Source organism: Eurosta solidaginis, chromosome 3 (genome assembly GCF_040869045.1).
Source record: "Eurosta solidaginis isolate ZX-2024a chromosome 3, ASM4086904v1, whole genome shotgun sequence".
Lineage (NCBI taxonomy): Eukaryota > Metazoa > Arthropoda > Insecta > Diptera > Tephritidae > Eurosta > Eurosta solidaginis.
The window spans coordinates 288170023-288242111 of record NC_090321.1 but is presented as its reverse complement, the minus strand read 5'-3'; the positions used below and the strand labels follow the sequence as shown (position 1 = coordinate 288242111).

At 41.9% G+C, this 72089-nt stretch overlaps 2 protein-coding genes across 2 annotated transcripts; one reads left to right on the top strand and one right to left on the bottom strand.

Annotated features, from left to right (window-relative positions):
• Positions 1 to 3624: 3624 nt before the first annotated feature.
• On the bottom strand, positions 3625 to 12350 carry trsn (translin). Its single transcript, XM_067778356.1, has 5 exons — positions 12180 to 12350; positions 12028 to 12115; positions 11880 to 11976; positions 4085 to 4200; positions 3625 to 4027 (listed from the first exon to the last, which is right to left on the bottom strand). The coding sequence occupies exons 1-5, from the start codon at positions 12252 to 12254 to the stop codon at positions 3672 to 3674; spliced, it is 732 nt and encodes a 243-aa protein (XP_067634457.1). The 5' UTR covers positions 12255 to 12350; the 3' UTR covers positions 3625 to 3671.
• Positions 12351 to 32069: 19719 nt separating this feature from the next.
• Pef (Peflin) lies at positions 32070 to 68851 on the top strand. Its single transcript, XM_067777021.1, has 4 exons — positions 32070 to 32247; positions 32303 to 32510; positions 41196 to 41339; positions 68451 to 68851. The coding sequence occupies exons 1-4, from the start codon at positions 32236 to 32238 to the stop codon at positions 68675 to 68677; spliced, it is 591 nt and encodes a 196-aa protein (XP_067633122.1). The 5' UTR covers positions 32070 to 32235; the 3' UTR covers positions 68678 to 68851.
• Positions 68852 to 72089: the final 3238 nt, after the last annotated feature.

Here is a 72089-nt window from a genome sequence, read left to right as displayed (position 1 = left end):
TCCATGGGGAGTTTGGGGTCGCCAGAGCCTCGTCTGTTAGTGAAACGGGATTCGCCGCTCGAAGGTGAGGTTGACAATTGGGTTGGAGAAGCTATATATTGCGCTACACAACCCTTTTTTTTTTTTTTTTTTTTTTTTTAATTATATAAAAAACACGGCTATTATTGGGGTGTTTTATATGAAAATATTATTTCAAATAATAGAATAAAATCAAACTAAATAAAGTAAAATAAAATTAAATAAAGTAAAATAAAATAATTTAAAGTATTTCACGACCTTTTTGTAGTACTTTTGGTTTTACCGGCTTTGAGGTCCAAAATTTGTTTGTATTAAAACATCAAAATTGTTCTTTAACGAATATATTTCGGTAACCGTCTTCAGGGTTGACTATAACAGGTCAACTAACCTCTCCTTCCGTGAGGATCTTGGGCTCGCCGGAGCCTCGTTTCCTAATTAAATAGGATTCGCACGGTAGATGATGATTGAAGTTGGTTGGAGAAGCTATAAAAGGCCCTGGCAAATTGAAACGGTTGCGCTACATGACATCCTGTTGCTGGTGTTTCAATGGGCTTCGCTTTTGTTGCGAATTATTTAAAAATAAATCTTTATTGATTTACATCCACTCCTTTCTACAAATATAGAATCACAATTTTCAAGCTGAGCATAGTAGTTTACTAATTTACTCAACCCGGTCTGAGTGACTAGTACTGCTACGTTTGCCGAAAAAAACAAAAATATGTACTTAAAATGGTCACAATTTTGTCTGTATGTCTCGTACAAAGCATATTTTCACCGAAGGAGATGTTCTGGGTTAACTCGGTTTCGACACGATGTCTTTAAATCATTTGTGTCCCATTGCTGTTCACGCACAAGGGCGACTTACGGCCACTATTATTGGTCTTTTAATAGTCATGATTCTCGTGGCACAGTTTAAAGATTAGCATCAATGCCGGCCTATTGTTGATCGCGCCAAAAGCGTCTTCAGTTATTTCGGCTTTTTTTAAAGCTACAATTTGCGAAATGCGAACAGAAGCAATTCCGACCACTAGTCGCTACCCCGCCTCCTGGCCCTCACGCCAGTACAAAAGCTATAGGACGGCGACTTTGAACTAATACCTTCGTCGACGTCACTTTCCTAGAAGCTCTATCTCCGAAGACTTTCTGACTGATGTTTTTGTCTCGCTATGCTGCCAAGGTACACCACAGTAACACTTGAAATAGGGAGTAACTATTAGGCCAAGGATGTTACCCTCGAAATCATATGCTGTCTAAGTGGATATATATTAAAATCGTATAATCCCAGGTGCATCTACATAATTTGAGTTTTAGAAGGACCCGGGATAAAATTTTTTAAATGTAGACCAAAATTTGCATACGTTTCTGTTCGAAACATTGATGAAAATAGTCTTCGTTAAACCGAAAGGATATTTTAGAATGAAATTCAACCGATTTTAAGTTGAAAGATGTTAAAGTTGCATACTCAGTCGAAACTGTTGTTATCGGGCCTCATGATTCATTATGGATGACCGCGTATATTCAGTTTTCCGACTAGTTCGATTGTCCACTACCTAAGGGCAACAGCACACCCGGTCATTTTGTTCGACTGTCTAGGGAAAGCTTTTGCATTACCACTTTTAGTCTACTTGGGAAGGACAAAGTCTCACCTGGTAAATATATGTGCATACGTATTCACATTTGTAACAGGACCTGGAAGGTGTAGGTCATATTTAAACTTGGTTGCTAGGCTATAACCAATGTGGTTCACTCCAAGGGACTAGTTGGAGATCGGACCACCAACTTTAAGAATCGTCAAACCGGGAGACTTGGGTGTTGAATGATGAAGTGTGAAAATCAAAATTAAGATTCCAGATGCTATTTTATAACTTCGCAAAAAAAAAACAGTGGCTTGAATATAAGACCAAGTGATTTTTCAAACCCTTCTCATGCGTACATATAACTTCAACTTTTGTCTTTGTTATCCAATAACTTTCTTTTTTTATAACTTGATGACCATTTGAAAACGTGTTCTCCTTAGGTCATTTTATTTGAATTAATTTTCTGTTATATAACTTTCCTTTTAGTGTTTTGTTCTAATAAATTGGTGCAAAATCCGTGTTAAGACGGCAATGAAAGCACCTCTTTTTTAAAATAAATTTTGAACGGTTAGAAAGAGTTAAATTTCGCAAATGGATTCTTATAACTGGCAGTGATGCGCATCCGTTGATACCCCTTTCGACCATATCGAACAATTTTCGTTATGAACAATAAACGGCCAGTCAGTCGTAAATGGCAGAATTTCGCTATTTAATTCGCTTCCCAAGGCAGCCGGTTCTATGTACCGGAGCGACTTGGGATTTTTTCCCGACCAAGGGCTGTCATTTCAGTGTAAAACACTACCACTACTACAACAACAACAGTCGTAAATGAGTAGAAAATATACCCCAGCGGGTAAGGGGGTCAGAATATACCCGCGGTAGGTATGCCTGTCGCAAGAGGCGACTAAAATACCAGATTCAAGGGATGTGTAGCGCAACCCTTCAGGTTGCCAGCGCAATATATAGCAAATCCAATTGTCAACCTCACCTATCCGCGGCGAATCCTGTTTCAATAACAGACGAGGCTCTGGCGACCCCAAGCTCCTCATGGATCTTGGGGGTGGGGAGGGAGGGGATGGCCTGAAGGTTTAATGTGGCCACATAAATCGTTCCCGAGATGGTCGGGCTAGCACCTTAATGGTGCTGTGGTACCGGAGCGTACCGGATCTGCATCCGGCAAAGGACCATCACATCGATAACACTCCCCAAAGCCTTCGGGGAGCAACCTTATCGCTACAACAACAACAGCAGTAGAAAATATAGTAACGCGCCGACCCCCGCCGCCACCGCTGCGGCTATATTTTTGACATTCCAAAAACGATGATAATCGGCGGCGGTGGCGGCATCGTATATCTCTAATGGGTAGCGGAAAAAAATTTTGTGAAGTTTAACCTTGACGTGATTTATTGTGACTTTTAATGACACCTTTACAATCGACAAAATAAAGGCGTATACATGTTTTCAAATTAAATAAAAAAATAAATGTAAGGCGCGATAACCTCCGAAGAAGTTTAAGGCCGAGCTTTTCTTCGTGCTCCTCTTGATTTTCCCTACAAATTGGCCGGACGGGACCTACATGTTTCATGCCGACTCCGAACGCGTCTGCAAGGCAGATGAGTTTTCACTGAGAGCTTTTCATGGCACAAATACACTCGGAGCGATTGCCAAACACTGCCGAGGGGCGACCCCGTTTAGAAATTTTTTATTTTAATTGAAAAACCTTATTTCTAAAATTTTGATGTTGCTTTGCCCGGGGTTCGAACCCAGGTCATACGGTGTGGTAGGCGGAGCACGCTACCATCACACCACGGTGGCCGCCATGTTTTCAGATTATTACTTCAAATTCCGAGGTTAAATCCTAATAAAACTATTTAGGTCCATCCGTAGAACGGCAAGTAAACTTTTTAACTCAAGTTATTTGAATGACGAGTATGATGATGAGTGATATTTAATGTATGAGTTTAACCCCTCATGTCAGGTTGATGAGTTAAGAAATTTATTTGGCGTTCTTCAAGTGATCCTAAGTATGTTTGATGTTCTCTTACTTTTGGATTCTTATCAAATACATAAATTTATTTAATTACTTAGCACTTCATCGACAGCATCTTTACAAGAAGTTGCACCTTCTTCGCTATGTTGTGCAATGTTGTTGCGTAAACCACGTATGCTTATATCATAAACTACCTCCTCAATTTTTTTTACATCATATTTTAGGGCATCGAAACGCTTTCGTAAGCCGTCATTTTTTAAATTAAGTAAACGGAAACCCGAATTCAAATTTGCCATGAAATGTGAAATATTTAGAGGGCGGTCATAATCACCCATAGTTACAGAATTGGTAGCAAATCGTGATAGCTCAGAAGCCATTTGCAATATACCCATTAAGTAATCCTCAATGTCCAAATGGAAGCCAAGTGCGTGATTAACTTTCACTAATTTGAATTAAATTTGTTTAATTAACAATTTACTGTAGCTGATTAAACGCTTACATCCCAACATTTCGGCTACTGTTTCCCGTTTCACCAAAAAACCAGCTTCCAAGTATATAACCATTGCAATAAGGAAAACTAATCGTTGTGTTATGTATGTCCAGTGATCCGAGTATCTAAAAATACAGCAACATATTCATAAAATTAAATATATTTCAGTGCGGGAGTATTCTCGCCTCATTATGTAGATGGTGTTCTGCGGACATAAGAAGACAACCCGTGGCGGTTCTGAGGGCAGTATTTTGGCAGGCCTGTAGCTTCTTCCAGTGAGAAGTCTTTAGGCTTGGCGAGCAATCGGGTATGCATAACATGCAATCGGTTGTTCAATTGCTTTGTAAGTGGTACTGAGCGTTTCTTTATCTTTACCCCAAGTACTGCCAGCAAGAGATTTGAGGATTTTATTGCGGTGGCATGCTCACCAAAATGTAGATCCTGATCAACTGTCATTCCCAAGATTTTGGGGTGTAAGACAGTCGTTAGCGTAGTTCCATTGACGTGGATGTTCAAAATGGTCGACATTTGGGACGTCCATGTTGTAAATAAGGTCGCCGATGATTTATTCGGTGATGATGTCAGGTTTCGCGAGGCGAAAAAACTGGAGAGATGAGGTAGCCGTTTATTTTGTTGCAAAGGAAACGATAGTAACTCCTTCTGGTGGTGAAGGTAGCTTTGATATGTAGAAGTTAAACAAAAGTGGGGATAGGATACCACCTTGTGGCACTCCTTGTTTAATTCTTCTTGGTTTTGATGTTCTGTTTCTAAATTGCACCGATGCCTGCCGACCACCCAGATAATTTGCGGTCCACCTATTAAGACTTGGAGGAAGGGTAGACCCTTCCAGGTCTTGTAGCGTGCCATGGTTGACCGTATCAAAAGCTTTGATAGGTCTAGCGCAACGAGTACTGTTCTATGGAGTGGGTTTTGATTTAAACGGCAATTTATCTGGGTGCTAATGGCATTTAGCACGGTGGTTGTGCTATGAAGTTTTCTTAAGCCATGCTGATGACAGGCTAGTTGCAAATTTGCTTTGAAATAGGGGAGCAAAATGGCTTAAAGAGTCTTGGATACTGGCGATAGGAGAGATATCGGGCGATATGAATCTCGTATGTTAGCTAGTTTCCCAGGCTTTAGTAGCGGGATCACCTTGGCCATTTTCCATTTTTCGGGAATGACAAAGGTGGAAAGGGACAGGTTGAAGGCATGTGCTAAATATTTGAAACCCTCTTTACCTAGGCTTTTAAGCATCGGCATGGCTATGCCGTCTGGGTTCACTGCTTTAGATGGTTTAGCATAACCGATGGCATCCTCAACCTCTTTGGCGGTGATGGTAATTGCGGATGCGCTGAATTTATGTTTATGTGGGCGTCTGTTGGCCCGCCGTCCAACTTTGTCAACCGTCAGCCTCCGCCCGAAAATGAGGCCAAATTTCGGCAACTCTTCCGGCGGTAATAAACCGAGCCTAGGCCGATTCAATGACCTTGCGGAAAGCACGCCCCCCTTTGGCGAGGATCAGTAAAGCAGGAGGGCAGTAAAGCGGTTGTCGGCAAAGGATGTTCTCATCCCACTTTCCTTTTTTAAAGTTTATGAAAATTGCGTTTTCCGGTGACGATGAAGTCGGCGGTTTCCTCGAGCGAAATAAGTATATGCAGGTGGTCGGATGCAAATGTTACCATCGGCTGCCTGTTGACGCAGTTTACGATTCCTGCGATCACGATTGATGTACCATACGAGTGGGGGCGTCTCCATTTATAGTGCAGAACGTCATTTCTTCTATTTGATCCGCCAATATCTCACCCCTGCTGTCCGCCTGCAGGTTTGAACTCCATATACCGTGATGGGGATTGAAATCGCCTAAGATAATGCGATTATCGCCAGTGAGTAGGTCTCTGATATTAGGGCGGTATCCACTGAGGCAACAGGTGGCAGGGGGTGTAGATGTTGATGATTTCTAGGTTTACATCGCCTGACCGGACAGATAAGCCGTGACGTTCTTAGACACTGTCCCTACGGCCGATGTCGGGATCAAATATATAATATTGCACTTAGTGTATGATAAACGCGAGACCGCCTCCATTTCCGATCTCGCGATCTTTTCTGTGGACATTATACCCAGAACAGGTCTGCAGAGCAGATCTTGCTGTGAGTTTAGTCCCTTGAATCGCAGCGATGCGGATGTTGTGCCGCTTCCAAAAATCGACTATCTCCGTGATCTTCCCAGTTAATCCATTACAGTTTAACTGCAGAATTCTGAAGTGCAGCGGGGGAGACGCCATCACTCTAGGAGTAAGTGACGGGTGACTAGGCCTGAGTTGTGGGAGGCCAGGACGCAATTGCTGTTGTGGCCTTGGGTAAGCATTGGGAAACCCGGTGTAGTTGGGTTTGCGGCATGGAAACATGGTGCAATGAAGCCCGTCGGGAGGTTGCCGTCGCGGAGACCAGAACCTCTAGGAAAGTGGCACCGTCCAAGGCAGGAGCTGCATTGCGCGGATGACGCAAACATATATATTATGTGCTTGCAAACGGTCCAAAAGGTGGTAGGGACTAAGAGTCTGTTTCCCTGACCTACACGATTGCTGCCAGAAAAGAGTGGGGAAGAAGACGGGGCAGGGCTGATGCTCGGCATTGCTATCGACTCTACTACGGAGATTGTCGTTATGAGTGGGAGCGGCCGTATGAGCTGGTGGCGCTGTAGGGCGCGAACAGCAACGGGTACTTGTTGTGGCTTGCTGAGCAGCAGAGTTGCTGGAGGGTAAGGGGGGGCTAAGGCGTTGACTACGTGACGCCCTTGGGCGTGAACAGCAAGGAGCCACAAAAGATTTATAAAAGTTACGAGGACGTCGGATTTCGGGATCTAGACCAGAACAACCTGTCCGATTCAGCCATCCCTAGCAGGTGACACACTGACAAGAGTATGACCGTCCTAAAAAGATTATTTTCCGACAAACGCATCAAAACCATTTCTCAGGAGCGGGGTCAGGAGGCGGACCAGGATTTGGTTCGATACCTTCCAGGAGCAAGAGAGTATCGAGCAGTCCTGCTGCAAGGAGCTGCTGGGAGGATGACAATTTGTGGGAGGGTCGCAACAAATTAAATGGGGTTACACTGAAATGACAGCCCTTGGTCGGGAAAAAACCAGTCGCTGCGGTACATAGAACCGGCTACCTTGGGAAACGCTTCGGGGAATGTCTTTATCGTTAATACAACAACAACCCCTGTTCTAGACTATTACCGGTCGGTTTAGTACCCTGCTGCCTGTTGTTACCAGAACCGACCGGATCTACATATATTCGGAAAACGACCATCAATATCGATAACAATCCGAAAAGCCCTTGATGAGTGTCTTTATCGTGGTAAAAGCACTCTTCCCTACTCACGAAATAAGGGGAAGATAGTGACGTACACATGAGTATTCTTGCAGAACCTTCCCTTTGACAGCAGCAGACCCAGCAAACACAGTTTCTAACGTTAGAGAAATATTGTAATTTTACATTAGAATTCTAATGTAGTTCTCTAATGCATTTCGAATCGAAAACTAGGTTAGAATTCGACTGTAAAACGATTCGAATAACACCAGAAATGCTGAGCCCAATATTTAAGTACGGTTTTAATTTATTATAATAGAAAAGGCCTTTGAAATATGTTCATTCTTAATACATAAGCTTATAACCAAATAAAAGTATTTGATGTAATGAAACAATGAAAATTTCGCTGATTTTAAATAATTGAACTTAATTGGGCATCACTTCAAAAATCTCATTAGAAACCCATTAGAAATTGACGTTAGAATTCGATTAGAATTCTAACCATTTCCTCGATATCGAGAACGAAGTCCCCTTTTTGTCGAGAATGCTATAATTCGCGACAGTTTCGCAAATCGTCCTCTAACCTTCTACCTTAGAGAAATACATTAGAATTCGATTCGTCTTCTAATCGTTTTCTAACCTAAATGTTTGTTGGGGAGTTACAACTTGCAGTAAGAAGCTTGAAAAACAATAAGGGCCAGCATCAATCTAGGGTCATTTTCCGGTTTTTTGTAACAGACAGAACAGATTTCTGTTTCCGGCTTCGGCTTCTTAATACGGAGATCGAAAAGCGTCTTTTGGTACTCCTACCGACAAATTAAAAAAAAAAAATTAGGTTTTTGCACCGTCTTGTAATACGTCAACCTAAACGCTTCCCAAGGCAGTCGGTTCTATGTACCGGAGCGACTCGGGATTTTTCCCGACCAAGGACTGTCATTTCAGTGTGACCCCATTTAATTTGTTTCGTCCCTCCCACAAATTGTCATCCTCCCAGCAGCTCCTTGCAGCAGGACTGCTGCATATTCTCTTACTCCGGGAAGGTATCGAACCCAATCCGGGTCCGTCTCCTGACCCCGGTCCTGAGAAATGGTTTTGCTGCTTTTGCCAGAAAAGAATCTTTTTAGGACGGTCATACTCTGTTCAGTGTGTCTCGTGCAAGGGATGGTTGCATCGGACAGGTTGTTCTGGGCTTGATCCCAAAACCCGACGTCCACGTAACTTTTATAAATCTTTTGTGGCTCCTTGCTGCTCACGCCCAAGGGCGTCCCGTAGTCTACGCCTAAGCGTATCCCCACTACCTTCCAGCAGCTTCGCTGCTCAGCAAGCCACAACAAGTACCCGCTGCTGCTCGCGCCCCACGGCGCCAACAACTCAAACAGCTGATACCACTCATAACTACTACCTTCGTAGTAGAGCTGGTAGCAATGCTGAGCATCAGCCCCTGCCCCCGTCTTCTTCTCCCCCCCTCTTTTGTGGCAGCAATCGTGCAGGTCAGGGAAACAGACTCTTAGTCCCTGCCTCCGTTTGCACCGTCTGCCAGCACAGAATATATAGGTTTGCGACATCCGCTCAATGCAGCTCCTGCCTTGGGTGGTGCCACTTTCCTAGATGTTCTGGTCTCCGCGACGGCAACCCCTCGACGGGTTTCATCGCGCCATGTTGCCAGGTCGCAAACCCAAATCATCCGGGTACCCCAATGCTTGCCCAAGGGCGCCCAGTCCCAAGGCCACAGCAGCAATTGCGTCCTGGCCTTCCACAACCTAGGCGTAGTCACCCCTCACTTACCCCTAGAGTGGCGGCGTCACCCCTCATGCACTTCAGAATTCTGCAGTTCAACTGTAATGGACTAACTGGGAAGATTACGGAGATAGTCGATTTCATGAAGCGGCACAACATCCGCATTGCTGCGATTCAAGAGACTAAACTCACAGCAAGATCTGCATTGCTGACCTGCTCTGGTTATAATGTCCACAGGAAAGACCGCGAGAGCGGAAATGGAGGCGGCCTCGCGTTTATTATACACCACTCTGTGCAATATCATATATTTGATCCTGGCATCGACCGCAGTGACAATGTCTTAGAACGTCAAGGCCAGGCGGTCAGGCGATGCAAATCTAGAAATCATCAACATCTACATCCCTCCTGTCACCTGTTGCCCCAGTGGATACCGCCCTAATATCGAGGCCTTACTCACTGGCAACAATCGCATTATCTTAGGCGATTTCAATGCCCATCACGACCTATGGCATTCAAACTTGCGGGCGGACAGTAGGGGTGAGATGTTGGCGGATCAAATAGACGAAACGACGTTCTGCACAATAAACGGAGACGCCCCCCACACGTATGGTAGGAAGCTGTCATAGCTCGCCAGATATCTCAATCGTGAGCGCAGAACTCGTAAACTGCGTCAACTGGCAGCCGATGGTAACATTGGCATCCGACCACCTGCTCATACTTATTTCGTTCGAGCGTACCGCCGATTCATCGTCACCGAAAAACGCACTTTCATAAACTTCAAAAAAGGAAAGTGGGAAGAATATAAATCTGCAACAGACAGCAGCTTTGCTGCCCTCCCTATCCCGACTGATGCCCGCCAAGGGGAGCGTGCCTTCCGTAAGGTCTTTGAATCCGCCTCGGCACATTTCATTCCCGCCGGAAGAATTGGTGAACTCCATAGACAGGCGTCGGACCTTTATGTCGGGAATTGCCCGGTGAATCCAGTACTTGAAGAAAAATATCCAGAAATCGCAGAAGAGGAACGCATACTCCCCAGGGAACCGCGTGTCACTCTTGCTCAACTTCGTTCTGGATACTGTAACAGGTTAAACTCTTACCTATCCAGAATCAACCCCGACATACAAAATGTATGCCCTGCTTGCAATGTGTCCCCACATGACACCAACCATCTCTTTAATTGTAATGTGGAACCAACGCCTCTAACACCCCTTTCCTTATGGTCCACCCCTGTTGAAACGGAAAGTTTCCTTGGACTCCCGTTAGAGGATATTGATGACAATTTGTGATCGGTCGCGGCTATTAGGTGGGGCGAGCATTGCTACAACAACAACAACAACAACGTCAACCTAAATATTTCCTATAGAATAAACTTTCAGTTAATAACTGCAAGTAGTCGGGTCCAGCAAATCGTGCACGTTCGAACTAATAAAACGAACCACATAAGTTAGAAGGACTTTTATCGACTACTCCATGTGCTACACAACTCCAAAATATAATGTCTGCCTGAAATTGTGTTAGTCATCAAGAACGTCGAGTACAAAAACGGGTAAAAGTGTAGAACAATACGCGTCCAAAAATATAGAGGTGGCAATTTTCATGTGGTTGTTGTAAAATTTTGTGTACAAAGGGATTTTGCACGCGTTTAATTTTGATATCAACCCGTTGATGGACCTGTCAGGGTTACTTCTTATAAGTGCAGCCGAAGGCCGCCAGGGTAATTTCTTATAAGCGAGGCCGAAAGCCGCCAATGCAGAAAGGTGTTCTGCGCAAAAATACTATGGATCCCAACCCGTTTCGGAGGGACCCGAGGCCATATTTCGGTTTTTCGTTAATATCTTTTGAACGTTCTAAAATTTTTCTTTCCGTCTTCGGATTATTTTTGTCGAGGTCAATATGCATTTTTTGACACCTCTCTCGATATTTTTCGTCACGTATTAGCAGTTGTTGTTGTAGCGATAAGGTTACTCCCCGCAGGCTTTAGGGAGTGTTATCGATGTGATGGTCCTTTCCCGGATACAGATCCGGAACGCTTCGGTAAGGTGCTAGCCCGACCATCTCGGGAACGATTTATATGGCTACATTAAACCTTCAGGCCATCCCTCCCTCCCACCACCTAGTTCGATGAGGAGCTTGGGGGATTCAAGGGGTTGTGTAGCGCAATATATAGCTTCTCCAACCCAATTGTCAACCTCACCTTCGAGCGGCGAATCCCGTTTCACTAACAGACGAGGCTCTGGCGACCCCAAGCTCCTCATGGAACTTGGGGTGGGGAGGGAGGGATGGCCTGAAGGTTCAATGTGGCCGTATAAATCGTTCCCGAGATGGTCGGGCCAGCACCTTAATGGTGCTGTTACCGGAGCGTATCGGATCTGTATCCGACAAAGGACCATCACATCGATAACACTCCCCAAAGCCTTCGGGGAGTAACCTAATCGCTACAACAACAACATGAGCTTGGGGTCGTCAGAGCCATCGAAATGGGATTCGCCGCGGATAGGTGAGGTTGACAATTGGGTTTGGAGAAGATATATATTGCGCTGGCAACCTGAAGGGTTGCGCTACACAGCCCCTTGAATCTGGTATTTTAGTCGCCTCTTACGACAGCCATACCTACCGCGGGTATATTCTGAGCCACTAACCCGCTGGGGCACGTATTAGCAGTCGACCCTTGTTCTAGACTATTACCCAAAAAGTGTACATCTAACTCCATTTTAAAGTAACATTGAAAAAGTCAACATAAACCAACCATGTGTTACCTGTAATATTGTCCCGATGGAACTACATCGGCTAATTGTTTGTAAACGTCAGAACAAGCAGCAATTTGTTTTCGGGCTTCTTGGCAAGCGTAGTCAACTGAAACATATGCAAAACTTCAGTAGGTCCAATCGAAATAGATTTACTTACTTTTTGATAAATCTGAATGAATAACTTGAAGTTGAATTGTAGCTTCTTTTGCCAATTGCTCAATTTCCCGCACTTTAGTTCTGATATTCTGTAAATTTTATGTTAGACAATATTAATGCGACGTCGCATAACCTTAAGTTTTATGTTAATACCTCTCGTATTTCCTGTTCATTATCAATGTACTGCTGATAATTGGCGAAAACTTCTAAATTTACAAAATTTGCCATAGCTCCATAAAAATATTTGAAATGTATTGAAACTTCTAAGAGAGGTAATGATGGAACGATATTTCACTATCGGTGTGCTATCGGTGATTGCATCGCAGAGAATTAAAAATCGCTAATAGTGATAGCTTTTGCTATCCAAATATATCAGTGGTTGGCGATTTTCCTTCAATCGATTCTTTAGAATGACAATCACGTCTGGCAGCATTTCGCCAATAGCGATATTTCTTCATGAAGCGATATTTCTGTTTACTTTTAGCTAGTCTGCTCTTTCAGGCGACGTTATTTTGAATTGATATTTTTATAAACGACGTTTTGATCTGGTTGGCTGAGAAAATTTGGTTGTAATAATTTATTAAAAATCCGTTTCAATACCGAGTGAAAGATGGCAGCAAATTATACTAAATAAAGAAGTGAAATGAGGCAATTTTCCTAGCTCATAAATGAAACGCCCGCAAAGCCCGGTGATAATCGTAAAAGTCCCCGATCATATAAATATTTCATGAAGTGTATAAAAGAGATTAAATGATTGAATTTTTTTGATTTTAATTACAAATGACGCCAAATAGACCTGGGTCTTTAGACTTGGTCTAAGATTTTTTAAAACAATTTAAAAATTTCGCTTCCCAAGACCGTCGGTTCTATGTACCGAAGCGACTCGGGATTTTTCCCGACCAAGGACTGCCATTTCAGTTGCAGAAGAATTTGCTATATTTTTGCTCATTTTTCTCATTTAAAATTAATTCACTTTACTATAAAAACATTATGCAGCCAAATACAACTTTCATAATTAAATTCATACGGAGTATTTCTGAATACATCGGTGTAGTATGAAAATAATAGTAAATAAATCATGTTTTTATGGTGTTACATATACAGATTTATTTCAGATTGATTCATCTTACATTTAAAAATCAAAGCATTTTCAATTAGCAAAATTTATAAAACAAAGATGCATAGACATCTATTTCCGCTAGGTTCATCTCTGTAATGACGACTGGCAAATTAAAGCTTCAATACTTTTATAGGTTTAATACATTTAATGCAAAACGAATGAATTTCACGGATACAAATATTAGTGTTACATTTATGACAAGTATAATGCAATTTAATAGTCAAAGTGCAATATAAATGCAAAGCACTGAAAATTTGGTGCCTTTTCCTTGGCGGTTTATCTTCAATTGTCTTATTATTATTTTTTTAAGCGGGAGTCATTGGTGCCGTATGTCTTATCGCTGTAGTCGTATCCCTAAAGTAATCAGCTGTTTATCGTTACGACGGTAACCAAAAACCAATTGGTTGGCTACGATACGGTTACGACCTTAGCGGCACCAATATACGATTGCATTGATTCCCATAAGGTTGGTCGAATCAGCTGTTATAGGGTTACCGATACGGTTACCGATAAAGCACCAATGTCTGCAAGTTGGCTGCTGTACAATCTACGGGCGCTACCAGGTTGTTCGTTTATTTCGTATAGTCGGTGACGCTACCAGACCGTGCCGTATTATTACGTTGTTTGTAACAATCTCATTGAGTGTAATACGAGACTGAACACAATGTCGTTAGCCAGTTAATAATATTGTATCATAATATCTCAGAAAATTAGAATTTCACATTACATCAGTTTACAATAAAAGGTACATATATTTTTCTTTTTATTCCAATTTTGGTTCATATATTCTGCATACTAAACTAAATTATTGTATAACATTCAATCTACTCCGGTAAGCAAACTTAAACATACCTCTTTTACATTCAAGTATAAAAATTGCACATTCGCTTATTAAAAATAAATTGAAGCGATCGCTATTGCTATAAAAAATAGTCGCAATTAAAAAATCGCCATACCTGTTTTCACTGATACTTCAAAATAGCTGTATCGGCTATCACTAATGAAATGTAATATCAAAACGTAATGCAGATTGTTGTATTTATAAGCCCGACAATGCTTTAAAAACGCATAAAATTGTTAAAATAAAGTTGAAACAAAAAATATTAAAAACTTTAATATAAATAAAAATATTCTTTTTATAACAACAAAAACGCCTTACATACTCTATATATACATCAATTTGTTATGGTAACGCATTTTCAATGGAACAGCAAGGAAGGCAGTCGGCATGATATCGTGGTGCACTGTGGCTAGTCATGTCGGCTGGAACCCCAGCGGGTTAGGGGATCAGAATATACCCGCGGTAGGTATGCCTGTCGTAAGAGGCGACTAAAATACCAGATTCAAAGGGCTGTGTAGCGCAACCTTTTAGGTTGCCAGCGCAATATATAGCTTCTCCAAACCCAATTGTCAACCTCACCTATCCGCGGCGAATCCTGTTTCACTAACAGACGAGGCTCTGGCGACCCCAAGCTCCTCATGGAACTTGGGGGTATGGAGGGAGGGAATGGCCTGAAGGTTCAATGTGGCCACATAAATCGTTCCCGAGATGGTCGGGCTAGCACCTTAATGGTGCTATGGTACCGGAGCGTACCGGATTTGTATCCGGCAAAGGACCATCACATCGATAACACTCCCCAAAGCCTTCGGGGAGCAACCTTATCGCTACAACAACAACAACATGTCGGCTGGACTGGGTTCTTGCCAACCTTGCTGTCCTGCGCCATAAACAGAAAAAAAGGTCATATCATGCATTAAAAAAAACTGACAAAAAAGCGCAGAGACGACTCAAAACGCTTATAATTTCAAAATAAAACGACATCCGGTCGAGCCGCATGCCACGAACAGACCGTTAAATTCAATTCAAAATTCAAAAATTTAAAACAAACTGAAACTTAAAAAAAAAAAACAACACAAAAAAAAGGAACAAACCGGACATGACCAGTTGCTAACGCTGAAAATCAAAATAACAAAAAGAAAAGGCTGAAAATAAAAATAAAAAGGCCGAATATACATAGTGGGCGCCGGGGGTGTTTTTGCGATACGCGGTGCTTTACCCACCCTCAAATCCATGGCCATCGACGCACCTAATTCTCGATGGCCCCTTACGTGGATAACCTATACCTTCTAAATAAACAAAATTATCAGCATTCCCGTTGTTACAATCACCCTTATTGTCATTGTCGTCGTCGTCACTGAACGACGACGTCTCACGACGACGTGTTAAATTCGATATTGACGACTATCGACACATGTTTGGTATTGGCTAAGCAAATTTGCTGTCGTCGTCGCCCTCACACGACGCCATTTGTGTCGACGCGGTTTTTACTGACGACAGAAGGAAAATTTGTAAGTAAAACATTTCTTTTTTAATTAATTAAATATACATATATGTAATATGCATTGTTTTCTTAGATATTCAAAATGAAAATAACGAGTGCGTAATAGTTCGAGGTTCTTGTAGCTGGGCTAGAAAAAATCGAAGTTATTTCTGATTTTTTTTTTCTATTGAGTCTAAGCTCCTCTTTATTATTTTCGTCACTAGAGCTCATAATAAAACATTTTTGTAAAATCTTGAAAAGAAATATTTAAACAAATCTCAAATCGCGAAATAAGATACAGAAATAGTAAAAAAAATCGAGCAGCTAGAGTTGGGTCGTTTCGTTCTGAACTTGTTCAATTGACCGGGTCTCTCAACTGAACAAGTGAACTAGATCTTCGATTTCGGTTTTTTTTGTTCTTTTAGTTCATTGGTTCTTTTAGTTCGTTTTATCTAATGTTATTCTTTCTCTCTTCTCGTTCGCGAACATTGTAAATTCACACATATATACGCAGAAATTCTGAGCACGAATGTCGATGATGCCACTCGGTCTTCTTTCTTTCGAAAATCAGTCACGAGAGGCTGAAGGGGGCCTCGAATACTCTAAACCAAAAGGGCAAGGGGAGGACGAAGACGTCAAGACGAAGGTGCTGGAGGGGGACAAACAGCCCAATGGTGCTGCGAGTCCTACAGATAAACCTCCAACACAGTAAAGTGGCGTCGAGCGAACTCCTCCCAACCCTTGAGGAGGGTTCGTTTGACGTGGCGCTGATCCAGGAGCCGTAGCTCTCATCGGGAGGAAAGGTTTCTGGACTTAGCGCGCGCGAGTTTGGCGTTTACTACGCGCAAACGGAAGGACGGGTGCGAGCTGTAGTAAAGGTAAGGAAACAGCTGCATTCATATATGCTGCCTAATTACACCACTGAGGATCTCGTAGCGGTGGCCCTTGAGCAAAAGAATAAGCAGGCATTTATCCTGGCGTCCTGCTACATGGCCCATGCTGCGGAGGTTCCACCGATGGAGTGCAAAAGGCTAGTACAGGAGGAGGGCCCAAAGGGCGGTTGGTCATAGGCGCAGATGCAAATGCGTACCACAATGCGTGGGGAGGAGCAGATACGAACGAGAGAGGCGAATCTCTGTTTTGTTACATCCTGCAAACCAATTTGCAGATAGCCAACAGAGGAAATGTCCCCACATATATTGGTCCAACATCCAGCAATGTTATGGATATTACATTGAGCTCCGAGCGTGATATATCAAGGTATGATTGGATAGTTCTTGATAGACCATCCCTCTCCGACCATGCGTATATCAGCTTCAGCATCCCCCTAAAGAGGGTAGAGAAGGGAGGAACCTTTAGAAACCCTAGGTCAACGAACTGGACTTAATTCCGGAAACATGTAGGAAAAAAAACTGGGACAACCCAGAGGTTGCTAATGTAGAGGAACTGGAGGAGTCGAATGAATTCCTAACAAGGACACTTATGACTGCGTATAACAAAGCTTGCCCTCTAAGAATATTCAGAGAAAAAGCAAAGCCGCCATGGTGGAGCAATAAGCTGAGTCTTCTAAGAAGACATGTAAAAGAAATGTTTAAGCTCGCAAAGACCGCGGGAAACGAAGCGTGTCGGGACGAGTACAGGGATCTACTGAGGATCTACAAGCGTGAAATTACCAGGGCGAAGAGAAACTCTTGGAAAAGTTTCTGTACGGACATAGAGTGCTCCAGCGAAACGGCATGGTTGAAAATAGTCCTAGCAGAGGGAAACATACTCCAGGGACTAATAAAGAAAGAGAACGGGGAGAGGTCACGTAATAGTGAGGAATCCCTTGAGGTGCTTCTCGATACACATTTCCCATCGGCAGACGGTTTAGAAGAGCCAGCAGACATCACTCACACTTCGATCACGGATCTAGTAGTGCCGGGCTTGGTGACGATACCAAGATCGAGTGGCTCCGCGGGTGCGTCCACATTTGCCAAACGAGCCCACCTTTCAACATTCGAAGCAAACTCTTTCAAAGTATCATTAGCCTTTTGGTTTTTGCAATTCTATTTGATATACATATCTGTTTCCTGTGTTCACTTCCGTACCTTCGTTCTACAGCAGCCATAAATGCGTCATAACTGTTCCGTTCGTACTCTGGAATGGTCGGTAAGATTTCGGCAGCTGGTCCTTTCAATGCTACGAAGAGTGCAGCAACTTTATCTTCAGAATTCCAGTTGTTCACTGTTGCGGTCTTCTCAAATTGTAGCTTAAAGACATGAAAACCAACAGAACCGTCAAAGGATGGTGTTTTTACCTTTGGATTACTCGCTGAAACTGCTGGGCGATTTAGTTGCAACTCCTGTATGCGATCCTTCAAAGCATCCATCTCGGCCTCCATTTTATCCTGCCGTTCACTAAAAGCCTCCAGCTGCGATGAGACTTTTGTTTCCTGTGCCTCCAGCTTCGTTGAGATACGCTCTTCCTGTGCTTCGAGTTGTAATGTTATGCGTGCCTCTTGCTCTTTTAATTGTTCTGCAATTTGTGATGCCATGTATGCTTTCTGTTCATCCAATTGTGCTTCAATCTTCGATTTGAAGCGTGTCTCCTGCGATTCCAGTTGGGTTGACATTTGTGACGACATTTCTGAAATGCGTTCCTCCTGTACTTCGATCCTGGATGTTACTGTCGATGTTTGTGCAGATATTGCAGCGAAAATCGTGTTCAAGTCTGTGCTCGTAACTGTCTGCGATGTTTCGTTTTTCTCTTCAATTTTTGTTGTTGTCTCGTCGACATCAATATGAAAGACATACTCTTCCACGTTAATTCCTTCTGCTTCCATTGCCTCCCATAGTCGTGCCTCAAGTTCGAGTTTAATGCGGTTGTATTCAATCCACGGATCTCCGACTCCTTCTTCAGTTGCTTGATCTTCAATTCACTTAACTTTGCCATGTCCTTGTTGTACTCTGGAATTTATTCAACAATTCCTCTTCTGACACCAATTGTAACGAATTTACTGTAAATCCTCTTATATTCAACCTTCTGCTAACGTTCGAATCACTAAACTCTTGAATAAATAACTCCACTATTCAATAATGGAAAATGCCTTTATTAAAGTTCTGCACAATAAAACTACTATTGATCGCCAGAAAGCGTATTAAATCAAACTTTATATTTTATAAAATGGCGAAAAGTGTTCAGTTCAGATTTATTGATTTGCATTAAAAGTTTAATTTATTACGGAGGGTTACTCCTTTAAGTGTAAAAAGCAAAGAAAACGTAGAGTTTTTAAAATTATTGTGAAAAACTTTTTAATTTGAATTTCTGTACCAAAGTTCACTAAATTTCTGTAACACAAGAATCTGGAAGTCAATTCCTTAACTATTAAAAACTGAAAAATGTACACTTTTGAAAACTCATTTGCATACACAATTTACAATTTTAATTTAGTTGTGTTTTTATGCACAAAATTTTGAAACTAAAAACATAATTTTCATTTGTCAGAAAAAATAAAGAAAAAACGGCCTAATGTCAAAAAACCACATCGAAATACAAACTGGCTTGTTTGGTTTTAATGCACTACGTTGTATTTTTCTTGTATTTCGTTAGTTTTTTTTAAATATAGAAAATAAAGTAGTGTCATATAGGAGTTTGATTTGTTTGCACTTACTGCACCATTTCAGAGCTACAAAAATTAACAAGCCAACCTAAAATAAACGCATGCAAGTCATTTTCTGTCAAAAATGTCTCATGCACATACAACTTGTATGAGAGCAACCCAAATTGAATTTGCTGCGTGAAAACCTAACTCGATTAAAAATTTTTGTACTGTGTGACATTTAGATTTGACGTTTGCACACATGCTTTACATTGTGGCAACGCATGCTTATTTGGGTTCGGGCAAAAAGCGCCGGTTGTTTGCGTGCGCTAAGAAAACGCAGTGCGGGCTTATTAGGTTGGATTTTAAGGCAGATTTACACAGACGCTTTGGTTGTGTTGCATTTATTAATTCATCTGTCGGGCGAAGTATCGAAAAATTTACATAAATGCTTGAAACACAATGCCGAGCGACGACGATATACGCCGCGTCAGGCGATGACATTTTTCAAATTACGCCGAGACATTTCGTCTACTTAAAACACAATGCCGGGCGAAATTGACGCTGTTTATTCAGAGTGGCCATTATTAAGAAATAAAGATGAAAACAATTAAAAATTGTTTAATTCTCTGCTCCCAAAATGTTAAGAACTTAACAAAACAAAACAAAAATGTTAAGAAATTAAATTAAAATTTATATGTAAAGAAAAAAAAATTGTTTTTGGATATTATGTTTTCTTTTTTTATACTTAAAAACTTGAACAGCAGCAACCCTTCATGTAATTATGGGGATTCTATTTTTGACAAAGCGATGTTCGTCGTGTTTATTTCGCGGCGTCAGGGCGTTGTGTTCCAAGCTTAATGCTTTGGTTGCGTGCCTACTCTTCGACAACGCCATACGAAAAACAATGAAACGCCGGACGTTATTTTTGCTTTGAAGCGACCAAAGCGTTTATATAATTTTGCCCTTATGCATTTGTGTAAACAGCCTTAGAAGTGAAATTTTTCCATGTAACACGTGTGGCGCTTTATATTTTGACTCTAATTTAAATAAATTTTGCTTTCCGTATGTTTCCGCATTGTTGCAGGCTACAAATCTTCTAGTATTCTTATTTCCGCGGAAATATATGCAACTATTTCATCTGTAAATACTACAAAGTTTAGTTAAACTATCAAATGCAACTCAGCTTGAAGTACTCTTACGTACCAAAAATGCAACTCTAGACCTGAGATTTGCATCAGGTGAGGGAGACTGTTTGTAGTTTTGACGTTTATCGCTTAGTTGACACACTTGTATAGGTACACTATGGTTAGGGCCTTTGCGAATTAAGCCAACGAAGTATTATCTCAAACATACTGGCGCATAATCATAAAAAAAAAAAAATAAATGTAAGGCGCGATAACCTCCGAAGAGATCTAAGGCCGAGCTTCTCTTCCAATTTGCGTAGTGCTCCTCTTGATTTTCCCTACAAATTGGCCGGACGGGACCTACATGTTTTATGCCGACTCCGAACGGCATCTGCAAAGCAGATGAGTTTTCACTGAGAGTTTTTCATGGCAGAAAACACCCGGAGTGCTTGCCAAACACTGCCGAGGGGCGACCCCGCTTAGAAAAATTTTTTTCTAATTGAAAAATCTTATTTCTAAAATTTTGATGTTGCTTTGCCCGGGAGTTGAACCCAGGGCATACGGTGTGATAGGCGGAGCACGCTACCCATCACACCACGGTGGCCGCCGTATATCATAGCCGGCGCATAATCATAGTCAAAATAAAATACGTTTTAAATTTAGTTGCGGCTTTTTGACATAATTTTCTATGAGCTATCTGCCAAAAAAGCTGCACCTAAATTTAAAACCTATTTTATTTCGACTATGAATATGCGCCACTAGCTTTATGCATGAACTGAATTAGTTGTAGTAGTAGTATTAGAAAGTGGTTACTTTAAACAATTTTTATAAAACACATATTGCATCTGTAAAATATTTTATTTACTTTTTAATAAATTTAAGTAGACATTAATTTTATTCTTAGATGTATGAAATGTTTCCTCTGTTATATTTTTTATGAAAAAAATGAATAAAACACCAGAAAACGTGCCTTCAACTTTTAGTTTTTTTTTCTTATACCTATATGACTTTATATTTTTCTGTATTTTTCCTGTATTTTCTCTTATATTTTTTGTTGCCCTGTCTCCTAATACGGTTTCAGTACTGGTGTAAGTGTGTAAGCTATATTCCAAGAAACAAAGAAAATGCAAGAAAAATACAATCTAGTTTGTTAAAAACAAACGAGCCAGTTTGTATTTCGTCAGGTTTTTTTGACATTCGGTTGTTTTTTCTTAACATTTTCTGACAAATCAAAATTTTGTTTTTGGATTAAAAATTTTGTGCATAAATACACAACTAAAATAAACTTTCGTGAGAAATAAGTGACCAGACCCCGAAATAATTTTGGTACTTGACATCATGACACGCGTCCAAAAATATCGATAGAGGTGTCAAAAGACGCGTATTGACATCAGTATTAATAATCCAAAACCGGAAAAGATAATTTGTATCTCTGTCCGGAGATATTTGCAGTTGAAGTTGGCGATTTTCATGTGGTTGTTGTAATGTTGTTGTACCCATAAAAAAATTGTGAACATAAGTGTTTTGCGCGGATATAGTTTTGGTCTCCAAACCGGTGTTGGACCCACCGAGGGTAATTTTTTATAAGCGCGACCGAAGGCCCCAAACGCAGAAAGGTGTTCTGCGCAAAAATACTATGGATACCACCATCGGTTTCGGAGGGACCCGTGAGTGATTTTTCGGTTATTCGTTAATATCTTTTGAACGATTTAAAATTTTTCTTTTCCGGTTTCGGATTATTAATACTGATGTCAAGACGCGTCGTTTGACACCTCTCTCGATATTTTCGGACGCGTCTTAGCAGTGTCATGCTGTCGTATAGAATTACCATAATTTTTCTGTGTTATTTGCATTGTGTTTCTTATGTTAATGAAAAAATAAAATTTGAAACATAAACAAAAACATTTCAAATTATTTTATTTTGTGGACAATATTGGTCCCTCTTTCTCTTGTTGGAAATTGTTTTTGTAATTTGACTTTCCGATAAAGTTTCGTCAGTTTTTTTGAGCTTGGACTCCAAGCAAAAATAAAGTAGTGTCATATAGGTATAAGAAATCCATTGAGGTAAATTGAAAAATTATGTGAGGGTTAATGAAGGTGGGGAAACTTTTGTGTGCAGTATTGAACAATTTTACCTCAGTGAAAAAAAAACAAAACTACCAAAAATCTTGTTTACAGCCTAAAAAGAACCAAAAATTGAAAAAAATGGACCAGCGGACCAAATAGGGTTGGAAAGGACCATTTTTTGGACCAATATGATAACCGTGGATATAACACTTGTCTTATCCACAATTTCCGTCATCCAGCGAGTTTTATAGCTCCGGCTCATGCTCAATTCTCACGGGAATGCTCGGGATCATTGTGAGACTTGAGAAGCAGATGTAGTGATATTTTCGCACACGTGAAATGTGATAGGCAGATGTCGCAGCTGTTTTTCATTTAACTCATACGGCGAAAGGCTAAGCAGCGACATCTATTTTTGAAACAGTAGGTTTATTAAAGGCAGCGTTGCCAAAAAAGACAAGTAATTAACAAATTATCTGGCTCACAAATTGAACCAGACTTCTATCTGGATTTATCTGGCTGAAATCGTTGTTGTTGCATTTACATGCAAAATTATTTATCTGGCTCAGGATCTTGCCGCCGGATGATGGCTAATGCGATATGCATATGGATCAATTTGTTATTGCATTTGCATGTTATAGGTCCCACACATAAGCAGTTTTTCATATAGATGAGTTTAACACATGCTTGTGCATTATGTTACGGGCAAAGAAGGAGAATTATTTGATGTTTAATAGCAGCTATAACTTTATTTATAAATTCAACACATTAATAAAGCATTTAAAAAAGTATATAAAAAATAGCGGGAGCGCTTTAAAAAATTTTAGTTTCTTCCTTCTCCCCTTTGTTCCGAATTGAAAAATGTCAAGTTGCCGGATATGTATGTATGTATGCACAAGCAAGTGCAAAAAATGTACGAACGAACAGAATGGTAGCAACAGAAGAAATATTATTGTGCGCGCGGGGGTTGCAATCGTGATCGAACGATAAGGCCTGGTTTTGACGGCAACATCCCCCCCCCCCCCCCCCCCCCCTTCGTAAATTACCTACGGATTATTAACCACCATATTCAGTGCCGACATCCAGTTTAGCCACCTTCGTCGCTGGTCTTTCCATCACTCCTAGGCTCGTGTTTATGCTTACCCTTCTTACTGGACCATCTTTCGCCAACACTGTCTTCACTATTCTACCTTTGGGCCACATATTTCTCGGCAGGTTTTCATCTACCACGATTACGATGTCGTTCACCGCCAACGGCGTACATTTCTTAAACCATTTAACACGTCTCGTAAGTACAGGTGTTTCACCCATCGTTGCCAAAAACGATCTCCAAATAGTTGCACTTGACGCCACCGCTGCCTTATGTTCATACCATCAGTACAAGCAGGCTTGTACCCGTCGGCTGCCCCAATAAGCAAATGATTTGGGGTCAGGGCAGTGTCATCAGTCGAATCGAGGCTTACAAAGGTGAGCGGCCAAGAATTAATGATGAATTCAGCTTCCATCAAAGCGCAACGAAGACTTTCGTCATTGAATGAGTAAGCTGGACAGATGCTTCGTAACGTGGTTTTCGCTGATCGAACGAGGCGTTCCCATGCACTAAAGTTCGTGCCATTGTCGGAATATATTTCCAACGGAGTGCCGCGCCTTGCCATAAAATTACGTATACTCATGATGCATGAGCTAGTATCCAAACTGTAAGCTATCTCAAAATGTACCGCACGAAGTGCGCGAGAATTGGCCCGAAATAATCTACGCCGGTATAAGTGAATGGCTTGGCGAAGCTGCCAGTCTCGCAATGGGTATAGGCGCCATTTGTGGTGGTATAGATCCTGCTGAGTAAAGCTTGCATTTTTGACATGATTGGCGTACCGCTTTGTACAACACTCGCAAACGGGGTATATAGTATGAAGAAAATGGGGTATATAGTATGAAGATAGATTTGACGTTATTAATAACCGTTTCGTGAGACATATGGTGACAATTTTCATGATATGCTCGTACGATGAGGAATGTTGTATGACGCTCTCGCGGCATTACTATAGCATCCATATGGCAGTCGATAGAATTGGCTCTTCCTTGTATGCGCATTACTCCATTATTGTCTAGGTAAGCGTTTAGCCCAGACAATCGACTTCGTTTGCTTAGTGGTTGCTTATCACATAATGCACTGATGTCAGGTGAGCATGATTCAAGCTGCGATTGCTTACTGAGAAGATTTTCTGCGCTCTGGATCATCTCTGGCGTAATTGTGTTCGGCTTGATGTAGCCGTGTACAGCAGCTCTTAGCTTGGCAATGTATAAGATAAATGTGGCGACGGTCCTATAAAGCCTTCGCCAGTCGGAAAAATATTTAACATTTATCGGTATAGGTGGAACTTTACTCACTACATATACATGTTTCCGCAACTCAGTCATATCGACATCATCAGTAATAGTGCACTCGAATTCGGGCCATTCAAAGCTCGCTTTCCGTAGAAAAGCGGGCCGTGCAACCACTGTGTAATTGGCACTGGACTGCTAACCTTGGTTGCTGCGTCTGCCACATTAAATTTCGTAGGGACCCATCGCCACTGCCTGACGTCTAAGTTTTCAAGTATCTCGCCAATACGATGCATAACGAATTGTTGAAATTTGCGTGGGTCCATCTTCAACCACTGTAAAACCATCCTTGAATCTGACCAATATGTGACGTTTTGTATGCTGAGTTTGCGCACATTGATAATACGTTGAGACAAGCGCAAGCCCATTAACGCAGCTCGCAATTCCATACGAGGAATGGAAAGAGGGTTTAGAGGGGCGACCTTGCTTTTCGCAGCCAATAACGAAAGATCGACAACATTTTCTTGCGCTACTCTTAAGTAGCAAGCCGCTGCGTAAGCGTACTCGCTTGCATCAACGAACGTATGCAATTCTACACGCGCCCCATCATGAAGGTGTTCTGAGTAGCACCTCGGGATTTCGATTGCTTGTATTAGAGACAGCGTACGCTTCCAATGTCGCCAACCTTCGGCATGCTCTCAGAGAGCTCTTCGTCCCAGCCAATATTAACTCGCCACACGCGCTGTAAGAGTATTTTCAGGCCTACTGTGTAACAAGCGACCAGCCCCAAGGGGTCGAAAATGGACATGAGGACCTGCAAAACCTCACGTTTTGTTGGAACGGCCTGCTGAGCTAGGACATCTCTACGCAACCGTGCGAACCTGAAAATATACTTAAAAATGTTATACGGGTCCCAAGACATACCCAGAACCTTTTCGGCCTATCCGAATTGTACTGCCACCGCAAATGCGGCTTCTTCGTTTTCGGGTCTGTCTATGTAATCATCAACATGGTGTGCGTTTCGGATCGCCTCGTATGCTCTGGGATACCTCTGACGTTTCTCTTCGGCATTTTTGTTTCGGACGTAGTGAGCAATGCATGGACCGCAGTTTTTTCCGAAGGTCATAGCTCTCATGACATATGCGCTTGTTTGACCGCTGATTTGGTCGAACCACAAAAAGCGTTGTGCGTGCATGTCCTCTTCGCGAATATTTATCCTATGAAACATTTCAGCGATGTCGGCGGATATTGCCACCTTCCCCACTCTGAACCTCAGTAGAATTTCGATAAGAGGTTGTAGAAGATCTGGTCCCGTGAGTAAATGATCATTCAATGACGTACTATGCGACTTCGCTGCCGCATCCCACACTAGTCTACTTTTATTAGGCTTGTTCGGATTTGTTGCTATGAAAATCGGTAGATACCAGACTTATTGTTGATAGCCATGTCGGCCTCCGAGAGTTGAAATGCGTAATTATTTTGTATTAAATTGTGGATTTGGTTATCGATTTTTTGGTACAGTGACGGCTCGCGTTTAATTTTAGCCTTTAAACAGTTGAGACGCTGAAGTGCGTTGTTGTAGCTCTCGGGCGGGCTGAAGTCGTAGCGCCATAACAGGCCGACTTCGAAATGCCCATTTACTTTAGCGCACGTTTGGTCCAGCATTTCAATAGCTCGTTTGTCGTCGTTTGACAATATATTTTGTTGTTTCAAGGCATCCAAGCTGAAGCTTTCTTTACGACGTCGTGTAATTCTTGCCATTTGCATTCACAATGATGCATGGTTACATAAGTTGCTGCGGTCGAAGCGCCTTGGATGCTCCACCCTAACCAACACTTAGATGCGATTGGCTCGTGACGACGACCCTCACGTATTTTTCGAGGTACAGCGATTTTCCAATTGTCTGCTCCTATAAGCAACATTAGTTGAACATCATCGTAAGATGGTAAAGGTATGTCCCTTAAATAAGGGCATGAGCGACGCAGCTCGCTCGCGTTCATCGACTGTTTCGGTAGAGCTAGATTCTTTATTGTATGAACGTTATTTAACCAAAGCATTCCATTGCTATCTGTTGTGGATATTTGTATTGACGCTCGCACCGATGTACTTTCGCTGCGCGTTGTTTCACTCGTCCACTGTAGACATATTGGTGCTGGTACGCCGTTCATGCCGAGCCGTTTGAATGTTGACTCATCGATGAGTGTCGCAGACGACCCTTGGTCCAGGAACGCGAAAACTTCGATTGTCTTGCCTGCCGCATGCAGCTTCACTGGCATTATACGAAAGAACTGGCTGCCCTTGTGGCCTGGTTGTTTTTTGCCTTAATTGCATTTTCATTGCCGCCACTATGCAGAAGTGGATGATGTTTTTGTGTGCAACCGTTCGTACCACAACCCTTCTTCGAGAAACAGCCTTTGCGATGAGTTTTCAAGCAGCGATAACATGCCTTTTCCCTTCTTACCATCGACCACCTTTCATTTACTGGCAAGTCTTTGAATGTTGAGCAAAGCGCAGCGTAGTGATCAGTAGCATTGCACGCGGAACATTTCGACATATACTGCTTTGACTGACCCTGAGCATGGTTATGCTGTGCGTCGGTTTTTGGTTGTATGTCATTGTTGCCGCTGAGCTTGTTTTGTAAACGACGGCAGTTGACATTACGGTTGATGCTGCTTCGGCAATACGATAAACCCATTCGCTAAATTGTTGTATGTGTGGTGCACTGTCACTCGGGTGCGCTGCCCAAGCTAGCTTGTGATTATTAGGTAATTTGTCTACAAGTTCTTTCACCAGCATTGGATTGTTGAGGTGTTCGTTCAGCTTATAAGTTTGCATCGTCGCACATATATTACGGACAGCTAGTGCAAACTCTACGAGTGTCTCAAGTTTGTCCTTTGGAGGAGCTATTTTCCTTGCTTTAGCGATGACTCGTTCCAAAATGTATTCTAAATAAAATAAAATAAATGTAAGGCGCGATAACCTCCGAAGAGATCTAAGGCCGAGCTTCTCTTCCAATTTGCGTCGTGCTCCTCTTGATTTTTTCCCTACAAATTGGCCGGACGGGACCTACATGTTTTATGCCGACTCCGAACGGCATCTGCAAGGCAGATGAGTTTTTACTGAGAGCTTTTCATGGCAGAAATACAATCGGAGCGCTTGCCAGACACTGCCGAGGGGCGACCCCGCTTAGAAAAATTTCTTCTAATTGAAAAATCTTATTTCTAAAATTTTGATGTTGCTTTGCCCGGGAGTTGAACCCAGGGCATACGGTGTGATAGGCGGAGCACGCTACCATCACACCACGGTGGCCGCCAAAATGTATTCTGGTCTACCGAAAAACATCTTTAGCGTGCTGAGAACATCGGGTACCATAGTTGGAAGGAGCAACTTGTCCTTCACCAACTCGCGCGCTTTACCTTTTAGGCAACGTTGCAAATGCAGCATATTTTCTACGTTCGAAAACCCTGCTATGGACGTACTGTGCTCATAGGTGCTGATGAACATCGGCCACTCTTCTGGGTCGCCGCTAAAGGTAGGCAACTCTTTCGGTATGACCTGCTTGGCTGCTACTTGCGAGGGTGATGGGGTATTAGTGGCAACAAATGGTAAAGTTGTAACGGTTGTGCCACTAATATTCATTTGAGCAAGTAACTGATACTTTTGCTCTATGAAACGTTCTTCTGCAGCGCGTTTCTCTTCGAGCATAGCTAACATAAGTTGTTGTTGACGGCTGCCTTCATTCGGTTGACGTTGCGACGGGACAAACTCACCAACTTCTAATACGTTGCCCTTGGGTTGAGCGGGTTGCGTTTGCTGTTGTGACGAACCAGAAGAATTTGTGTCTTGCATTGCATTTTTATGCCCTGGTCCCGTATTGTTATTTTCAGTACAGGAAGCGCCAATCACGCTGCTCAACACTTTCATCCACACCAGCGCATTCGAAGTGAAATCATTCTTCACATTCGTCACACTGCACCCAGTTTTCCCCTGCAGATTTGTCCTCCTTTTTTCCGCATACCTTACAAATGCACATGTTTGCACGAGGTAACAGTATGAACTAGGAAAAAACTCGAGTACAATTTGTTGATTTCGGAATTGATGCCGCTAATTTCGCTGGATAAATTCTTGCGAACGCTTAAGCCACTGCCGTCGGTTTATGCAAGAGCCTTTATTGGCACGTGCAAGTGCTGAACAATGATCGCGATTCCAAGTAATTAATCAAAGCAAAACAGTAAAATTTTTTAAAGATTTGTTACGGACAAAGAAGGAGAAGTATTTGATGTTTAATAGCAGCTATAACTTTATTTATAAATTCAACACATTAATAAAGTATATAAAAAATAGCGGGAGCACTTTAAAAAATTTTATTTTCTTCCTTCTCTCCTTTGTTCCAAATTGAAAAATGTCAAGTTGCCGGATATGTATGTATGTATGCACAACCAATTGCAAAAAATGTACGAACGAACAGAATTGTAGCAACAGAAGAAATATTATTGTGCACGCGGGGGTTGCCATCGTGATCGAACGATAAGGCCTGGTTTTGACGGCAACACATTAGCCCAATTCTAAACGAAAATTCCGTGCGAGTTTTTTCCCTTCTCACATTCCTCGTATTCTAAATAAAATTTTCTTGTGAGTTTTTTCACTTCTCCCTTTCCTCCTATTCTGAACAATGTTCGAAAAAGCGGAAACCGGTTATGTGAGAAAAGCAGGTATTATGAATGTGAGGGAGAGGGAGATTTCTCCGCCATTTCATAGGAGTTTTTTCACTAGTTAAATTAAAGGGAATGCATCAAAATAGTTAAAGGAAATTTGTTATTTTAAGAAAGAACAGTTATCTGTACAAATTTGTGCTAAAATATGTATTTACATTCTACCACAATATTCTCACTGTTAGTACAACAACAACAACCACAATATTCTTTATTTTAAGTCGAAAAGTATATCATAAGCAACGGAAGATCTCTTCGCATATTTGATGCAGCCATCCAGAAATTGCGCAAGGATTTTTTAAGGCTTAAATAGATTTTGGCATATGGCGAAAGGCGAACTCAACTCGAATTGGCCGCCAGAAAATTGCTTAGCAGAATGAATGCAGGCAACTTCGGCGGATTTGTGTTATCCCGCCGGTCTTCTTCTTATGCTCCTCTGTTGATGTCGCTGTGGCACCAATTCATTACTCATTTCAGTGAATACCACATGAAATGCAATAATGTGAATGGTTTATACCTTATTTCTTAATTTCAAATCAATTGTCAACAATAATTAAACTTTTCAATTTTTTAAACAAAATAAGAAATGCGCAACGAAATTTCAATTGACAAAACAGCTGACCTCGAAAATTCGAAATTCCTATTCCCCAATTATTCTTCTCCCTAGGAGAAAATAATTGGAGGATTTTTTCCGCTGGAATAAAAAAATCCGGGAGAATATTTAGAATTGGTCTGATTACGAGCAAAGAGGATAAATACAATAAGAGCCGTCACTCGCTATTTTGTGGCAAGTATCTCGCTGGAAATTGAAAAAATTGATGCCGAATGTTTTATGAGAGGGACATTTTTAATTGTCTCGCATTTATCCATGCCGTGTAGGCCCCTTGTGCAACTGTGATTTTTGGAAAGAGAATTAAATAAGTTAATTAAATACAGTCGGAAAAATAAACACGAATACCCACGAAAATGTATAGAAGACATTTATAAATATCTCGCCCAAAAAAAAAGTAGCGACTACCTCTCAGTATACATCTAGTAAATGCCTAAAAAATAACGAGTGACGGCTCTTATTGTATTTATCCTGTTTGTTACGAGTAGATTGCGTGTATTTTTATGGAGAATGGTAGAATGACCGACACTGGCGCTATCTGATATTGAAAGGTAGCCAACTCCCCAATTTTGTTCCAAGCAAATCATAAGAAGAAGAATTTGAAATTTGCTTTGGCTAAGGGTGTTGGCAAATTTTGCAAGTGAAATTATTTTTTCCCACTGGTTGGTAAATTTTCTAACATTTTTCGCAATTAAAAACTGCAATATATCAATCGAATACGACACATAATATGTTAGCAAGTATTTTTGTTGTATAGGGAGAATGTTTATAACAGTGCTTCGCAAAATTTTGTATGTGAATGGGCAAGGCGTAATAAACTTCAATTGCCACCTCTGAAGTTCCTTCATATTTACAAACGCTACATCTTGATTTGCTTTGGCTAAGGGTGTTGGCACATTTTGCAAGAGAAATTATTTTTTCCCACTGGTTGGTAAATTTTCTAACATTTTTCGCAATTAAAAACTGCAATATATCAATCGAATACGACACATAATATGTTAGCAAGTATTTTTGTTGTATAGGGAGAATGTTTATAACAGTGCTTCGCGAAATTTTGTATGTGAAAGGGCAAGGCGTAATAAACTTCAATTGCCACCTCTGAAGTTCCTTCATATTTACAAACGCAACATCTTGGTTGGTTGTGGCGATGTTATCATAGTGTACAAGTACAAGTGTGTTGACTTATCTGTCAAGCATTCTGACAGGCACTCGCTGGATTCGGAATGACAGCGAATTCAAAATGGATACCATTACCGAGTGCGCCGAATGATTGAAAAATTGAAAAAGTCGATACGATTGGTAGTCAAAAATGTTGTCGTTGAGACCAAAAATGCGACTCTAGACCTGAGATTTCCATCAGGTGAGCGAGGCTGTTTGTAGTTTTGACGTTTATCGCTTAGTGAACACACTTGGTATAGGTACACTATGGATGTTATTGGAATGCATACGCTTGTGTTAAGCGGAACTATATAAAAAATGTCATTTTCCATCATCCGGTGGCAAAATCCTGAGCCAGATAACTAATTTTGCATGTAAATGCAACAATAACGATTTGAGCCAGATAAATCCCGATGGCCACCGTGGTGTGATGGTAGCGTGCTCCGCCTATCACACCGTATGCCCTGGGTTCAACTCCCGGGCAAAGCAACATCAAAATTTTAGAAATAAGATTTTTCAATTAGAAGAAAATTTTTCTAAGCGGGGTCGCCCCTCGGCAGTGTCTGGCAAGCGCTCCGATTGTATTTCTGCCATGAAAAGCTCTCAGTGAAAACTCATCTGCCTTGCAGATGCCGTTCGGAGTCGGCATAAAACATGTAGGTCCCGTCCGGCCAATTTGTAGGGAAAAATTAAGAGGAGCACGACGCAAATTGGAAGAGAAGCTCGGCCTTAGATCTCTTCGGATGTTATCGCGCCTTACATTTATTTATTTATTAAATCCAGATGGAATTCTGGTTCAATTTGCGAGCCAGATAATTTGTTAATTACTTTTTAGTTTGGCAACGCTGCCTTTAATAAACCTAATTTTTCAAAAAAAGATGTCGCTGCTTAGCCTTGAAAAACAGCGGCGACATCTGCCTATCACATTTCACGTGTGCGAATATTTCACGACATCTGCTTCACAAGTCTGTCAATGATGCAGAGTATTCCCGTGAGAATTGAGCGCGAGCCGGAGCTGTAAAATTCACTGGAAGACGGCATTGTGTCACTGCCTTTAAATTTCTATCCGTATCTGGATCGCGTTTCATTGGAACGCAACATAAGCAAGTATAAACAATTAAAATTGCTTCGAAGGAGGTAGTTTTCTTATTTATTTGATCGCTTTTGCAATTTTGCAATAACTTTAGTTGCCAATATGTCATATGGCGTAAGTACCTTTGATTAATCTGTTAAGTTGTATATTAACAAATCCTACTTAAAAGGGTGGATATCCTGGTGGGCACAATCCTTATGCGGCTCCTCCTGGCGCTTTTCCGCCACAAAACTCGCAAGCATCTTCGCAGGCACAACAGTGGTTCAATATGGTTGATCGAGATCGGTCCGGCAAGATAAGCTCCAGTGAACTTAAAGCAGCTTTAGTGAATGGGCGAGGGGAAAATTTTTCGGATAACGCTTGCAAATTAATGATAAGTAAGTGATAATCTAAGTTTTATCGCGAGGTGTTCACAAATAGAGATAGAGTAAATAATAATTAAAATGGTCAGGTAGTTGTTGTAGCGATAAGGACACTCTCCGAAGGCTTTGGGGAGTGTTATCGATGTTGATGGTCCATTGCTGTTATGGTTCTATTTTGGTTATTGGTAAAAATTTAGAACAGGGACGGAATGCGAATACGCTTCCAAAAATGTCGGGAGAGGTGTCAAACGACGCGTCTTGACATAAGTATTAATAATTTTAACTCATTATAAAGACATTAACGAAAGACCGAAAAATGTCCCGGGCGTGGGATCCATAGTATTTTCCTTCAGAATATATTTCTAAGTTGGCGGCCTTCGGCCTCGCTTATAAGAAATTACACTGGCAGGACCACCAATAGGGTGGGATCAAATTTAAGGGATTCAAGGGGTGATAAGCGCAATACAAAGCTTTATAGCTTCAACGCTTCCGCAACCCAGTTGTCAACCTCACCTACGCGAGGGAAATAAATAAATGGAAGGTGCGGTAACCTCCGAAGAGATTTAAGACGAGCTTCTCTTCCAATTTGCGTCGTGCTCCTTTCTTAATTTTTTCTACAAATTGGGGGATCGGGACCATCACATCGATAACACTCCCCAAAGCTCTAAACGCTTGTTGTCGAGCTCCATTTGGGTATGTTGATACTCACGCAATATCCTGGGGGTGCTTAAGCTGCCACACACTATAATAAATAAAACAAGTTTTTTTGAGTTTAATGATCAATCGGATGCGCCAAAGTAGAACTTATTTATTTTAGGATATAAAAACTGCTATTTTACAGCACAACACTTAAAAACGTTTTCTCGACAGTAAGCGCGTATCTATAATGAATTTGCCCTTTGCAAATTTTCACAATGCTGTTATATGCATTCGGGGAGTAACCTTATCGCTACAACAACAACGGGACCTATTTGTTTTATGCCGACTCCGAACGACATCTGCAAGGCAGACAAGTTTTCACTTAGAGCTTTTCGTGGCAGAAATACACTCGGAGTGCTTGCCGAGGGGCGACCCCGTTTAGAAAAACTTTCTTCTAATTGAAAAAACTTGTTTCTAAAATTTTGATGTTGATTTGCCTGGAGCGTGAACCCAGGATCTTCAGTGTGGTAGGCGGAGCACGCTAACATCACACCACGGCCGACGCAACGGGAATCCTGTTACAAATATGAGTGTATCATACACATATTTAGCAGGCGAGGCTGGGGTCTGCATTGCAGACCTGCTCTGGGTATAACGTCCACAGGAAAGACCGCGAAAGCGGAAATGGAGGCGGTCTCGCGTTTATCATACACCACTCTGTGCAATATTGTATATTTGATCCTGGCATCGACCGCAGGGACAATGTCTTAGAACGTCAAGGCCTATCTGTCCGGTCAGGCGATGCAAACCTAGAAATCATCAACATCTACATCCCTCCTGCCACCTGTTGCCCCAGTGGATACCGCCCTAATATCAGGGCCTTACTCACTGGCAACAATCGCATTATCTTAGGCGATTTCAATGCCCATCATGATCTATGGCATTCAAACTTGCGGGCAGACAGTAGGGGTGAGATGTTGGCGGATGAAATAGAAGAAACGACGTTCTGCACAATAAACGGAGACGCCCCCACACGTATGGTAGGAAGCTGTCACAGCTCGCCAGATATCTGAATCGTGAGCGCAGAACTCGTAAACTGAACTGGCAGCCGATGGTAACATTGGCATCCGACCCAATACTTATTTCGCTTGAGCGTAACGCCGACTTCATCGTCACTGAAAAACGCACTTTCATAAACTTCAAAAAAGGAAAGTGGGAAGAATATAAATCCTTTACAGACAGCCGCCTAGCTGCCCTCCCTATCCCGACTGATGCCCGCCAAGGGGAGCGTGCCTTCCGTAAGGTCATTAAATCCGCCTCGGCACATTTCATTCCCGCCGAGAGAATTCCCGAAATCCGGCCCCACTTCCCGGCGGAGGCCGCAAACTTAGCGAGAGAACGTGACCTTATAAGACAGCTTGATCCAGGCGACCCCCAAATGAGGGATATAAACCAACGCATCAGATTGCTTGTAGATGAACACAAGCGGGCGAAATGGGAGGAGCACCTAAGAGGTTGTAACCTCTCTACCGGTGTGGGTAAACTTTGGTCCACCGTAAAGTCCCTATCGAATCCGACTAAGCACAAAGACAAAGTTTCCATCGCCTTTGGCGACAAAGTGCTGTCGGACGCGACAAAATGCGCGAGCGCTTTCTGCCGACAATATATAATGCATCCTACGGTTGACAAAGATAGACGGAGAGCCAATAGACGCGCACATAAACACAAATTCAGCGCGTCACCAATCACCATCACCGCTAAAGAGGTTGAGGACGCCATTGGTCGTGCTAAACCATCCAAAGCAGTGGGCCCAGACGGCATAGCCATGCCGATGCTTAAAAACCTAGGGAAAGAGGGGTTCAAATATTTAGCGCATGTCTTCAATCTGTCTCTTTCCACCTTTGTCATACCTGAGAAATGGAAAATGGCCAAGGTAGTCCCGCTACTAAAGCCTGGGAAACCAGCTAACATAGGTGATTCGTATCGTCCGATATCTCTCCTATCGCCAGTGGCAAAGACGCTTGAAGCCATTCTGCTCCCTTATTTCCAAGCAAATTTGCAGCTAGCCCCTCATCAGCATGGCTTCAGAAAACTCCATAGCACTACCACCGCGCTGAATGCCATTAGCACCCAGATAAATTGCGGTTTAAATCAATACCCCCACCATAGAACAGTACTCGTAGCGCTAGACCTATCAAAAGCTTTTGATACGGTCAAACATGGCTCGTTACTGCAGGACCTGGAAGGGTCTACCCTTCCCCCATGTCTTAAAAGGTGGACCGCAAATTATCTGGGTGGTCGGCAGGCATCGGTGCAATTTAGAAACGAAACATCAAAACCAAGGACAATTAAACAGGGGGTGCCACAGGGTGGTGTCCTATCCCCACTTTTGTTTAATTTCTACATATCTAAGCTTTCTTCACCACCGGAAGGAGTCACAATCGTTTCCTACGCCGATGACTGCACAATAATGGCCACAGGCCCAGGCCCAAAGATCGATGCGCTATGCAATAAAATAAACGGCTACCTCCCTGATCTCTCCAGTTTTTTCGCCTCGCGAAACCTGGCATTATCACCGACTAAATCTTCCGCGACCTTATTTACAACATGGACGCCCCAAATGTCGACCATTTTGAACATCCACGTCGATGGCACTACGCTACCGACTGTCCGACACCCCAAAATCTTGGGTGTGACATTTGATCAGGATCTACATTTTGGTGAGCACGCAGCCGCAATTGTTCCGAGAATTCAGAGCCGTAACAAAATCCTCAAATCCCTCGCTGGCAGTACTTGGGGAAAAGATAAAGAAACGCTTCCCAAGGCAGTCGGTTCTATGTACCGGAGCGACTCGGGATTTTTCCCGACCAAGGACTGTCATTTCAGTGTGACCCCATGTAATTTGTTTCGTCCCTCCCACAAATTGTCATCCTCCCAGCAGCTCCTTGCAGCAGGACTGCTACATATTCTCTTACTCCGGGAAGGTATCGAACCCAATCCGGGTCCGTCTCCTCACCCCGGTCCTGAGAAATGGTTTTGCTGCATTTGCCAGAAAAGAATCTTTTTAGGACGGTCATACTCTGTTCAGTGTGTCTCGTGCAAGAGATGGTTGCATCGGACAGGTTGTTCTGGGCTTGATCCCAAAACCCGACGTCCACGTAACTTTTATAAATCTTTTGTGGCTCCTTGCTGCTCACGCCCAAGGGCGTCCCGTAGTCTACGCCTAAGCGTATCCCCACTGCCTTCCAGCAGCTTTGCTGCTCAGCAAGCCACAACAAGTACCCGCTGCTGCTCGCGCCCACGGCGCCAACAACTCAAACAGCTGATACCAATCATAACTACTACCTTCGTAGTAGAGCTGGTAGCAATGCTGAGCATCAGCCCCTGCCCCCGTCTTCTTCTCCTCCCCTCTTTTCTGGCAGCAATCGTGCAGGTCAGGGAAATAGACTCTTAGTCCCTGCCTCCGTTTGCACCGTCTGCCAGCACAGAATATATAGGTTTGCGACATCCGCTCAATGCAGCTCCTGCCTTGGGTGGTGCCACTTTCCTAGATGTTCTGGTCTCCGCGACGGCAACCCCTCGACGGGTTTCATCGCGCCATGTTGCCAGGTCGCAAACCCAAATCATCCGGGTACCCCAATGCTTGACCAAGGGCGCCCAGTCCCAAGGCCACAACAGCAATTGCGTCCTGGCCTTCCACAACCTAGGCGTAGTCACCCCTCACTTACCCCTAGAGTGGCGGCGTCACCCCTCATGCACTTCAGAACTCTGCAGTTCAACTGTAATGGACTAACTGGGAAGATTACGGAGATAGTCGATTTCATGAAGCGGCACAACATCCGCATTGCTGCGATTCAAGAGACTAAACTCACAGCAAGATCTGCATTGCAGACCTGCTCTGGTTATAATGTCCACAGGAAAGACCGCGAGAGCGGAAATGGAGGCGGCCTCGCGTTTATTATACACCACTCTGTGCAATATCATATATTTGATCCTGGCATCGACCGCAGTGACAATGTCTTAGAACGTCAAGGCCTATCTGTCCGGTCAGGCGATGCAAATCTAGAAATCATCAACATCTACATCCCTCCTGTCACCTGTTGCCCCAGTGGATACCGCCCTAATATCGAGGCCTTACTCACTGGTAACAATCGCATTATCTTAGGCGATTTCAATGCCCATCACGACCTATGGCATTCAAACTTGCGGGCGGACAGTAGGGGTGAGATGTTGGCGGATCAAATAGACGAAACGACGTTCTGCACAATTAACGGAGACGCCCCCACACGTATGGTAGGAAGTTGTCATAGCTCGCCAGATATCTCTATCGTGAGCGCAGAGCTCGTAAACTGCGTCAACTGGCAGCCGATGGTAACATTGGCATCCGACCACCTGCCCATACTTATTTCGTTCGAGCGTACCGCCGACTTCATCGTCACCGAAAAACGCACTTTCATAAACTTCAAAAAAGGAAAGTGGGAAGAATATAAATCTGCAACAGACAGCAGCTTTGCTGCCCTCCCTATCCCGACTGATGCCCGCGTGCCTTCCGTAAGGTCATTGAATCCGCCTCGACACATTTCATTCCCGCCGGGAGAATTCCCGAAATCCGGCCCCACTTCCCGGCGGAGGCCGCGAGCTTAGCGAGGGAACGCGACCTTATAAGACAGCTTGATCCAGGCGACCCCCAAATAAGGGATATAAACCAACGCATCAGATTGCTTGTGGACGAACACAAGCGGGCGAAATGGGAAGAGCACCTAAGAGGTTGTAACCTCTCTATCGGTGTAGGTAAACTTTGGTCCACCGTAAAGTCCCTATCGAATCCGACTAAGCACAAAGACAAAATTTCCATCGCCTTTGGCGATAAGGTGCTGTCGGATGCGAAAAAATGCTCGAGCGCTTTCTGCCGACAATATATAATGCATCCTACGGTCGACAAAGATAGACGGAGAGCCAATAGACGTGCACATAAACACAAACTCAGCGCGTCACCAATTACCATCACCGCTAGAGAGGTTGAGGACGCCATTGGTCGCGCTAAACCATCCAAAGCAGTGGGCCCAGACGGCATAGCCATGCCGATGCTTAAAAACCTAGGGAAAGAGGGTTTCAAATATTTAGCGCATGTCTTCAACCTGTCTCTTTCCACCTTTGTCATACCCGAGAAATGGAAAATGGCCAAGGTGGTCCCGCTACTAAAGCCTGGGAAACCAGCTAACGTAGGTGAGTCATATCGTCCGATATCTCTCCTATCGCCAGTGGCAAAGACGCTTGAAGCCATTTTGCTCCCTCATTTCCAAGCACATTTGCAGCTAGCCCCTCATCAGCATGGCTTCAGAAAACTCCATAGCACTACCTCCGCGCTAAATGTCATTACCACCCAGATAAATTGCGGTTTGAATCAATATCCCCACCATAGAACAGTACTCGTAGCGTTAGACCTATCAAAAGCTTTTGATACGGTCAACCATGGCTCGTTACTGGAAGACCTGGAAGGGTCTACCCTTCCCCCATGTCTTAAAAGGTGGACCGCAAATTATCTGGGTGGTCGGCAGGCATCGGTGCAATTCAGAAACGAAACATCAAAACAAAGGAGAATTAAACAAGGGGTGCCACAGGGTGGTGTCCTATCCCCGCTTTTGTTTAATTTCTACATATATAAGCTACCTTCACCACCGGAAGGAGTCACAATCGTTTCCTACGCCGATGACTGCACAATAATGGCCACAGGCCCAGGCCCAAAGATCGATGAGCTATGAATAAAATAAACGGCTATCTCCCTGATCTCTCCAGTTTTTTCGCCTCGCGAAACCTGTCATTGTCACCGACTAAATCTTCCGCGACCTTATTTACAACATGGACGCCCCAAATGTCGACCATATTGAACATCCACGTCGATGGCACTACGCTACCAACTGTCCTACACCCCAAAATCTTGGGTGTGACATTTGATCAGGATCTACATTTTGGTGCGCACGCAACCGCAATTGTTCCAAGAATTCAGAGCCGTAATAAAATCCTCAAATCCCTTGCTGGCAGTACCTGGGGAAAAGATAAAGAAACGCTCTTGACCACATACAAAGCAATTAGCCAGCCGATTACGTGCTACGCGTCACCCATATGGTCGCCAAGCCTAAAAACCACCCACTGGAAGAAACTACAGGCCTGCCAAAATACTGCTCTCAGAATCGCCACGGGCTGTCTTCTTATGTCCCCAGAACACCATCTGCATAATGAGGCGAGAATACTCCCCATCAGGGAGAGAAATGAGATGCTGACCAAACAGTTTCTGTTGAATACCCAGAAACCTGGGCATCCCAACAGACATCTGATTGACGAACCAGCACCGCCTAGGGGCCTAAGGAGTCATCTCCGTAAGCATTTTGAGAAAATACGGCACCTGAGAACCCAGCCGTATGAAGCGGAAAAACACAAGCAGGTCCTTGGTGAACTCCATAGACAGGCGTCGGACCTTTATGTCGGGAATTGCCCGGTGAATCCAGTACTTGAAGAAAAATATCCAGAACTCGCAGAAGAGGAACGCATACTCCCCAGGGAAACGCGTGTCACTCTTGCTCAACTTCGTTCTGGATACTGTAACAGGTTAAACTCTTACCTATCCAGAATCAACCCCGACATACAAAATGTATGCCCTGCTTGCAATGTGTCCCCACATGACACCAACCATCTCTTTAATTGTAATGTGGAACCAACGCCTCTAACACCCCTTTCCTTATGGTCCACCCCTGTTGAAACGGCAAGTTTCCTTGGACTCCCGTTAGAGGATATTGATGACAATTTGTGATCGGTCGCGGCTATTAGGTGGGGCGAGCATTGCTACAACAACAACAACAACATAAAGAAACGCTCATGACTACATACAAAGCAATTAGCCAGCCGATTACGTGCTACGCGTCACCCATATGGTCGCCAAGCCTAAAAATCACCCACTGGAAGAAACTACAGGCCTGCCAAAATACTGCTCTCAGAATCGCCACGGGCTGTCTTCTTATGTCCCCAGAACACCATCTGCATAATGAGGCGAGAACACTACCCATCAGGTAGAGAAATGAGATGCTGACCAAACAATACCCAGAAACCTGGGCATCCCAACAGACATCTGATTGATGAACCAGCACCGCCTAGGGGCTTAAGGAGTCATCTCCGTAAGCATTTTGAGGAAATACGGCACCTGAGAACCCAGCCGTATGAAGTGAAAAAACACAAGCAGGTCCTTGGTGAACTCCATAAACAGGCGTCGGACCTTTATGCCGGGAATTGCCCGGTGAATCCAGTACTTAACGAAAATTATCCAAAACTTGCGGAAGAGGAACGCATACTCCCCAGGGAAACGCGTGTCACTCTTGCTCAACTTCGTTGTGGATACTGTAACAGGTTAAACTCTTACCTATCCAGAATCAACCCTGACATACAAAATGTATGCCCCGCTTGCAATGTGTCCCCACATGACACCAACCATCTCTTCAATTGTAATGTGGAACCAACGCCTCTAACACCCCTTTCCTTATGGTCCACCCCTGTTGAAACGGCAAGTTTCCTTGGACTCCCGTTAGAGGATATTGATGACAATTTGTGATCGGTCGCGGCTATTAGGTGGGGCGAGCATTGCTACAACAACAACAACAACAACAGGCGAGGCTGGGGTGGGCGGGATGGCCTAGAAGGTTTAATGAGCTCATATTAGTTGTTATCGAGATGGTCGGGCTAGTACTGTAATGGTGCTTTCTTACCGGAACGTGCCGGATCTACAACAACTTCAAAATTAAATCTGTACAAAATCCCTGTGTACACAACATTTTTTTGAGTGCACAACAACATTAACATGAAATTTGCAACTTCAACTGCACTAATTTTTTATACACGCAGAAAGGTGTTCTGTGCAAAAAATATGGATCGGGCCCTCTGGGCCATTTTATATGAATATATGTATATGAAATAAAATTTTTAATTTCTGCTTTCAGATTCTAAAAAAGGAGATCGAAACACGTCGTTTGATTCCACCTTTGATACATTTTGATAAATACTTCCCTCTTTTAGGTATGTTTGACAAGGACGCAAGTGGTACTATTGATATCTATGAGTTTGAGAAGCTTTATGACTATATTAATCAATGGTTGATGGTATTTAAAACTTATGATCGCGACGGAAGTGGTCACATTGACCAAAATGAATTAGCACAAGGTAATAAGCGCAGCCAGTACTGAAATATATTGATATAAATACATGAATACATACCACAGCATCTACTTTTTATGTGCATATGTACAGTTGCGGTCAAAATCTTAGTAATGCTTAAAGCTCATTTCATTTAAGTGAGCAATTTTTTTTATCACGTCGGATTCAAAACATGAAATCACTTCATGGGCTTAACCTATTTCTTTTCTTAAATTTGAGCGCAATTTAAGTTGCAACGGCATTTTAGTAAGTCAAAATCTTAGTAGCGCGTGAAAAAGTATATAAAAGTCTATTATTATGGCATCTGGCTTTGTGAAAATTAAAAGGAACGGTAAGGTTAGTTTATTTAATTGATATTCTATAGCTAATGGCCAAACTTTTATTACTTCTTATTCATAAATGTCGAGAAACAATTGCACACCTGAGCAGCGCGCCCTTATACAAAAATTGAATGCTCTATGCAAACGTTGTGTGATAGTGCAAAATATCATTGGTTGGGAGTCCTAGGAAACTTGCAGTTTCAACAGCGGTGGACCTGAGTGAGAGGGGTGTTGGTCCACATTGCAATTAAAAAGGGAGTACTCTTGCTGTTGTTGTTGTTGTTGTAGCGATAAGGACACTCCCCGAAGTAGAGGTTTAAGACGGTCACTTTATCGGCGGCGGGACCGACGTATTCGCATTTGTAACAGGAGCCGTAACGTGTAAGTGATATTTAAACACGGTTGATAGGCTATATCGAATGTGACTCATTCCAAGGTACTAGTTTGGGATAGGGCCGCCAACTTTAGGAAATGTCAAACCGGGAGACTTGGGTGTTGAATGATGATGATGAAGTGAGAAAATCACAATTATCATTTCAAATGCTTCTTTATAATTAAGCAAATAAAGTGATTTTTCAAACCCTTCCCATACGAGCATATATCTTCAACTTAAGTATGAGCTGAGAATCATTTCAAAGGAGTGTTTAAACCCCTGGAGCCTACTAAAGGATTTTGCATCACTGATTTCGCTTATTTTTTCAGCCAAATGGGATATAGAATTTTTGAAATAATCGGCACCTCGGGTAACTTGCTTTTTTAACAACTTGAGGACAATTTTATTTAAATTCAGTGTTGTTATTAATTTTTTGAAAAAAATTAGTTATGCGAAGTGAGCATATAAATTTATTATATAACTTTTCTTTTAGTCTTTTGTTTTAATAACTTGGCGAATTCGGTGTTGCAAAATCCGTCTTAGGCTGGCATTGAAAGCGCCTTTTGAACGGTTAGAAAGTTTTAAATTTCGCAATTGGATGCTTAATATAACTGGCAGTGATACGCATTCCTTGATACCCCTTTCGACCAAATGGGACCAGTTTCTGAAATGAACAATAAATGGTCTAGAAAGTCTTAAAAGGCAGTCGGTTCTATGTACCGGAGCGACTCGGGATTTTTCCCGACCAAGGACTGTCATTTCAGTGTAACCCCATTTAATTTGTTGCGTCCCTCCCACAAATTGTCATCCTCCCAGCAGCTCCTTGCAGCGGGACTGCTCCATATTCTCTTGCTCCGGGAAGGTTTCGAATCCAATCCGGGTCCGTCTCCTGACCCCGGTCCTGAGAAATGGTTTTGCTGCATCTGCCGGAAAAGAATCTTTTTAGGACGGTCATACTCTGTTCAGTGTGTCTCGTGTAAGGGATGGTTGCATCGGACAGGTTGTTCTGGGCTTGATCCCAAAACCCGACGTCCACTTAACTTTTATAAATCTTTTATGGCTCCTTGCTGCTCACGTCCAAGGGCGTCCCGTAGTCTACGCCTTAGCACCCCCACTACCTTCGAGCAGCCCAGCTGCTCAGCAAACCACAACTAGTACCCGCTGCTGCTCGCGCCCCGCGGCGCCAACAACTCAAACAGCTGCTACCACTCATAACTACTATCTCCGTTGTAGAGTCGGTAGCAATGCTGAGCATCAGCACCTGCCCCCGTTGTTGTTGTTGTAGCAATGCTCGCCCCACCTAATAGCCGCGACCGATCACAAATTGTCATCAATATCCTTTAACGGGAGTCCAAGGAAACTTGCCGTTTCAACCTGCCCCCGTCTTCTCCCCCCTCTTTTCCGTCAGCAATCGTGTATGTCAGGGAAACAGACTCTTAGTTCCTAACCCCGTTTGCACCGTTTGCCAGCACAGAATATATATGTTTGCGACATCCGCCCAATGCAGCTCCTGCCTTGGGCGGTGCTACTTTCCTAGATGTTCTGGTCTCCGCGACGGCAACCCCCCGACGGGTTTCATTGCGCCATGCTGCCAGGTCGCAAACCCCAATCTACCGGGTACCCCAATCCTTGCCCAAGGACGCCCAGTTCCAGGGCCACAACAGCAGTTGCGTCCTGGCCTTCCTCAACCCAGGCGTAGTCACCCGTCACTTATTCCCAGAGTGACGACGTCACCCCTTATGCACTTCAGAATTCTCCAGTTAAACTGTAATGGACTAACTGGGAAGATCGCGGAGATAGTCGATTTCATGAAGCGGCACAACATCCGCATTGCTGCGATTCAAGAGGCTAAACTCAGCAAGATCTGCATTGCAGACCTCTTCTGGGTATAATGTCCACAGAAAAGATCGCATGAGCGGAAATGGAGGCGGCCTCGCGTTTATCATACACCAATCTTTGCAATATCATATATTTGAATCATGGCATCGATCGCAGGGACAATGTGTTAGAACAAGGCCTATCTGTCCTGTCAGGCGATGCAAACCTAGAAATCATCAACATCTACATCCCTCCTGCCACCTGTTGCCCCAATCGGATACCGCCCTAATATTAGCGCCTTACTCACTGGCAACAATCGCATCATCTTAGGCGACTTTAATGCCCATCACGATCTATGGCATTCAAACTTGGGGGCGGACAGTAGGGGTGAGATGTTGGCTGATCAAATAGAAGAAGCGACGTTCTGCACAATAAACGGAGACGCCCCCACACGTATGGTAGGAAGCTGTCACAGTTCGCCGGGTATCTCAATCGTGAGTGCAGAACTCGTAAACTGCGTCAACTGGCAGCCGATGGTAACATTGGCATCCGACAACCTGCCTATACTTATTTCGTTCGAGCGTACCGCCGACTTCATCGTCACTGCAAAACGCACTTCCAAAAACTTCAAAAAAGGAAAGTGGGAAGAATATAAATCTTTTACAGACAACCGCTTTGCTGCCCTCCCTATCTCGACTGATGCCCACCAAGGGGAGCGTGCCTTCCGTAAGGTCATTGAATCCGCCTCGGCACGTTTCATTCCCGCCGGGAGAATTCCCGAAATCCGGCCCCACTTCCCGGCGGAGGCCGCAAACTTAGCGAGAGAACGTGACCTTATAAGACAGCTTGATCTAGGCGACCCCCAAATAAGGGATATAAACCAACGCATCAGGTTCCTTGTGGACGAACACAAGCGGGCGAAATGGGAGGAGCATCTAAGAGGTTGTAACCTCTACCGGTGTGGGTAAACTTTGACCCACCGTAAAGTTCATATCGAATCCGACTAAGCACAAAGAAAGTTTCCATCGCCTTTGGCGACAAAGTGCTGTCGGATGCGAAAAAATGCGCGAGCGCTTTCTGCCGACAATATATAAGGCATCCTAAGGTCGACAAAGATAGACGGAGAGCCAATAGACACGCACATAAACACAAATTCAGCGCGTCACAAATCACCATCACCGCTAAAAAGGTTGAGGACGCCATTGGTCGCGCTAAACCATCCAAAGCAGTGGGCCCAGACGGCATAGCCATGCCGATGCTTAAAAGCCTAGGGAAAGAGGGTTTCAAATATTTAGCGCATGTCTTCAGCCTGTCTCTTTCCACCTTTGTCATACCCGAGAAATGGAAAATGGCCAAGGTGGTCCCGCTACTAAAGCCTGGGAAACCAGCTAACATAGGAGAGTCGTATCGTCCGATATCTCTCCTATCGCCAGTAGCAAAGACGCTTGAAGCCATTTTGCTCCCTTATTTCCAAGCAAATTTGCAGCTAGCCTCTCATCAGCATGGCTTCAGAAAACTCCATAGCACTACCACCGCGCTAAATGCCATTAGCTCCCAGATAAATTGCGGTTTAAATCAATACCCCCACCATAGAACAGTACTCGTAGCGCTAGACCTATCAAAAGCTTTTGATACGGTCAACCATGGCTCGTTACTGCAAGACCTGGAAGGGTCTACCCTTCCCCCATGTCTTAAAAGGTGGACCGCAAATTATCTGGGTGGTCGGCAGGCATCGGTGCAATGTAGAAACGAAACATCAAAACCAAGGAGAATTAAACAAGGGGTGCCACAGGGTGGTGTCCTATCCCCACTTTTGTTTAATTTCTACATATCTAAGCTACCTTCACCACCGGAAGGAGTTGTTGTTGTTGTTGTTGTTGTAGCGATTAGGTTACTCCCCGAAGGCTTTGGGGAGTGTTATCGATGTGATGGTCCTTTGTCGGATACAGATCCGATACGCTCCGGTAACACAGCACCATTAAGGTGCTAGCCCGACCATCTCGGGAACGATTTATATGGCCACATTAAACCTTCAGGCCATCCCTCCCTCCCCACCCCCAAGTTCCATGAGGAGCTTGGGGTCGCCAGAGCCTCGTCTGTTAGTGAAACGGGATTCGCCGCTCGAAGGTGAGGTTGACAATTAGGTTGGAGAAGCTATATATTGCGCTACACAACCCCTTGAATCCCTCACTGTTCTAATGAAACCGGAAGGAGTCACAATCGTTTCCTACGCCGATGACTGCACAATAATGGCCACAGGCCCAGGCCCAAAGATCGATGAGCTATGCAATAAAATAAACGGCTACCTCCCTGATCTCTCCAGTTTTTTCGCCTCGCGAAACCTGGCATTATCACCGACTAAATCTTCCGCGACCTTATTTACAACATGGGCGTCCCAAATGTCGACCATTTTGAACATCCACGTCGATGGCACTACGCTACCGACTGTCCTACACCCCAAAATCTTGGGTGTGACGTTTGATCAGGATCTACATTTTGGTGAGCACGCAGCCGCAATTGTTCCGAGAATTCAGAGCCGTAACAAAATCCTCAAATCCCTCGCTGGTAGTACCTGGGGAAAAGATAAAGAAACGCTCATGACTACATACAAAGCAATTAGCCAGCCGATTACGTGCTACGCGTCGCCCATATGGTCGCCAAGCCTAAAAATTACCCACTGGAAGACGCTACAGGCCTGCCAAAATACTGCTCTCAGAATTGCCACGGGCTGTCTTCTTATGTCCCCAGAACACCATCTGCATAATGAAGCGAGAATACTCTCCATCAGGGAGAGAAATGAGATGCTGACCAAACAGTTCCTGTTGAATACCCAGAAACCTGAGCATCCCAACATACATCTGATTGATGAACCAGCACCGCCTAGGGGCTTAAGGAGTCATCTCCGTAAGCATTTTGAGGAAATACGGCACCTGAGAACCCAGCCGAATGAAGCGAAAAAACACAAGCAGGTCCTTGGTGAACTCCATAAACAGGCGTCGGGCCTTTATGCCGGGAATTGCCCGGTGAATCCAGTACTTAAAGCAAAGTATCCAAAACTCGCGGAGGAGGAACGCATACTCCCTAGGGAAACGCGTGTCACTCTTGCTCAACTTCGTTCTGGATATTGTAACAGGTTAAACTCTTACCTATCCAGAATCAACCCCGACATACAAAATGCATGCCCCGCTTGCAATGTGTCTCCACATGACACCAACCATCTCTTTAATTGTAATGTGGAACCAACGCCTCTAACACCCCTTTCCTTATGGTCCACCCCTGTTGAAACGGCAAGTTTCCTTGGACTCCCGTTAGAGGATATTGATGACAACTTGTGATCGGTCGCGGCTGTTAGGTGGGGCGAAGTATTGCTACAATAACAACAACAACCCAGGCGGCCCCCAAATAAGGGATATAAACCAACGCATCAGATTGCTTGTGGATGAACATAAGCGGGCGAAATGGGAGGAGCACCTAAGAGGTTGTAACCTCTCTGCCGGTGTGGGTAAACTTTGGTCCACCGTAAAGTCCCTATCGAATCCGTCTAAGCACAATGACAAAGTTTCCATCGCCTTCGGCGATAAAGTTCGTCGGATTCGAAAAAATGCGCGAGCGCTTTCTGCCGTCAATATGTAATGCATTCTACGGTCGACAAAGATAGACGGAGGGCCAACAGACACGCACATAAACATAAATTCAGCGCGTCACCAATTACCATCACCGCCAGAGAGGTTGAAGATGCCTTGGTCACGCTAAACCAACCAAAGTAGTGGGCCCAGTCGGCATAGCCATGCTGATGCTTAAAAGCCTAGGGAAAGAGGGTTTCAAATACTTAGCACATGTCTTCAACCTGTCTCCTTCCACCTTTGTCATACCTGAAAAATGGAAAATGGCCAAGGTGGTCCCGTTACTAAAGCCTGGGAAACCAGCTAACATAGGAGAGTCGTATCGTACGATATCTCTCCTATCGCCAGTAGCAAAGACGCTGGAAGCCATTTTGCTCCCCTACTTCCAAGCAAATTTGCAGCTAGCCTGTCATCCGCATGGCTTCAGAAAACTACATAGCACCACCACCGCGCCAAATGCCATCAGCACCCAGATAAATTGCGGTTTAAATCAAAACCCCCATCATAGAACAGTACTCGTAGCGCTAGACCTATCAAAAGCTTTTGATACCGTCAACCATGGCACGTTACTGCAAGACCTGGAAGGTTCTACCCTTCCCCCATGTCTTAAAAGGTGGACCGCAAATTATCTGGGTGGTCGGCAGGCATCGGTGCAATTTAGAAACGAAACATCAAAACCAAGAAGAATTAAACAAGGGGTGCCACAGGGTGGTGTCCTATCCCCAGTTTTGTTTAATTTCTACATATCTAAGCTACCTTCACCACCGGAAGGAGTCACTATCGTTTCATACGCTGATGACTGCACAATAATGGCGCAGGCCCACAGATCGATCAGCTCTGCAACAGAATAAACGGCTACCTCCCTGATCTCTCCAGTTTTTTCGCCTCGCGAAACCTGGCATTATCACCGACTAAATCTTCCGCGACCTTATTTACAACATGGACGTCCCAAATGTCGACCATTTTGAACATCCACGTCGATGGCACTACGCTACCGACTGTCCTACACCCCAAAATCTACATTTTCGTGAGCACGCAGCCGCATTTGTTCCGAAAATCCAGAGCTGTAATAAAATCCTCAAATCCCTTGCTGGCAGTACCTGGGGAAAAGACAAAGAAACACTCATTACTACATACAAAGCAACTAGCCAGCCGTTTACGTGCTACGCGTCACCCATATGGTTGCCAAGCCTAAAAATTACCCACTGGAAGAAGCTACAGGTCTGCGAAAATACTGCTCTCAGAATCGCCACGGGCTCTCTTCTGATCTCCCCAGAACACCATCTACATAATGAGGCGAGAACACTACCCATCAGGGAGAGAAATGAGATGCTAACCAAACAGTTCCTGTTGAATACCCAGAAACCTGGGCATCCAAACAGACATCTGATTGATGATCCAACACCGCCTAGGGGCTTAAAGTGTCATCTCCGTAAGCATTTTGAGGAAATACGGCACCTGAGAACCCAGCCGTATGAAGCAAAAAAACACAAGCAAGTCCTTGGTGAACTCCACAAACAGGCGTCGGACCTTTATGCCGGGAATTACCCGGTGAATCCAGTACTCAAAGAAAAGTACCTAAAACTTGTGGAAGAGGAACGCATACTCCCCAGGGAAACGCGTGTCACTCTTGCTCAACTTCGTTCTGGATACTGTAACTGGTTAAACTCAATTGTCACCCTCACCTATCCGCGGCGAATCCTGTTTCGCTAACAGACGAGGCTCTGGCGACCCCAAGCGCCTCATGGAACTTGGGGGGTGGGGAGGGAGGAATGGCCTGAAGGTTTAATGTGGCCATATAAATCGTTCCCGAGATGGTCGGGCTAGCACCTTAATGGTGCTGTGTTACCGGAGCGTACCGGATCTGTATTTGGCAAAGGACCATCACATCGATAACACTCCCCAAAGTCTTCGGGAGCAACCTTATCGCTACAACAACAACAACAACCTCATGAAACCTTCTAGGCAATCCCGCCCTACCACTTCCTACATCCATGAAGAACTTGGGGTCGCCAGAGCCTCGGCTGTTAAAGAAACAGAATTCGCCACGGGTAGTTGGAGAAGCTATATATTGGGCTGACAACCCCTTGAAAGGGTTGCGCTACAGAACCTCTTAAATCAATTTGGTATTTTAGTTGCATCTTACGGCAGGCATACCTGTATATTCTAAGCCACTGGGTTCTATCTTTGTTAACCGTGGAATGCATTACGTGTTGTTGGCAGAAAGCTATCCGAAAGCACTTACAGGGTGGTGTCCTATCCCCGCTTCTGTTTAATGTCTACATATCAAAACTCCCTTCCCCACCAGAAGGTGTTACAATTATTTCCTATGCCGACGACTGCACGATTATGCCTACAGAACCTGGCCCTTCAATTGATGAATTAGTTTCTAAAATAAAAAGCTATCTCCCAGATCTTTCCAGCAACCTGGCATTGGCACCGACAATATCCACGATATGTTGCAATCACTAACAGACGTTGCTCTGGCGACCCCAAGCTCCTCATGGAACTTGGGGTGGGGTGGGGGGGAGGAGGTACGGCCTTAAGGTTTAATTTGGCCATATAAATCGTTCCCGAGATGGTCGGGCTAGCACCTTAATGATGCTGTGTTAGCGGAGCGTACCGGATCTGTGTCTGGCAAAGGACCATCACATCGATAACACTCCCCAAAGCCTTCCGGGAGAAACCTTATCGCTACAACAACAACCAAGGGAGACACGAGTCACCCTGCCCCAACTTCGCTCTGAATACTGTAACAGGTTAAACTCTTACTTGTCCAGAATCAACCCCGATATACGTAATGTATGCCCTGCATGCGATGTGTCCCCACATGACACCAACCATCTCTCAAATTGCAATGTGGAACCTACGCCTCTAACACCTATCTCCCTATGGTCCGCCCCTGTTGAAACAGCCAGTTTCCTTGGACTCCCGGTAGAGGGCTGTGATGACAATTTGTGGGTGGTCGTAGCCATTGAATGGGGCGAAGCACTATTATACAACAACAACAACGAGTCCTGTGCTCACGATGGAGATGTCTGGCGAACTATAACTGTTTCCTACCATATGCATGGGGGCATCCCCGTTAATCATGCAGAACACCGTTTTTTTTTAGGCGCCACGAAAGATTTGTATAAATGACGGGGTCGACGGATGTTGGGATCTAGCCCAGAGCACCCAGTGCGATGCATCCATCCCTTACGCGTGACACACTGGCAAGAGTGTGACTGTCCTAAAAAGATTCGTGTCCGGCACACGCAGCAAAACCATTTCTCTGGATCGGGATCAGGTACTGGCCCGGATTAGGTTCCATGCTTTCTCGGAGCAGTCCCGTCGCAAGGATCTGCTGGGAGGATGATAATTTGTGGGAGGGACGCAACATAGTAAAGAGGGTTACACTGAAGTTACAGCCCTTGGTCGGGAAAAATCCCGAGTCGCTCTGGTACATAGAGTCGGCTGCCTTGGGAAGCGAACAGTGGTACGTAATGCCATCACCTTGCAAGCAAGTGGCAAAAAGCGTGGAAGAAAGGCAGCAATGTCGGTAAGAGAAGTTAAGACCGTCGTCAGATACTCAAAACAGTTTCCATTTGCGGCTTCTATTGAGATAAAAGATGCCTTAAAAGGGTCTTCAAGCCTTGAGACTGTTCTTCGGCGTTTGCATGAGCACGACATGGGTCCAAGAAAAGTACCGTTGTTGACTAAAACGCATGTACCAAAGAGAATTAGATTTGCCAAAGAACATTTGAATTGGCCGAATGGCGCAATATTTTATGGTCGGACAAGTCGAAGATTAGCATGTATGGTGGAAAGGGATCACGTCAATATGTAAGCCGACCACGTAATATCGAATACCATCTGAAGTATACAACAAAAACCGTAAAGCATGGAGGTTTCAACTGGGCATGCGCTTCATGTGTCGCTATATTCAAGGACATCATGCTGCCATATGCCAGAGGTGGAACAGAGAGCAAAAAGATGGTTTGAGGAAAGCCAGATCAGCGTGATGGAATGGCCGCCACATCCACCTAGACATAAATTCCAATGAAAATTTGTGGGTTGATGTCAAGGATGCAGTAGCCAAACACAAGCCAGCATCGAATACACAACTATGGGAAGCTGTAAAAAGCGCATGGGAGTCGATTTCGGTTGAAGCATGTCTAAAACTTGGTGACCAAATGCCACGTCGCCCGAAAAGCCTGGCAAAAATCAAAAATTTCTTGAAAGCGTTCGATAAACCTAATACATGTATTTAATAGAGAATTTTCCAGTGATTACGAATATATAACTCTTATTAAACAGAAAATGATATTTTAGGAGGTAGAGCAGCTCAAAGTTGATTAATTTTTAACACTTAGAAAAATTTGTGTTTTTGTTCTTTTTTGTTGTATTAAAAATTATTTTGTCTCTAAACAAACCGGCCTGCTACTGCTTTCTTGTATTATACCGAAAGGATATTTAATTCTAGTTTGAAGTAAAATATAAAATTTGTTCTTTTTTTATAAAAATTTGTCAGATCTACCTATTTTTCGAAAAGCCTATTTTTAGGACCTTTTTCGAACTTAGATGGAAAATAAAAAAAAGGACAAAAAAGGTCTCCGTGAAATTTACAGTAGGTATTTGCTAAATATTCAGTTACCTGAATTCATAAGGTTTACCTGCGTCCAGCTGCGATTTCACTTTTTATATCAAATAAAGTGAAGCAACCTTGGGTATAAATACGCGCCTGAGCAGGTATAGGTAAGAAGGAGGCAAATTTAGTACGGTCACTTTTGTTGTTGGAATTTGTTAATAAAAACAAATTTTTCGGTTACAAGCTGCATAATATACCTGGAAATCATTTCCATAATTTGAGTATATAAAGCAATGGTTAATACAACGGCTAAAATCAGTTTTTTGGAGTCTATAGAATAAAGTATTCTGTTTATTTAAATAAACATAAATATAGCTCACATATTTTTTTATTAAGATATACTCGATGGCAAATTTTAATATGTCTCTAGAAAACTCCAAACTATTTGAGGTGTTCAAAGCTTCAAAGACAAAAGCGGAGTTCGTTGAGGCTATTATGACAGAATTACCAAATGAAGCATGCAATAAAGAAGACTAAGACTTGAAAGAAAAAATTGGCTTCCTCTACATTCCAATACAAAGAAAATGGCAAGCAGTCGGTCGTTCTATTTCAAGGTTTATAAGTAAGCATGAAAGCTGGCTAGCTGGTAAAAGTTTATTGGACGAATAAATGCCTAGCACATCAACCAATCGAACTAGAGGAAGACCAACAAAACCCATAGAAGAATGTTCGACCTACACAAGGAAAAGGAAGCTGTCAGATTATACCAGAACTATCGCCAGGACTCATCTTTCAGAAGCATTAGCTATTAAATATAAAAAGGACGAATAAAACATCAAGTCTCATATCATAGGAGCAGTTGCGTTAGCAAGTCCAGTGCGACTGGGAAGGATCAAAAACAGCATTCCCACACCCCAAAATTCGCTACCTAGGAGATTCACTCCTGACAAGTCTTTGGCGCTGTTTATAGATCTCGGGTTATCGAAGGATAAATATAATATATTTCGTGAGTCATTATTGCAACATAATGCCGATCTTTTCCCTGAATACAAACAAATCACTCAAGCCAAGAAAGAAGCAGTTCATCCAAGAGCCAAAATAACCGAAGTATCAGCTGAAGTTGAGCTGCAAATCTTAATGGACATACGTCTATGCGACTCTTGAAAAGTTTTTCTGAAGAAAAGTTGAAATCACTGCCAAAAAGGCTAACATTGATAAATAAATGGGGCTGTGATAGATCATCCGGACAAAGCGCATATAAGCAAAGAATAAATGTAGAGATGGAACAATTACAGAAGGTAATATGTTTATGGCTTCTATTGTTCCCCTCCGTTTAAAAGATGAAGCTTCAGAATATTGGAAAAATCCACGGCCGTCATCAGTTAAATTGTGCCGGCCGATATTATTTAAATATGAGAAGGAGTCTTCCGAACTCATAAAAGCTACAGTGAGTGATATAAAAAATTAAATCGCAAAATTAGAACCAACAATAATTGAAATGAAGACGGGAATGTTATTAACATAAAGCATGATTTTCTTCTAACAATGGTCCATGGAAAAGTTTTAAACTTACTAACAAACACATCATCTACATTGAAATGTCCAATCTGTAAGAAGAGTCAAAAAGACTTTGAAAATCTTGATGATTCAATTATTTACGAACTAAATTATAAGTATGGAATATCTCTTTTGCATGCGAGGATAAGGTGCTTGGAATTCGTTTTCAAACTGGCTTATACATTACCACAACAAGGAGAAGTTTTCGACGACAATGCAACATCTAAGGAAAAACAAAACATTAGAAAAAAATAATTCAAGATGCATACTATAAAGAGCTTGGCCTGAGAGTTGTCTGCCCAAAGTATGGATACGACAACACAAATGATGGAAACTCCTCAAGAAGATTTTTTGAACACGATGAAAAGACTGCTCGCATTACTGAAGTCGATTGAGATATTGTCAAACGATCGGGAGTAATTTTAAATATTTTAAATTGCCATGAAAAAGTTAATGGACCTAAATTTGGAGAATATGCATCGAAAACTGCAGAGCTGCTGCTTCAAAATTATCCTGAGAAAAAGCTCACACCAACGGTACATAAAATTTTGGCCCATGAAAAAGATTTAATAGAATACCAGTGTTTACCATTAGGAGAATTGTCTGAAGAAGCTCAAGAATCTAAAAACAAGGACTACAAAAGATATAGAAGTATTAACGCTTGCAAAATTTCACGAGTTGGACAAAACGAGGAACAACATGTTGGCCATCTCTTCTGATCCAGTCATATCATCCATGATGCATTTAAGATCACAAAAAGATCTTACAGACACCTATAGCTCAGAAATGGTTTCCTTCTTAGATATATTTTCAAAAGGCGAAGACTACGTTAAGATAAATAAATGATCCACCTTTTCTATCACAACAAAAAAATTTTTTATAACTTAGTTTTGTTATTTTATTGAAAAAAAAAGAAATCAATAAATACAAGTTTATTGTGTATTATTAATAATAATACAGGACTTTCATTTAGTAATTATAATCATATAATTTTCGTTTTTACATCTTTTTAAAATTTATCAAATTTTAAGATGAGTTTTGAAGCACCCTTTATGTATATTAATTTTAAAGCTTAGGCTTTGGATATCAGAAGAGTAATAAATTTTTACAGAAATCAATAAAATTTTTAAAGCGGTTATTAAGATAAAACTGTTTATCATAAGTGCTCAAAAATTTATTAGTTGTTCATCTTTGGCTCAAATACAATAATATTGAACAACTTTCAATAATTTTTCTTAGTTAAGTGTTAATAAAATATTTGGTTTTTGAATTTTTCAAAAATATGTAATTAAATTTATACAATGAATTTTCAAGCAATGTTTATATACTTATCCCCTAGCGTACACATTTCACTTTTATAAGAGTATAACATCTTAAAAGAATTAATGCGTCCATCAAGTTTGGTGGGGATTGATCACGTTGCTACTAAGACAAAACCTTTAATCATAAGTAGGTAGAGCCACACTCCTTCATACAAACCATAAGTTTATCGATTTTCTAAATTTTGGTTTATTTTATTAAAATAAGATAAAAGTTCAAATCGTTTTACGATTTGAATTGTTTAATATTTGGGCTGTAAAAGGCTATTACAGTTACTTTTTAACCCCTCCTTTTTTTCTATGTCCAGTACTAAGATTTTGACAGCAGGTGTATGTATGTATGTTCATCATATGTATGTATATGTAATACTCCTATATTGCTAATAGAAAATGCTCGCAATGTGTTTTGAATTCGAAATCAAAACAAGACAGCCTATAAAATTTTTGCGATTGTAGCAGCATAAGTGTGACAAGAAAAAATTAAAATTTAGGTACATTCGATTATTGAATACAAAAACAAAAACGTTTAAACAGCAATATATCGACACTCTGATGTTTGGGAATGTACCTAGCCTTTTGTAGCTATATAGGAGTATTACATACATATATGATGTTCATTTCTGCGTGCAAAATAATAGCTTTTATACTTTTTCAATTTTGGTTAATTTTTATTTCATTGCAATTTGCAAACAATGCCATTTTGACTTTCATATCTCACAGTATATACATAAATATGAAAAGTATAAACATATGTATGTACATTAGGATGGTGCTTATAAATCAAATTAAATCCTTCCAGTCCATCCCTTCAAACGGTATTATTGGTGTTACAGTAAGGCAGTCTAAGTTCCGGCGAACCGGAAAATGCCCAACTGTGTGCTCTCATATAGTATATATTAATATTAGCTGTGTTTTTTTAAACGCGTATACGTCTACGTTTGCGCCTAAAAAAACGCTTATCCTCACTTAGATAACACTTAGGAGACCCATCTAGCGGCAACTAGCTACAGAAAGAACATTTTGTACCGAAAAGCGGAGACACAAACCTTTGCTGTATGTCTGTGTATAACCTATAGCTGAATCGGTTGCGATAAATAGTGGACACACACCATTTGTAGAGGTGAAACATAGACACATATTTCAGTTGCATCTGAGTATAATGCGTATTGAAATTTAGGAGTACTAATTTTATGCGCAGCAATCTCAGAAGAGTAGATAAAGTGTAACGCTTAGCGGTCCATATAAAGTTTAAGCGTAAACGTAGATAGATGTAAAAAAAAACACTGCTAATGATACATTTTTTAAAGAGAAATGTCCAGTTAAATTTTTTGAATGTTGCAATATACTATACATGTATATATGTACTATTTGTTCGTTGTTGTTGTTGTTGTTGGATATGAGCTTTGCCCCATATAATAGGTGCGATCACTCACAAATTGTCATGCGGGAGTGCAAGGAAAGTTGGGCCATAAAAATGGGGCTTAGAGGCGTTGGTTCTGTATTAAAATTAACGAGTGAAGAACAGAGGGAGGGGTGGGTTTAGTTTCAAATCCATTTCGCCCATTGTTGTCATAAAAACAATTCTCCTTCGCAATTACGTTAGGATTGCTCGTTTTGTGTTAGATTTAAAAGCGCGTATCCAGATCATAAGAAAACGCTTCGGAAATTTTTTTTATTTTCCCCTTGTTAGTCAGTAGTGTTTTTAAAAAAGAAAATTTATAATAAAAAAAGCAAAAAAATATTTTCAAATAATATATTTCGTTAACTTAAGGTGAAAATGTGCTGTCACTTTTTTTGAAAAACTGTATTTTAATGCAGTTTTAAAACTGAATTCAAAATACATCGATCACAAGAAAAAAATATTTTAATTTTTAATTTTTACGTGCTGTGGGCAATGATGTGTAAGTGTGCTAATTCGTCAGCTGTTAAACAAAAAAATGTGCTAAGTCAACCAGTCAATAATATCAATCTGAATTACCAGTCATTTCTTTGTGCGCGCATTTTATTTACCTGTTTAATTAATTCAGTCTAAAAGTACATGCTTTGTTGTTGTTGTAGTATTAACGATAAAGACACTCTCCGAAGGCTTTGGGCCGATGTTGATGGCCGCATATAGATCCGGTACGTTCCGGTAACAAAGCATTATTAAGGTACTAGTCCGACCATGTCGATATCGATTTATATGGCCACATTAAACCTTCTAGGCCATCCCGTCCATCCCACCCCCTAGTTCCATGAGGAACTTGGGGTCGCCAGAGCCTCGACTGCCAATGGAACAGAATTCGCCACGGGTAGGTGAGGTTGGTAATTGGGTTGGAGAAGCTATATATTGCGCTGGGAACCCCTTGAGAGGGTTGCCTACACAACCCCTTGAAATTGGATTCTCCCAATTGAGACATACCTTTGGTGTTTGATAAATGCTTTGCGCTGACCATAATCTACTTCAATTCTTATATGTCAATAACTACATGCTTTGTTACAGACTTATTAAAAATAGAAAACAATTCAAGCTTAAACTTATATAAGCTGTTATAAAAATTAAGAACACTACTGAATCGATTTGCTAGATGTATAGTCGTAGTTATAGGTTCATTCATAGCATAATTCCTTTTATTAGTTATTTAGATAAATAATCTTATGCCGAAGATCACGCATTGGAATATATGGAATGAACAAATTAGATAAATCAGAGCAATTCGTGCTAACGTTTATTACATTATAGGCAAGCACGAGTGAGATGAAAATTGTTCTGTCATGCAAAGCCTGAAGACCAAGCAATTTGCACCTGCTGGTATATGATGGGAGGCCGTCTGGCCAGTGAAGCATAGTCAAGCAATTTTTGTAAACAATTTTTGAACTCTCTGAATTTTATAGGAGTTATATTCATAGAAAAGATTCCATATTATTGAGCAATATTCAAGACGACTTCTGACCAAGGATATATATATAAAGTGGCTAAAGTGTAATAGGGTCCTTAAAGTCACTGGTGTTACGTCTACTGAACCCAACCTTTGCAACAAATTTTGAAACAACGTAGTCAATGGTACTAGAAAAAGAGGGTTTGGAGTTAAAAATTACTCTCAAGCCTTTACTCTCTTGACAACGATTAATAGATTTAGTATTTAGTTTGTGGCGGCCACCGTGGTGTGATGGTAGCGTGCTCCGCCTACTACACCGTATGACCTGGGTTCACACCCCGAGCAAAGCAACATCAAAATTTTAGAAATAAGGTTTTTCAATTAGAAGAAAATTTTTCTAAGCGGGGTGGCCCCTCGGCAGTGTCTGGCAAGCGCTCCGAGTATATTTCTGCCATGAAAAGCTCTCAGTGAAAACTCATCTGCCTTGCAGATGCCGTTCGGAGTCGGCATAAAACATGTAGGTCCCGTCCGGCCAATTGGCAGGGAAAATCAAGAGGAGCACGACGCAAATTGGAAGAGGAGCTTGGCCTTAGATCTCTTCGGAGGTTATCGCGCCTTACATTTTTTTTTTTGATTTAGTTTGTAGATAAAGTATGTGGCAGTTGTCTTTTTGGAATAAGACACAACACAGCATTTGTTTGAATTTAAATATAAATTATTGTCTGCGCACCATCCGGCAAAATAGTCCAGATCAGAACCGTTAGAAATAGTTTGACAAATAAATAGTATTTTTTGTGAAATATATAATTTTAGTGTTTTATTTCAATCATTAAAGTTGAAGAGTGATGGGAAAACATATTGAGTAAAAAGTGCTAAGTCAGGGGAGAAAATTTGTTATGAGTGCGGAAATTGTGCTAAAGCATAAAATAGCTGCTGGGTTGGCATACATGAGTATTATTAATCTTTTTCCAAGCTTCTACACTCAAAAGCATTGCAATTAAGGTATCCTCATTCACAGTTTTGAAAAAGAAGGTTATTTCAAAAGTTATTCATTTTTTTCGTCTCCTGTAAAATTCGTAAAAGTTGACTTAGCACATTTTCACATTAAGCTAACGATTTGCTGGGCTTACAAGAGGGACTAGATTCAATAAATGTGAGTTTTAAAATGTGCTCTTTTATTTCTTACAAATTATATGAAATCAAAGTGCACATTTCAAAACTCACCCTTACTAAACCCAACCTCTGGATACCGATCTTATGGCATTATTATACAGAAATTACCCAGGCGGGACAACACCCCTTTTGTAAAATCTTTCAACTGTCGTACTTTGCTCCACCGTATCACTTATAAAGTGAAATATTAGTATGTATAATTAAATTATATATCTTAAATATAATGAATTTTTTGTTATCCTTCGACTTCCCTTTTTTAAACAGGTCGTCACTCACTCGCAATTTTCACTTAGCAAGGAAAACCTTACTACCATATCGAAAACCACCACGTCATCATCCGGCAATTATCTTATTCTTCAGAGGTTTCACCGAGAATCGAACCAAGGTTAACTCGGCGAAACCTGAAGCGCTTACCCACTGAGCTGGCTACTTTTATTTTACCATCCTTTGTTTGTCTTATTTTCTACAATGATTCCTAGATATTTTGTACAAGGTTTATCCTGCAGGGTCACCCCCTTAGCTTGTGAACAACTGCAACGTCATCTGCATCATAGGTTTGAGAGATCCCTTACCGAACCGCATGAGCAGTTAGTTGTTAACCAGCGTACATAGCAGAGGTGATAATACCTCGCCATGCTGCATGCCCCTGTCCAGCGTTTTTGTGGCCTCATATAACCCCCAGCGAAGTATTCTTCCTGCAGTTACGCAAACAGACGATTAGCACAGTGGTGTTTCCTTTGTTCGCTTTCGTTGTGACAATATTGTTCTTCTTAAGTTTATGCTGTAGATTCTTTACCGTTTTCTCTGCTTTTTTAACGCCATGAGTCGATCAAAAATCTGTAAAAGCCAGAACACAAAGTGGTTATATTTAAAAAGGCATTTAATGATTATTTAAAATGAATAGTTTCAAATGTATTTGATAATTTGGAAAAGATTTAAACAACGTGATATCAGGACGGACAAGGCGACAGCTGTTTCCATTATACCTGGAAAATCTCAAATTATTAAATAAATTATAAATTAAAAATTGCTTCAAATAAATGTTTTCCTACATTTAAAAGCAATTAGGGCAATCCACGCTTAATTCATACAAATATGAATAGTTAAAAATCTATTTTAATGAATTTAATGAAAATGAATATTTGTGTTTGTTTGTTTAATGGTGTGTTCAATGAATGAATATGAATCGACGCTTGTACTTTTATATCTTCCGTATGCGTGCTCCCGCGGTCTCTTTCATACTACTCTCCCTGTCCTTGACAGCTCGGACTCTCCTAACTCGTTCCAGGATGAGTTACCTTCGTCATCATGCATGTCTGATTCTGGACTATTAGCGCACCACGGGTTGAGATTACCAACGGATAGTACATTGCAATAGCGGCGCTGGGTCACCATCGTGTCCGGTAAATCTTCGACGATATAGCGGTCGTAGTTTAATACCTTTGTCACCTGGTATGGACCTATGTTTGTACACAGCATGAAGTTTGTGGGACTCACCCGTAGCTGTGGATACGTTAGCAATCACCACCAAGTCGCCAATATCGTACTTATGCGGTTTTTGATGTCGCTTGTCGCATCTCTCCATTTGTTACGTTCGGTCATAATATTGGAAGCTGCGATTTCACGCTTCTCCTCCATGTCTGTTACATGGGCAACTTCATCATGCACAGCTTTGGTCATCCGATTGTGGTTAAGGTCCCTAGGATCGAACAGGAGGAGAACACAAGTTTGTTTGCGGTATATTTCGTTACCTCATTCGCGCTTGGAGTTCTCTCGAACATCTTCGACGTGAAGGCTGTGACGCGATCCGAAGCAACACGCAGTGGTTGTCCAAAGATTGCCATCACTTCCTCCATTGCTTGGATTACAGGCTCGCTCTTTGTATTCCTGACAGGTTTAGCAGTACATATTTGCTGACTTGCGGCGGCCGCCGTGGTGTGATGGTAGCGTGCTCCGCCTATCACACCGTATGCCCTGGGTTCAACACCCGGGCAAAGCAACATCAAAATTTTAGAAATAAGGGTTTTCAATTAGAAGAAAATTTTTCTAAGCGGGGTCGCCCCTCGGCAGTGACTGGCAAGCGCTCCGAGTGTATTTCTGCCATGAAAAGCTAGTGAAAACTCATCTGCCTTGCAGATGCCGTTCGTAGTCGGCATAAAACATGTAGGTCCCGTCCGGCCAATTTGTAGGGAAAATCAAGAAGAGCACGACGCAAATATGAAGAGAAGCTCGGCCTTAGATCTCTTCGGAGTTATCGCGCCTTACATTTATTTTATTTTTTTATTTGCAGAATCCGCAAACGATAACCAACGCAATCGAACCCAATCCGGGACCTGTACCTGATCCCGGTCCAGCGAAATGGTTTTGCTACGTTTGCAGGATAAGAATCTCTTTAGGACGGTCACACTCTTGTCAGTGTCACGTGTAAGGGGTGGTACACCAGACTTGATGTTCTGGGCTAGACCCCAAAACCCGTCATCTTCGTAACTTTTACAAATCGTTTTTGGCACCTTGCTGTTCACGCCCAAGGGCGTCCCGTAGTCTGCGCCTTAGCCCCCCACTACCCTCTAGCATCCCTGCTGCTCAGCAAGCCACAAGTACCCGCTGCTGCTCGCGTCCCATGGAGCCACCAGCTCATATGTCCGCTCCTACTCATAACTACAATATCCGTAGTAGAGTAGGTAACAATGCCGGGCATCAGCCCCTGCCCCGTCTTCTTCTCCCCATCTTTCCGGCACTAGCGCACGAGTAGGTCAGGGAAACAGACTCTTAGTCCCTACCACCTTGTACGCCGTTCGCCAGCACAGAATATACATATATGTTTGCGACATCTGCCCAATACAGTTCCGAGAGATGTTGGCGGGCCAAATAGAAGAAACGACGTTCTGGACGATAAACGGAGACGCCCCCATTCGTATGGTAGGAAGCTGCACAGTTCGCCAGATATATCAATCGTGAGCGCATGACTCGTAAACTGCGACAACTGGCAGCCGATGGTAACATTGGCATCCGACCACCTACCCTTACTCCTTTCGCTCGAGCTATCTGCCGACTTCATCACTACTGAAAAACGCACTTTCATCAATTTAAAAAAAGGAAAGTGGGAAGAATACAAAGCTTATACTGACAATCGTTTGCTGCCCTCCCTCGACCGATAACCGTGAAGGGGAGCGTGCTTTTCGCAAGGTCATTGAATCATCTTCGGCTCGTTTTATTCCCGCCGGAAGAATGCCGGAAATCCGGCTACATTTTCCAGCGGAGGCCGCAACTCTAGCGAGAAGACGTGACCTTATAAGACAGTACGACCCCGGCGACCCCTATCGAACCCGATCAAGCACAATGACACAATTTTCATCGCCTTTGGCGATAAGGTGCTATCGTTTGCGAAAATATGTAACGCATGCAATCTACAGTTGACAAAGACAGACCGCGGGCCAACAGACACGCACACATAAACACAGCGCGTCCCCAATTACCATTACCGCCAAAGAGGTTGAAGATGCTAAATGATCTAAAGCAGTAGGACCAGACGGCATAGTCGTTCCGATGCTTAAAAAACTAGGCAAAGAGGTATTTAATTATTCAACCTTCAACCTGTCAACGAAGGTGTACATCGTTATGCGCGAAAAATGGAAAATGGCCAGGGTGGTTCCGCTATTAAAGCCTGGGAAACCAGCTAACATAGGAGATTCTTGTCGTCCGATATCTTTCCTGTCGCCAGTAGGTCTTGGCTACTTGAAGCCATTCTGCTTCCCCATTTCACTGCAAATTTACGTCTTGACAATCATTAGCATGGCTTTTCGAAAACTACATAGCACTACCACCGCGCTAAACGCCATAACACGCAAATAAATTGCGGATTAAATCAAAAACCCTACCATAGGGCAGTACTCGTTGCGCTAGACATGTCAAATGCTTTTGATACGGTCAACCACGGCACCTTACTGCAAGACATGGAGTGGTCCTCCCTTCTTCCAAGTCCCAAAAGGTGGACCGCAAATTATCTGTCTGGTCGGCAAGCACCGGTGCTATTCAGGTGGTGTCCCATCCCCGCTTTTGCTTAAATTCTACATATCGAAGCTACCTTCACCACCAGAAGGAGTCACTTCCGTTTCCTACGCCGATGACTGCATAATAATGGCCGCAGGCCCAAGCCCGCACACCGATGAGCTTTGTAATAAAATAAACAGCTATATCCTTGATCTCTCCAGTTTTTTTCGCCTCGCAAAACCTGACATTCTCAACGACCAAATCATCTGCGGCCTTATTTACAACATGGACATGGCAAACGTCGACCATATTGGACATTCTCGTCGATGGCATTACGGTACCGGTTGTCTTACACTCAAAAATTTTGGGTGTGACGTTCGATCAGGATCTACATTTTGGATAGCATGCAACCCAATTGTACCTAAATTCTTGTCGTACCTAAAATCCAGAGCCGTAATAAAACCCTCAAATCTCTTGCCGGCAGCTCATTACCACTTACAAAGCAATTGGCCGGCTGATTGCATGCTATGCGTCCCCGATATGGTCGCCAAGCCTAAAGGTTACTCACTGGAAGAAAATACAGGCCTGCAAAAATACTGCCTTCAGAACCGCTGCGGGCTGTCTTCTTATTTTCCCAGAACACCATCTACACAATTAAACGGGAGTACTCCCCATTAGGGAGAGAAATGTGCCTGAGAACACAGCCGTAAGAAGAAAAAAAGCACAAGCAGGACCTCAAGTATATCCACAAACACGCGTCGGACCTCTATGTCAGGCATTGCTCGGTGAATCCAGTTCTTAAAGAAAAATACCCAGAACTCGCAGAAGAAGAACGCACTCTCCCTAGGGAAACGCGCGTCACTAGCTCAACTTCGATCTGGGTACTGTAACAGGTTAAGCTCTTACCTATCCAGAATCAACCGCGACATACGAAATGTATGTCCTGCTTGCCAACCTTCTTCGCTTACAATGTGTCCAAAGAACTGGATTCTGGTAGCTATTAAGTTACACTTTGATGGTCTCAATGTAAGTCCTGATTCTTTCACGGCTGGGAGAAATTCAGATAGTACTTCGATGTTTTTTGCCACAGTCTTAGTTGCGATTATGACTTCGTCTACATAACTAACAATTTGGTTTCGATGCCTTAGACCTCTTATCAACTTCATTACCATTTCTTGGAATACCATTGGTACGTTTCGTAAACCGAACGGCATTGCGTTATGTTCAAATAAGTCGTCTGGTGTTAAAAACGCCGTATAATTTTTGCTTTCTTCCGTCAGTGGAATATGGTAGTACGCTGCGGTTATGTCTAGTGTCATGAAGACTGTGTTTCCAACTAATTTGGCTAATTGCTCGTCGACGATCAGTATCGGAAAATGCTTTTTCGCAGTTACAGCATTGAGTGCCCTATAGTCGACACACATGCGATCTTCTCCTTCGGACTTCTTAACGAGAATCACCGGTCCTGCATGCACTGACGAGCTTGGCCTGATAATGCCGCGTTCAAGTAACTCATTTACGATTTTGGATAACGTTGGACGTTGGTATAGCGGTACCTGATACTGTCCTCCAATCACTGGTTGCGAGGTGTTGATGATGATTTCCATCTGTGTATCCTTGCATCGTACCAAATCGGACAGGTCGTCAGTAAAGCAATTATCGTATTTCTGCAACACACATTTTACCTCTCGAAGATCTACCTCGTTTGAAGCTTCGTTTACGAAAAGGACAAAACTCGTCGTTGCTGAACCTTCATGATTGCAGACTCGATGGTTAACCTAAAACTTTCTTTGCATAATACATCCCAACCAATTACAATTTCCTGTGTCATAAACTTATCTGCGACGCTATAACAAGGGTTTAATATAGAATTTTATCGACAATTAACTCTGCTTCGACGAACTCGTTGCTTGTTATAATAGCTCCAAATCCCTGGAGTTGTTTCGTAGACGCAAATCTTGCCATGTCACTTGGAACCTTTGATCCTGCTACTAACGACACGCCACTTCCTGTGTCGAGTAAACTTCTGAACTGCTTGCCATTCCATGTAATATCTTTACACGCTGTACTGACAATACGCCTGGAGTCGTCCACTAACTTTGCAACTGTCGGTTCTCCATTGTGACACGCCTGTGAATCGTGGCCTACCTTGTTGCACTTCGTACATTTCGGCTTACGTTGTGGTTGTTGACATTTTGATGCAATGTGTCCATATTGATTGCATTTGTAACATTTGACTTGTTTTCTCTCATTCGTTGCTCCGAAACTTTTATCATTGTTACCTTTCTCGTCCGTCGTGCTTACCTTTGATGGTCCTGGTGCATTAACCATATATTTTAATGATCGCAATAAGTCATTGCAAGTTGGCAACTTAGGCGCTAATAATGTTCGTATTAATGATGGGTCATTTAAGCCTGCGATAATATACGAATTGATAGATTCTTTATCCATCCGTCCTCGTCTGCCAATACTCAACATGACGTAGTAGTATTCTTCAAATGACTCTTTGGGTTTCGTTGGGCCATACTGCGGTGCATTTGAGCTGACGTAACTGATGCTGGAAAATCAAGCTGGAGCGCTTTCAAAAAATCTGACCATGATTGAAAAACTTCTTGTGAATTTAGCCACTCCTTTGTAAGACCTTTTAATTTTGCTTGTGCTGCCACCAATGTTTTTTGCTCGGGCAGTTCGTACGACTAGGCAATTGTATTACTTTTTCAACAAAAACTTCACTGCTTGAGCTGTTTTTCAATGGATCATATTCTGGCATTAACGAATAAATTTCCCGCAAATCACTTGTTCAATTCTGGACAGCTACTCTGTTGCTCGTGTTGCGTTTCCGACATCACTTTAATTTGTTGGCGTTTACGAAATACTTACAGTCTCTTGTACTACACTTGCACTTGCATCTGCCTTTGAACGTGAGGTCACCAAATCGCTTACCGTTGTTGTTGTTGTTGTTGTAGCGATAGGGACACTCCCCGAAGGCCTTGGGCTGTTAAAGAAACAGGATTTGCCACGGGTAGGTGAGATTGACAATTGGTTTGGAGAAGCTATATATTGCGCTGGCAACTCCTTGAAAGGGTTGCGCTACACAACCCCTTGAATAAATGTGGTATTTTAGTCACCTCTTACGGCATGCATACCTGCCGCGGATATATTCTAATCCCTCTAACCAGCTCATCGCCTTTGTCAATTGCAGTATCATACCGCGTAATTCGTCCATTTCACGACGAGCACCTGTAGTTTCAACTTCGTTCACATCTACTTCATCATCTAGATATATTTCAGCCAACTTTGCTAATTTAGCCGCTGTTTAAGTGACTTAACTATGAACATTGTTCGTTCGTTTCTTTCATTAGCCATTGAGTGTGCTTGCAATTCTCAACTGGTTAGTGAAATATTCTAAAGACATAGTTTACATTTTTTATCCCAAAACGGGGGTTTTCAAAGCAAAACAAGGTGGCTCAACCTGCAGCCAATACCTTGGAGCCCCCAGTGCTCGTCCCCAATGAATACATACAAGGTGTAACAGGCGCATAGCGACCTCTCTATAAACAATAAAATAATAAGAAAAATTGTCAATAAAATAATATATAGTCTACTTAAATAAGAAATAATATAATAACAAAAAAACTGATTCGCCCGCCAAATCACCAAAGCTTAGACAGCCGCCTTACTCTCAACAACAGAAATATTTTGATTTTGTAGTTTTACTTTATTTGTGGCTGCAATCCAAACTTTTATAAAACTTCCCGCCTATGCGAAGTTTTACTTTTTTTTCTTGTTCCAAGCAACTATTGGATTCGAAAAATGCTTCACGAATGTTCCTTGCTTCGCCGTCACTCTGTTGCGTCTCTCTTTGCAACGTTCTTCTTTACTTCACTGCTACTGCACTGCTGCTAAAACCTAAAGGGTCTCTGCCAAAGTTGACATAGTCATAACCATACTTTTACTTATCCATACCAATTGACATCAGTTATTGGTGATTTGACCTAAAAATCGTGAAATTTTCATAAAAATGAAGAAAACACAAAAAATTACGAACATATTCCACAAACGATAAGTCTCTTAGTTAAAACGTATCCTAAAAAAATAAATAAAATCTACACAAAACATTGTGGATAAGACAAGTGTGATAACTTCCGCATAAACGTCAAAGTTACAAATAGAATGGATCACCTGATTTTTTATTGACTATCGCTGTCTCATTCTGTATCTCTTTGACCACCCTGTCAAAACGCTGCCAAAACGCTTAAAAGCAGCCATATTGAACATCCTTTCAGGCACTTGACGGATAAGATATCACACTTGTTTTATCCACAATGCTACAAAAAGTTAATCACTTCTCTAACTCAAATATCTTTAGGTTATGGATATGGCGAAAAACCAAAAATCAATGGGTTGGCTATGGAATGGCTTCAGCGTTATGGTATGGCACCATTAATCGATTACATTCATTTCCATAAGGTTGGTTCGGTCAGCTGTTTTATATGGATATGGATACGTCAAGTTTAAACGGCCCTTAAGCAACGACAGCGGATGTGGCAAGTAAACGTTTTCTCTGCTTCGTTGATAAAGCGTTTCTTTGAATTCGTTTTCGCTTATTGAACGTTTAAGCGAATATTATTTTTTCCCTAGTTTCTTTTGTAGGCTTTTGAGATAAAATCTCACTTCTGAGGTGTAAAAGCCAGAACACGAAGTGGTTATATTTAATAAGAGTATTTAATGAATATTTAAAATTAATAGTTACAAATGTATTTAATGATAATTAATATGAATCGACGTTTTTGCTTTTACATCTTCCGTATGCGTGCGTACGCTCTCGCGGTCTCTTTCATACTACTCTTTCTGCGTCGTTGACAAATCTTTTAAATCATTTAATGTTCGTAACGTTTCACTTTAAATCTATCCTTAAGATATATGTAAGAGCACACAAATGGGTAAATAATGTTTGGTTTTGTCCAAACTTAAGATTCATTACTTGTTTTCTATTAAATACAAAACATACGATCTCATTAAAAAAAATTCACTTTTGGTATAATTTTCGAAGGATCGAGTATACTCGATATCTTTTACTGAGTGCTAGCATCGATACTTTGATTCGAGTATTTTATGAGTTCCGGTTTCGATACTTTTCCTAAAAGTTCTATCACTAGTCGTATATTTCTAGGTGATATCTACAAAATGACAGTAATCAAGTGAACTTAAAACCTGTTTCAATATCTTAATTCACATTCCTTATTAGGACGGCTATATGCTACAAAAGATTTAAAATTTGGAGACCACATGTGTAGTATTCTAAATGGCAACAAAAAAAATTTATTTAACTTCCAGTTTTTCTTTACAAATAAATGTAAGTGATTTCGAATCGCATTTCCTTCCGAATCGAGGTACAGAATGAGGCCCCAACGGGGAATCGCTCGAATTTATATTTTCAATACAATTTCAAATCGCACGGTATTTAAAACATTTCAGATAACATTTTTTCATTTCTTCATTTTTATATCCAACAGCTTTCACTCAAATGGGTTTTAGATTTACATCGGAATTTATTAACTTTTTATTAAAAAAATGCGATCCGAAGGAACATAAAGAAGTCTCCGTGGATCAGTTTATTGTGCTTTGTGTACAAATACAACGTTTTACCGAGGCATTCCGACAGAGGGATACTCAACAGAACGGAACTATAACAATTGGATTCGAGGACTTCCTTAGTATTGCTATTGGATGCTCCTACTGAAGATGCTAGTAACTAATATCTAATTAACGGTATCTGCATGCGTCTTCAGGAATGTCATTCCGTATATTAAATGGTGTTACATTGAAATACCTCTAATTTTTCTATACAGCAGTTATTATATTATGTTACTTGACGTCTTTATACAATAAATGTTTCAAAAAAACTAAATACTTATGTATGTATGTGTTTCCTTTTTTATAGTCTCGGATCCAACATCTATGTGATCCATGGCGGAGCGATGCAAGGTGGCAGCATGGTGACATACCTACACACATAAATAAAAATGGCATGTACTTTGTTTTTGTAAATTCGATGGACAAATGTCAAAATCGTACTGCGCCGGAAGTTGATGTATCAAATCAAATAAAAAAAGTTAATAATCAGCTGTCCCATACTGCCAATTTGTATCGTTCCGCCATGATGTGATCTTTAAGTCAAATGCAATTAAAGTTTTGTGGTAAAGGACTTCAAAGATGATTTGACATGAAACTCTCTAAAATAAAAAGAAAATATTTTTCCGCCAACTAATTTGCAACTTAGAAAAACGGAACTACGATCGAAATGCAGAATACAAAAAATCGAACGATTCGAAGTTGGATCGAAAGAGATTGGAACACAGAATACCAAAATTGCCAAATCGAAAAAATTCCAATCCAAGTCGAAATGCAGAATAGGGCTGATTATTAGTTCGAAGGCGGAGGGTAAATATTATTTCCCATTCAAAAGTTATCGCTAAAAACAGGTTTTGTAAATATGAAGTCCCGATGCAACCACTCCATTTTGATCACAGAACCTGGAACGTCAGACATGTAGGATAAGCCCTAACCATTAAATGATGTTACCTATTATATCCAGGAATGCACCTTAACGTTAAGCTAATCGTTTATCAAAAAATTTCCACGGTTTCCGTTGAAACACTTCGAAATATTATCGATAAATAAATTATCAAGATAAATTGTATCTCGTTTTTAACCGAAACGAAAAGCTTTCGTTAACGTTAAAAACGTTAACAAAAACGTGATACTTTATGTTCGAATTGTGCTGGCAATGCTATAGCCATGGTGAAGCCGTAAGGTGCTAACAGCGAGCGAACATACACACACAAACTCCATGCAATTTGTTTGTGTAATTCGTTGGTGGTAATGTCAAAAATACTCTGAGAAATGTTCGTACTGTCAAAATTCATGAAAAAAGTTCCAATCAGCTTGGCTAATGCTTTCACCTTTAAAGACTTCGCCATCAATCAGCTTTGCCAGCACACTTTGAAATTAATAATGAACATAAACGATTTGATTTCGTTTTGATATGGCAAAAAACGAAACAAAATCATTTCGTTAATTTGACGTTCTTAACGTTAATAAACGAAACGAAATGACTTTGTTTCGTTTATTAACGTTAACTAGTATCGCCTCTGGTCGAAATTCGACCAACGTGTATTTTTTTCAACTCAGTCTATGCATCAAGTGTTGGAAATATAGCAAACTGGTCTAACTTTCTTAACTTTTTCTTTAAAATTTTGAATTTGATCTAAGACCCTGTACTCTTTGATTGTATTTTCTTAAATTTTCTACAAACTTTTCACGTGTAATTATAACGTTTTGGTATGGAGCTCCTTAAACAAAAATATAAAAATTATGTAAAATCAAATGAAATTGACATAGAGTTATGGTGAAATTACTTGAAATTGAATTGAAAAATAGGGGTTTCCACACCACCCGGAAGTTCCTCGTTGGCGCGCTACCGAAGTTAGTTTTGGGAGCTCGGTTCCTCAGTAGGCCTATATAACCCATATACATATATCGCCCATTTACTTCAATAGTGTCATAATTCAAAAAACACGAACTTTAAGTTAAAAACGAAGAAACTTGCTAAAGGGATGTAGCCTATTTCACGCTACCCGTTTAATTTTGTATAAATACATATATAATATTGTCACGGATATTAGCATCACTAAGTTATCCCATCACTAAGGCGATGCTAAGGCCATGCCAAGCAGTATTTACGTTAATAATCAAATCAAGTATACACATATATAAGGCAGCCAGAGAGATGTCACACACAGATGCATTTACTTATACGCCTATGTGCGCGCGAGAGACTGTAAACTACAAACATTCACATCAATAATTCAATCTTTATGTATCTACATAAACGAATAAATAATTGCGTCTACACATATGTACCATGTACGAATACGAGCAGCGGAGAGTCAATGCGCAAACACATGCATATATCTGAGAAGTTTGAGAGCTACTGGACTAGTAGATTCTGGAGCGCCTAAAAGATGTATAAAATTGTGCAATTTTAGTTATAGCTGAGAAGTTTGAGAGCTCATGGACAATGCTAGTACATTCTGGAAAAATGCGAACGAGGAAACCAAAGGGTATAAAAGGCAACAGATGTAGAGGCGCTGTAATTCAGTTTGAGTTGAGCAATCAATCAGTTATTGATGAAGCACGCGATCTGGCGGCCAATAGTAGAGTTTAATTTGAGTTATCAATCAGTTTGGTTATTAAGCCAGCGAGTAGCAAAGTATAAGTGTTATTGTGAAGTACTTTAATAAAGGCCATTTTTCCATTATTCAATATTGGAGTTATTTATTCAACAGTTTAGCGATACGAACTTAGCAGAGCATTGCAAATAAGAGGATTTGCAGAAAAATCGTTACAATATGTAAGTGTGACACAAAACAAAAATTTCGCGTAGAATAGAGGATACCTTCATAAAAAATAAAATAAAAATATAAAAAAAAATTATGTAATGAGAAAGAAAGCAGATTTTACTAAAAAATGTTTAATTAAAGAAAAAAATAAAGTACTTAAATTGCGAAAAAATTAAGTGAAGTGAACAAACAGTTCCATATAAAAACGTAATAAGTATACTTAGACTTTTTCCGGGGTTTGATGTGATCATTGTGGAAATTTGAAGATTCTAATGTTCGGATATTTAATGTTGGGATTCACATTGAGATCTATGTACGTAATTAATTTGTATTAAATTTGTAAACACTCCATTTCATGAATATATATGACCATATCTACCATAAAATATCGTCTGTGAACAATACAATACTAAGATATAACAAGTAAGGAAGGTTAAGTTCGGGTGTAACCGAACATTACATACTCAGTTGAGAGCTATGGTGACAACATAAGGGAAAATAACCATGTAGGAAAATGAACCGAGGGAAACCCTGGAATGTGTTTGTATGACATGTGTATCAAATGAAAGGCATTAAAGAGTATTTTATGAGGGAGTGGGCCATAGTTCTATAGGTGGACGCCATTTAGGGATATAGCCATAAAGGTGGATCAGGGTTGACTCTAGAATGCGTTTGTACGTTATGGGTATCAAATGAAAGGTTTTAATGAGTATTTTAAAAGGGAGTTATCCTTAGTTCCATAGGTGGACG

What these genes read in the sequence shown, in the direction of transcription:
- Pef (XM_067777021.1), top strand. An exon ending in CGCTTGCAAATTAATGATAA is followed by an intron (nt 32,511 to 41,195) that starts GTAAGTGATAAT and finishes TCCCTCTTTTAG; the next exon opens with GTATGTTTGACAAGGACGCA. An exon ending in CCAAAATGAATTAGCACAAG is followed by an intron (nt 41,340 to 68,450) that starts GTAATAAGCGCA and finishes TATATCCAACAG; the next exon opens with CTTTCACTCAAATGGGTTTT.
- trsn (XM_067778356.1), bottom strand. Translation starts at nt 12,254, where the DNA reads ATGGCAAATTTTGTAAATTTAGAAGTTTTCGCCAATTATCAGCAGTAC. An exon ending in TCATTCAGATTTATCAAAAA is followed by an intron (nt 11,977 to 12,027) that starts GTAAGTAAATCT and finishes CATATGTTTCAG; the next exon opens with TTGACTACGCTTGCCAAGAA. An exon ending in AGTAGCCGAAATGTTGGGAT is followed by an intron (nt 4,028 to 4,084) that starts GTAAGCGTTTAA and finishes AATTCAAATTAG; the next exon opens with TGAAAGTTAATCACGCACTT.